At 33.6% G+C, this 55,665-nt stretch overlaps 2 protein-coding genes across 2 annotated transcripts; both read right to left on the bottom strand.

Annotated features, from left to right (window-relative positions):
* Nucleotides 1-21,169: 21,169 nt before the first annotated feature.
* LOC115952597 lies at nt 21,170-32,769 on the bottom strand. The gene is made up of 11 exons (XM_031069771.1): nt 32,583-32,769; nt 31,308-31,940; nt 30,193-30,370; nt 29,857-30,085; nt 29,181-29,320; nt 27,916-28,205; nt 27,487-27,699; nt 26,893-27,384; nt 25,146-25,820; nt 21,906-22,433; nt 21,170-21,538 (listed from the first exon to the last, which is right to left on the bottom strand). Exons 2-11 carry the CDS (start codon nt 31,581-31,583, stop codon nt 21,314-21,316), a joined length of 3,246 nt encoding a protein of 1,081 aa, XP_030925631.1. The 5' UTR covers nt 31,584-31,940; nt 32,583-32,769; the 3' UTR covers nt 21,170-21,313.
* Nucleotides 32,770-47,660: 14,891 nt separating this feature from the next.
* On the bottom strand, nt 47,661-55,443 carry LOC115953499 (probable glycosyltransferase At5g03795). The gene is made up of 3 exons (XM_031071185.1): nt 54,927-55,443; nt 52,769-53,336; nt 47,661-48,233 (listed from the first exon to the last, which is right to left on the bottom strand). Exons 1-3 carry the CDS (start codon nt 55,282-55,284, stop codon nt 47,729-47,731), a joined length of 1,431 nt encoding a protein of 476 aa, XP_030927045.1. The 5' UTR covers nt 55,285-55,443; the 3' UTR covers nt 47,661-47,728.
* Nucleotides 55,444-55,665: the final 222 nt, after the last annotated feature.

The following is a 55,665-nucleotide window of genomic DNA, read 5'->3' as shown; positions in this document are numbered from 1 at the left end:
CGAAAGCTTTTAGATGAACTCGCGACTTGCGTTGCGTGACTGGCGAGTCACAAAATGAGTTGCAAAAATTTTCGTGAGTCGCGAAAAACTCTGACACCTGTTTTTCAACACAAAACATGTTTGTTGAAAAATGAAGTAAGCACTGAACATGAACACAAAGAGTGATAAAAATCACTTCCAAAAGCATATAAAATTATCAAAAATATTTTTAGATTGATCCGTATATAGTTGAGCACACACACATCACATTTAAACAAGTATAATCAAACAAATGAATAAGACATTTATTGAACATTAGGCATGTATGTTTTGTTTGTGTATCACATGTGGAATAGTTCTTAGTCTACAGTGAAACTTCAATAATCAATTCAATCAAGTCATACACAACTAGTACTAAGTCAAGTGGTCTATCTCAATTATAGAAATGAACATATATGACCTCCCACAAGAAAATGATTACATATCTTTGAAGCTTTTCATTTAGCTTCTTTACAATCCATAACATTTGATCATTTTGAATCAATACATCTCATTTTGAGATCGATGCCTGAAATTTTTTATATTTCAATTTGATGAACAAGCCTTTGGCTTTTGGGCATCATACATTTTCAATACAAGTTGCTTTCCCTTTTTCATAGTCAAATACTAATATGTGCAACGGCTTTTACAGCTCATTATCTCTTTTCATTTTAAGATTTACATTTGTTGAGCTTTATAAGCAAAAACAATAAAAAGTGTGGGAAGATATATAGGCATAAGTTTATGCAAGTATCAAAACCATCAAGACTATTGACCAATCATTTGTGACAAGCTTGAAGATTGATTTACAACAATCACACATAAATTTCAAGATTTTTCTCACAAAGATAGATGTGCATACATAACAAGTTAAGCTCGTAAATGCACTACACCATAAGTACGAAAGTACTAGGCCAAACTCACATGTGAAATGTGCTGAAACATATACTATCAAACTTTTTGAATTTTTCACTTTTTATGTGTTTTTAGATTTTTACACACACAAAAACAAAAGCATAAAAGTAAGATCAAATGCAAAAACAATCAAAACAATGCATATAAAGAGATGCATGATGCACAAATGCATTATAATGAAGCATTTAATGCATGAAGGGTCCTATAAAGATCGAAAGAATTAGATCAAGGACCAAAAAAAGGCAAAAGCTTAACCATAGAAACCCTTCCTCATCCAAACGGAACGATTCTTTGGAATGAGTGTCTTATGAGAAGTGAGATGAGGGTTGGAAGAATGAGAACCGGAGATGCACATAGTCAAAGAGTTAAGAGCATTAAACACTTTCTTTAACAACATGCTATCTTCACTCAAAACCGGTTTACCCTTTTTAGCATACCTTCCAAGAAGTTCAAGTTTCTCTTTTCTTTTGATTCTTTTAAGAGCATAAAACTTAGAGCAATGAAATCTTAGATGACCAAAAGCACCACAATGGTGACAAATAATGTGTTTAGGTCCACTAGGCTTTTTGGGAAGGGATCTAGACATATGATTTTGTTCTCTCTTCAACTTACGACATTGAGATCTTATATGACCAATCACACCACAATGGTGGCAAGTTGAAACAAATTTAGATCCATCCAAAACCTTAGTTTGAGACCTAAATAGAGGCTTTGACTTAATAGTCTTTCTCTCCACCTTTTGATTTCTTTTATGTGGAGGAATGTACACTGATTTGTCCTTTGAGGTAGAACACACAATAGGCACAAAATCGGGTACCATAACATGATTGCAACATATATTTTCATCCTTTTTAGCAATAGATTCAGCAATCAAACACTTGGCATGCATTTTCAGAGATTCATTCTCACATTTTAGCTCATCAACAAGTTTATTAGACAAAACAAGTTTAGCATCCAAGTCCATATTCAAACATTCAAACTTTTTCAGCTTTTCAAGAGAATTTTCAGCAAGTTTCTCATATCTTTCAACCAATTTGTTGGATTCATTGAGCTTAGCAATCAAATCATTATTTTCACAAAATAACTTGCTCAAATCCTTATGAAACTTCTTAGCCTTTTTCTTAAAGAGTTTGATGTTAAGAATATCAACAACACCCAAAGATTCCTGTAACATAGCATCACAATCATGAGGATCATCACTCATAGAGACATTATCACAAACACATGGCATGTTACAAGCATCAACATCCAAAACATGCATAGAGGCATATAAAGCACTATCCATGGCAAATAACACAAGGAGTCAAGGATCATACTTAGGTATTTAAACCACAACAAGTGTACCCGCTCTAATACCAATTGAAAGTTCAAATAGTGTATAAAACACCTTGAATGTTTAGACCCCCAATTTACAAATGACTAATTCAAGCTTAATATCATACAATATATGTAAGGAAAATGAACATAAGCTTATAAAAGAATTGATAAACAATCTAAACCAAATAAAATCACATCCACAACAGAAATTAAATGGCAAAGATTAAGGGAACAGAGATGCAAACACAAGGACAACACAACGATGTGTTATCGAAGAGGAAACCGAAACCCTCGATGTAAAACCTCTCCGCTGCCCTCCAAGCGATAAATAATCCATTAAAGAATAAAGTTAGGATACATGAACAATAGAAGACCCTCCAAGCCTATTCTACCCAGTGTACCTAAGCCCTCCAAGCTTCTTGCTCCAACGAGGTTACGCTGAACCTTTGTCTTTTTTAGCTTACCGGATTCTGCTATAACCCATAGTATCAACCAATATCAATTGGTCCCTTCCTAACTACTTCCCAAGCACCAAATAGCCTTCTCACAGATATGGATATGGTGAGAAAAGGTTTTGGCTAATGTACCTCTTAAGGATGTAACAATGGAGAGGGTAAGAGTTGAGGAATTTGAAGAGTCACTATGTAAAGATTGTGGATGAGTCAATCTTGTTTTTCTCTAGGGTTTCTCTCTCAAAATTCTCTTTGGAAGCTCTCAATATTTCGTGGGTATAAAGGGTATTTATACTGCAGTGAGAAAGGAATGCGAATAGTCAGTTTTTCCATAATAGAGTGGACTGGCGACTGGGCCTCGCAACTTGACTGAGTCACAAGTCCAAGCCGCGAGCTAACTGAATGGCCAGTCTGGACTTTTTGTCCTGTAGTGCTATAGCTGGCATGATGGTTTAGCTTTTCTGCATGCTTCACTCGTGTACATCTTTTGGCGGCTTGCAAGCCGCGAGCCACCCGCAAGATCCAGCCACGAGTCCCTGTCTTACTACACAGTCTTGAGTATTTCTTCACACTCTCTCACACTCTACCCTTACATGATTCCCACCTAAACACAAGGTATCTAAGTGCTGAAATTCAAGCAAATTGGCATGGAATAAAGCCAACAAAATGGTTGATTAAATTCAACCTTACAAATTGGTTAGTCACGTACTGGAAGCCGTGCATTGAAAGGAGAGATTGTCATTACATCACAAGTCCAATTGGGTATTGGGGTAAGGGTTCAACTGTAGGTTGGTATTGGGTACTGTGATTTCTTTTACTTGTAACCGCTTGTTTTGATAATAGTGGATTCTCAAGAGTGGTGACCTTCAATTCACTCGATGGGGTTTTGGCTCTGTAGTTTTCCCCATTCGTAAACAAATCACCTAAGTCAAATTTATTTTCCGACTTAACTTAGTTGGTGATTTGTTTGTGCTACCATGTTTATTGTATGTAATTGAATCTAATTGATTTCACTTGGCTAAATTAATTGATTAAATTACCAAAGGGGTCAATACATTCTTGGCCTATCAGTGAGGGATATGGCAGATGGGTGAGGGAGATGAGAGGGGTAGAGGGCTGTGCGATAGTGCGAGATCGATGACGACGAGGACGAAATAGAGTTGAAAGAGTAGAGAGTTGTGCCTATGCTAGACTGCTTGTGGGCTTGTGGCCGTGTGAGTGAGAGAGTTGAGAGATGAAGAATGAGTTTAGATTATATATATACTTAGGATTAGGGTTTTTGTAATTTTTTTTAATATTATATATGTAACCGGGTTGGGTTCGGCCAGGTTTGCATAATACCCGAACTTTACCAGAACCTGTTTTGGGTTTTTTATTAAAACCCATACTCACCCCATTTGCTTCATTGGTTGGGTAAAACCTGAGTCGGACCAGGTACCCGTGGGTCGAGCATATTTTGCCATCCCTAACAAGGGCTGATCAGGAGAAGGAGACAAAATCGAAGTTAAATGCCAATGAAGCTTTGGGTGAGCAGGTTCTTCAAAAGAAAACTAAGGAGAGTTATAGTGATGAACAAACTGAGAAGGTCGTCCAAATCACTCTTAATTTAAAGTAGCTTAGTTGACAATGATGCACCTTTTGAGGAATTTGATTCGTCTACTGCCTCCCTATAGTAGCAAGGTGATGGAGTATGTGCAGAAGAAGGTTGCTGCCTTAAGAGGCAACAAGTGGAATAATGGCAAGAAGACACCCCAAAGAGAAGGAGGAAATTTGGACTTTGTTTAGTAGGTGAGTTGATATCGTCCAATTTTGAGAAGGAAATTATAATGTAGTTAAGGTTGTTAATCCACTGAGAAAAGGAAATCAAGAACACATCAAAAGCACCGATAATATATAGAAAAATTTGATTGAAACTAGCACAAAGAAAATTTAATAAATCTCAATAACTAAAATTGTTAGGGTGTTGGGGTTTGTCCACCAATATCGTTAGACATACACTACTAATCCAATTTTTATACACAATCAGGTAAATAAACACAAATTATCCAATTAGAAGATTTAGAAATAAGATTGATTAGTAAAAATCTCTTTTGGTTTATTTTCTTCATAAAATATTCCAATGATTTAGCCTAGAAAAGAATAACTTTGTTAAGAAAACCCAAGAACATTGTATACTCCAGAGGCAATGATATGACAAAACTAATATCTAACAAAATTATTGCATTCTGCTAGAGAAACTATAAATCTCTATTCTAACAATAATAAGATGTAAGAATATAGACTTATGAAAGAATTAGGAACTAAAAATCAATCTAACAAAACAATTATGAAAAGAGAACGATTGATTTCAATAATCAAAGCATTAAAAACATGTATAGATTGATAAGTGGATTGCTTGCAATATTGAGGATTCACCCATAACCATAGTCTAGGTTCTTAAATTTCCATAGAAAGTAAAAACTCTAAAAAAATAATGTTTTCTAGCCCCCAAAAATGCTGCTGCCCTACTCTCCCCCAAAACCCCAAAACATATGCTCCCAAAAAGGGAAAATAAATCTTTTAAATCCCCTTTTCATCACTGGGTCAACTTCCAAGTCAGTTTTGTCCTTCAAAATGGTCAATTATGAATTTTTGGTAAACTAAAAAGTTGTAGAGATTCAAGTTTTCCTTTTGAGGTCACAAGAATCTGGTCAATCTAATATCTGAGTATAAATATATGACCAAAATACCAAGATTGCACAAAATATTTCCATATCATATTTTTTTCTCAACTTTGCCTTAAACGAAATTCTCTCTTGCCCTTTATATTTCCACACACATTTGACTTGTTAAATGCTTCAAAAACCACTTCTCTATTAATCTTGACTCTTGGATTCTCATAGCTATTTAATGTTTGCATGATTAGCTAATTCATTTTAATCTCCTACAAAAGAAAAATACAGTTAATGAGTATATTTTGGAAAAAACCTCGCAAACTCTCATATTTATGTGTAAGTGTAGGAATAAACACAAAATAGATGTGATAATACCTACCAAAACTAAGATAATATTGTAATTTTAAGCAATTATCATGAATCTACCTTTTGTGTTTTATTATTATTATTATTATTATTATTATTTTGGTGTATAGAATGCTTGGGGTCTTAGGCCAAAATGGCCTTCTACCACTGTTTATGGAAATATATACGAATATACCACTGTTTCGGAAATATATAAGGATCTACCATTTTTTTGGTACTCGAGTTTGGGGAAATTGAGTTCTAAATGGTATTCGAGTTCCATGAACTTGAGTTCTTTGAAAAAATAACCTTCAAAATAGCTAAAAAAATTTTTATGGAACTCGAGTTCCATGAACTTGAGTATCAAGAAAATGGTAGATTGCTACTTATTTTTGAAACAGTAGTAGATTTCCATATATTTCACCTAAAGGTGCTACAGTGCCATTTTCAGAATTTTATTTCCAAATAATATTAAATATTAAAAAATTTAGTTAGTTGACTTGTTTTAAAACAATGTTGAAAACTAGCATCTCGAGCGTTTAAAACTCGAGTTCCAATATAAAAATCGAGTTTAGAAGTCTCGATTCGTGGAAATCGAGTTTTTAACACTCGAGTTTCACTTCTTCTTCCTCAGTGATCGTTCTTCTTTCTTCGTTCTTCTTCTTCGTTCTTCGTTCTTCGACGGCAAATCTTCGTTCTTCCTCTTCAGATTAGATAGCCTCTTCAAATCGCCTCTTCAGATTAGATCGTTCTTCCTTCGACGGCAGATCTTCATTCTTCCTAGCGCCTCTTCAAATCTTCTCTTCGTTCTTCAGATCAAATCGTGTTTCCTCTTCAGATCGTGCCGCTTCAAATTGTTCTTCGTTCTTCAGATCAGATCATTCGTTCTTCGTTCTTCAGATCTTCGTTCTTCCTTTCGCCTCTTCAAATATTCTCTTCGTTCTTCAAATCAGATTGTGTTTCCTCTTCAGATCAGATCGTGTTTCCTCTTCAGATCGTGCCGCTTCAAATCGTTCTTTGTTCTTCAGATCAGATCATTCGTTCTTCATTCTTCAGATCAGATCGTGCTTCCTCTTTAGATCGTTCGTCCTCTGATTTGGTTCAGAACTCCAAGTATTTGAAACTCGAGTCTCTAAGACTCGAGATCTATAGATTGATATCAAGTCTATAAAACTCGAAATGCTAGTTTCCAACTTACTTTCCGAAACATCTTAACTTACGATATACTCCCTCTTCACTGTGCTATTCTGCACATTCCCTCGCCATTTTCGCTTGGGGTCTTAAAGACCTTTTAAAACAAAATGAAGTGAGGAAGGTTATTCGAGAGCACCACCTTTCTCTTCTTGGGTTGGCAGAGACAAAAGTGAAAAACATAAAATAAGGATTTTCTTCTGAAATTCATTGGTAGTAATGGGTGGCCCTTCTATAATGCCTCCGAATAGCAGGCAGATTGTGGGTTTGTTGGAACCCAACTGATTTAAATGTTACACTGATTAGTCAAAACGATCAAGTTATACGTTACGGAGTTAGCAGAATAGACAATATATTGAAAATGGTAATTTCCATTGTGTATGGTGATAATTTCCCTACTAAAAGAGAAGCTTTGTGGACTGATATTGTCTACCATGTCTCTGTGTTCAATGGTAGGCCATTGGTGCTTGCTGGAGACTTTAATGACACAAGGAACCAAAGTGAAAGAGCGGGGTGTCAAATGATTGGGTAGGGTGGATGAATTTTTATTGTTGAGAAAGGGTTTGGCAAACTGAAGTCTTAGGTAATCCTATGTTCATATTATGTTCCAAGGTTAAATTGCTTAAGAAGGATCATATTATGGAGTTATCAAGTTGGGTTCTTCAGGTAGAGGATCATCTAGAAACTCTTCAAAGGAGAATTCAGGGAAATCCACTTGATAAAGAATTGCATTAAGATTTATTTCGAGTTTAAGTAAAGCTAAGGAAAATTTCTTTAAACATAAGTCTCGGGTTCAATGGTTGAGCTTGGGTGACCTTAATACTAGCTTTTTCTTCAAGAGCATGAAATCTCATCACAGTAGGAGCAATATTGTTTCAGTTTGCAAGGAAGATGGAACTTAGATTAAAGATCCAACAGAGTCAAAAGGGAAATTGTCAATTATGTTCAGAAGTTACTCGGTAAGTCTCCCAATAGTGTAGATATTAATGTTGATGATCTTTCCAAAGCTCTTCCTCGGAGATTATTTATGATTGAAAGCAATGATTTATCTCGGGAAGAAGTGAGTGCGAAGGAGATTAAGTAAGCCCTTTTTTCTTTGAAAGACCACAAAGCCCTTAGCCCTGATGGTTATAACACTTTATTCTTCAAGAAATCTTGGAGTGTGGTGGGAACAAATGTTCTAAGTGCTATCAAGTCTTTCTTTGACTCTGTATGCCTTTTGTACTGTCATTTCATTGATACCTAAGGTGCCTAAATCCTTCAATGATGAAGGATTGTTGTCCTATTTCCTGTTGTACTACCATCTACAAGTGTATCTCTAAGATCATTGCCCCACCTTGTTGGGAAAAAACAAAACAGCATTTGTAGAAGGGAGAAGGATTCGACACAATATCATTCTTTCGTAAAATCAAAATTATCACAAAAATAAGGGAGTTCCACGTTGTGCTCTCCAAGTTGATTTGATGAAAGCTTATGATACGGTAAGGTGGGACTTATTACTTGCTGTCATTCGGGTCATTGGCTTTCCTGAGCAAGATGTTCAGTGGATTAGTGAGTGCATTTCTTCCACTAGATTCTCTATCAGCATCAATGGCGAGCTTAATGCTTTCCAAGTGGCAGAGGTTTCAGACAATGTGATCCATTTGGCCCCATATCTTTTTGTCCTTATAATGGAGATTTTCTCAGGCTTGATGAATAATATGGTGGCTGAGGTGAAATTCAAATTCCATTGAAAATGCTAAAAGGAGAGAATCTCTCACCTTTGTTTTACAGATGACCTGATCATTTCCTCTAAAGATGTTGTTGTTTTCATGGAGCAAGTCGTTTAATGTTTTAGAAAATTCAAGGATATGTCAGGTTTAAGCCCAAATCTAGACAAGAGTAACCTATTCACTTGTGGTGTTTAGGCAACTATTAAAGAGCATTTGATCCTAGACCTAGGGTACAACAAGGGTTCTATCCCTGGGAGATATTTGGGTATGCCTTTAGCCTCTTCTGAACTTTAAAGAGTTCAAATTGCAAATCACTCGTGGATAGAATTGTGTCCAAAGGAAGAAGTTGGTCATACAGATCTTTCTCATATGCTGGTTGGTTGCAGTTCACGAAAACCATCCTATTTTCTATTCAAGTATACAAATCCTTTCTTTTTATCTTACCCAAAGTTGTGACTTGTGATCAAGCTTGTGGAGCAAACCCTTAGAGCTTCCTTTGGAAAGGTAGTAAGTTAAGCTCTACAAGGGCAAAAGTTGCATGGGAGCATGTTTGTTGCCAAAAAATGAAGGGGGCCTAAGTATAAGTAGAGTGGAGGAATGGAACAAAGGAGCTATGTTGAAGCAACTTACAGATTCTATTCAATCCATTTGGTCTAAATGGGTTTGTACAAATTTGATCAGAAATAGAAATTTTTGGACACTTGAGACCCTGGGTGATTATTGTTGGACTTTGAGAAAAAATCTAAAACTTAGAGCAGTAGCTCGTGATAAAATGTGTTTTTTGGTGGGTGATGATTCATCTATTTCTCTTTGGCATGACAATGGGCATCCTATAGATCCCCTTGTAGATAAATTTGGAGACCGGATCATCTACAACTCAGTTTTGGGTAGGAATGCATTAGTGAAGGATATCGATCATTGAGGGAATAAAGTGGAAATGGCCCATTGCTCAATCAATAGAGTGGCTAGAACTTAAAGAAGCTACTCCTCATGATTTCAAACCTATTACCGTACAGGAAGATCGACTCCAATGGACAGAAAGCTCTAATGGCCAGTTTTCTTTTAAGAATTAATGCTTGGGAAAGCTTGAGATCTCTTGGTCAAAGAGTTGATTGGTTTAGAGTTTTTTGGCATGGCAAGGCTATCCCTCGCCATGCCATGATCGTTTGGCTGGCCATCCAAGGTAGATTGAACACTCAAGACAAGCTTTTATTTAAATCAAGATTTGCCACATGTATACTGTATTTAATTCATATCTAATTTTAAGCATTTTTTACTTCAACAGCCTAAAATAAATAAAACTTCCAATAACTCAAACCATCCCACCGATCTTCCACCACATCCCACCAGCCACACCACCACCATCAACTTTCGCCGGCGCCACCAAGAGTAGATCACTGATATCATCAACGACTAACAGCCACCATCGGCTAGCCATCCACCACTGCTGGTCAGTTACCAAAAAAAAAAACCTCCACTAGCCACCCCCACCAACCTTTGCCAGTGCCACAAGGAAGAGATTGTCGACGTCATCAACGGCCGCCTTCTTGTCTTTAAATCCATGATTGGAATTGGTTTTATGACATCTTGTTAGTGGGTACCCATGAATGCCCTTTCTTCTTCAAATCCATGGATGGCTGGGACCCAATCATGGTGGCAGTGCGGTGTTGATGTTGTTGCTGGCGGCACTGGGGAAGGGTGGGAGATGTGTTAGGCTTGTTTTAAAAAAATTAAATTATTTTTGGTAGGGGATGGTGGCTGTTGGCCATTGATGACGTCGGTGATCTACTCCTGGTGTCACCAGCGAAAGCTAATGGTGGTGGTGGTGTGGCTAGTGGGATGGTTTGGGTTATTAGAAGTTTTATTTATTTTAGGAAGTTGAAGTAAAAAATTCTTAAAATTATATATATGAATTAAATACAGTATATGCGTAGCAAATTTTGATTGGTGGAGCATAAAGAATGAGATAGAAGATTTGGACTCTCGTTAATGATATTTACTTTTTATGTTAGTGCGAGCCTCCCAATAAAATATATGACTTCAGAGATCCTAGGACATATATGTCATAGGATATTTGTTAATCTGGTGTAGATTTTTCATCCTTTATTGTTCCTCAAATTGTTGTAGTCTTTCCTATATAGAACTTGAGTGATTTTGAAGGTGGCCTTCGTTCTCTGGTGTATGCCCCTTTGAATTTATATAGTAATATATACTTATTTATCAGGAGGAAAAAAATCAACAATTCAAATATTAACAAGCATACCCATATTAAAATAAACTAACCAAAGCATGTTTTGTATGTTATTAGAAAAAAATAATCACAAACAAGCATAAATAAACGAGGTAATCAATGAGCAGATAAGTGAATTATACCCCTAGCTAGAAGCTTGATTTTGATGGAGTAAATGAAGGAGACTGGTGTTCTAGACTATTTGATGGAACTCGAAACTTGTAGAATAGAAAAAGCTTGTAACTACACCATGCTCAGCAGCTTTAAACTTTCAGGTGTTCCAGTATTGACGTACTAACTTTGCAGACTTCTCTTCCCGTGCTCCAATTTTTATCTTTGTGCTCATGCTGCCGCCTCTTGCAACATACAGTTTTAGCTTTTTGCAGTTTGGTGCAGCGTGCAGAAAATTACAAGTCACTGAAGTGGTCCAAATGTGTACAACTTGATTTTTCTCGTTTTCTCACACTCAATCCGGACGTCCTTTTGAGAAGTTGTTTTTTCCATGATATAAATAATTAACTATAGTTTGAGAAAGTACCGACTTTTCGAATCCAATTTTCATAAGAAAAAAAATCAAATTGTGTGCAATGCAAATACCAAAACTGATTTAGTCATATTTTTGTGAATGTATATTTTTGCCTTTTTTAACCTCCGCTGGAAAGCTTATGATGATATGTTCGCTTTATAACTCCAATTTTCATGTAAGGTAAACTAGAAGCCTTGAAAGGTAGTGTCAAACTCAACTTTAGCACAAAAATCTCACTTGGGTATTTCATTAAATTCTTTTATTTCCAAGGGAAATTTTGGTGATCAAGCATACCAAATTGAAATTTATCACAAGACCTTTCCAATGACTCCTCATTTGAATCAAAACATGGTCATTTGATTACAATTCGATCAAGATTAAATCATAATCAAATTTTATTGGTCTTATAAAGACTAAATATTGACACTTTTTCATTGTTTTTACAATTCTTGTTCATTTCACATCCGGTTGGACACGTGAGCTGTCATTTTAAACATAATTCAATTTTCAACTAAATAGAGGATCAAATTTATCTCGATCAAATGATTAAATCAAGATCAAACTTGAGCTTACCTCAGTCAAACTTGGTCAAACATAAGAAAAGTATTTGAAAATATTGACTTTTTTTTTTAACTGAAATTTTGAAAATATTGACTTTGATGTAAAATGATAGATTTTGTTAATGTGGATTTTTTACTTTATTTGACCACTAGTTAACTCGACCAAAATTTGATTAACAAATGGCATTTTGTTCATTTTAACTCTTGACACGTAAAATTGTTAAATCTGACATCTAATTGGGACAAACCATGTTATTTTAAATTCAACATTCTATTGATCCTTACGTCAAAAATATAAATTTTGGGCTTAAGTTGAGATTTTTGCACCCAAACCGAGGGTGGAGAAAATAATATAATATCATGTCTGATGATGAAGATGTCAACTTACTGTCACATTTTGATTCTTTGAAATACTCTTAATAAGGTCCCTAGTTGTAGCATGTGCAAAATGGATGGGCGACAGGTCAAGGTCAGGTTCAAGTCAAGGTATCGGTTGAGCTGCAAGCTCAACTTCTCAATTTTCACACATACATTTTATTAGGATTTTTTTTAAAAAAAAAAAATTATTATTATCAAAACGACATAACTAGTCTATAATATAAAATTAAACACAGACCTACATGATGCATGGAATATAAATATATATAGATGAGGTATAATATATAAAAAATAAATTTTACTTTAAGTATTGTCTTCTTTTAAAAAAGAATTCTACAAATATTTTTTTTATTTTTTATCTCTACAAATATATATTTTATTTTTCTAACTTCTGTTGTAGTGAATTATATTTGCTAATATATAACTAAACTTTATAAATTTCAAATTTATTATTCAAAATTTTCATCTCTTAAAAAATAAGGAAATTATCATAATAATAAAAAACTATCACAAAATTACAATATTATCTTAGTCAAAATTTAAATGAAATTAAAGGAATAAAAATTAGACTTTATAATAATTTATTACTCAAACAATTAGTAGGCATATTCAAATTCCTTTAAAAAAAATAAATAAATAAAATTAATATTAACCCAAACCAAAATTTAACCAAAGCTATAAAAGGAAAAGAGAAGACTTTTGATGGAAATTTAAAAATTAAAAAAAAATACCAAAACACATATTAAAAAAAGTAAAGAAAAAAAATATCATTAACCTTAATTAGAGTCATAAGAAATAACAAAAATCCACCAAAAGAAAGTAGAGAGATAGAGAGAGGGTACTCACAGTTTTGCATGGGAAAAATATGGATTAAATTGAGAAAATCAAATCAAATTTATAAAAAATAAAATGGAAAAAATAAGAGTCAAAACATAAGAAAGAGGAAGGAAGCGTAACGGTAAAGTAGAGAGTAGTGAGAAGATAGAAAAACAAAAAGGAAGAGGAAAAGTTTGAAGAAGTGTAATTGTAGGTGTGAACTAATCAGGAGAAGAAGAATTTTTTTTTTTTTTTAAATTCTACGAGTATTTTTTATCATTTTATCTCTACAAATATATCATTTTATTATTCTAACTTTTGTTGTAATGTATTACATTTGCCTAATATACAACTAAACTTTATAAGTTTCAAATTTATTATTCAAATTTCTCATCTCTTAAGGAATAAGGAAATTGACATAATAATAAAAAAATCGTCACAAAATTACAATGTTATCTTAGCCAAAATTGAAACTAAAGGAATAAAAAATAAACTTTATAATAATTTATTACTCAAACAATCAAACAATTAGTAGGCATATTCAAATTCCTATTTCCAAAAAAATCTAAGTATTAACCCAAACTAAAATTCAACCAAAGCTATAAAAAAGAAAGAAAAGACTTTCTAATAGGAAATTAAAAAAAAAAAAAAAAACCATCAACCTTAATTAGAATTATAAAAAATAACAAAAATCCACCAAAAGAAATGAGAGAGAGAGAGAGTACTCATAGTTTTTTGTAGGAAAAATATGGATTGAATTGGGAAAATGATATCAAATTTATAGAAAATAAAATGGAGAAAAGAAGAGTCAAAACAAAAGAAAGAAAAAGAAAGTGTAATGGTAAAATAGAGAGTTGTATGGAGATAAAGAGACAAAAATGAAGGGAAAATGTTGGAAGAAGTGTAACCGTAGGTGTGAACTAATAGTGAAAAGAAGAGTTTTTTTTTTTTTTAAAATAGAATAGGGGGAAGAAAAGTTTAAATAGATTAGAGAAAATATATAAAATAAGTGGATGATGTAGCTCCTAAAAGCATCCACAGTAGTGGAGCTAAAAATTTAGCTATTTAGCTCCACCAAAAATTACTTTATCTATTTTACTTATACACATGCTGCAGCAGTGGATCTATTTTAGCTTTCACAATAAAATAATATATCTACTACAATAAAATAATCCATCTTACTACAATAAAAACACCACAAACCGATCCACCACCACGGCCAACCAAGAACAACCACCCACAACCACCATGAAATCCAGCCAAACCACCACCACGAAATCCGCGACGCTCTTGAGTTCGATGAAGGCAGTGCCGGTGGAGCTTGGATCGACGATGAAGCTTAGGTCGGCAATGGAGCTTGGATTGGCGATGAGATGGAGGACTGGTTGAGATAGGTCGGTAGCGTGGGACGACGATGAAGATGAAGATCGACGATGAAGGATTGGGCGAGATGGGTCGGTGGTGTGGGACGGCGATGAAGATGAAGATCGGCGATGAAGATGAACCCATAACAAATTGGCGAAGCAGAGCGTAGATGAGGTAGAGAGAAAAAAATTTGAGAAGGAAAAAGGAAGAAAGAAGAGAAGCCAGAGAGAGAAAAAGAAAGAAAGAGAAAATATTTTTTAAATGAAAGAGGAGAGAGAAATTTAATAAAATATTATTTTTACTCTCAGCTATAGTGCACATCTATTTATAGATGTGCACTGTAGCAATGAAGCTAAAAAAATAGCTATAGCTCCACTGTTGGATGGTGGTTTTTTGTGTTTTGATGGAGTTAATATGACTTAACAAGAGTGTAGTAACTATAAATGCTACCATTCAGATTTTAGATATATATATATATATATATATAGAATATAGATAAGTAGACAGCTCAATCCACCCTCTAGTCTCTCCCCCCTCCATTCAATCAATCAGTCCATAGCCTCTCGTAAGGCAGATGCCCACACCACAACCAGTGCCGGCTCAATGGGTGAGCTAAATAGGCAACCGCCTAAGGCCCCCAATGACAAAAGGCCCCAAAATTTTTACCAATAGAGATATTCCTATACCAATAGAAGTATTAATTAAGCCCTAAATATTCACCAAAAAATAAAAAAAAGTAGTTGTTTTTTATCAAAGAAAAACTATTTAAAGAAAATATTTTCATTGAATGGGTCAATCATTTAATCTCTCACACATAAATGTTAAAAGAACTCATTAATCTTACACTAGTAAATAAATTTATACTCAAATTCTATTTAGAAATATCAAATATATAACTTTATTAAAATTTTCAATCATAATTTTTTAGTATTTGGTTACTTCATTCAATAAATAATGTTTATTTTAGTTGTATAGTCATTGAATAATGAGATGAGTTCGTTTTAATTTGTAATTTTTTTTCTAAAAAAATAGATTTTAAATGAAAAAAAAAAGTTAAATAAATATTCTATTAATATTCAAAGTATAAGAATAGACCTCACTTGAAGTTGTCGCCTTAGGCCCTACAATACCTTGAGCCGGTCCTGACCACAACACAGTTGTTTGTAGTTGTCCACAGCGTCATTCCCCCTCACCTATCAAACTTCCTGATTCTCCTCTATTTAAGCATAGATTCTCCATATCCTTCGTTGTTCTTCATCTCCAGGTCTAAATTTTTTTCAAATCATGTAAAATTTCTCTAGATGTTGATTCTGCTATTGTTGAATTTGAGTTGTAGCAACTAGCAATTGTTCGGCACCAAATTTATTTATTTATAACATTCCATTGTGATGAATGCAAAAATATGATGTGGTTGTTAGAAGTAAATTAGTCTTGTTTGTGGAGATTTTGCTTTATTATTATTACTAGTCGCTAACCCGTGCGATGCACGGGGTAAGTAAATGAAAATTAAAAATAGTTATTATTTTTTTGGAGCAAAAATTAAAAATATTTATTTTGCTTAAAGGTTTATGTCTTGGCTTAAAAGAGGTATGACTTGAAAACGATTGAAATTGAATGAAAATAAGTAATTTTATTCAAAATAAAGGTTTAGAAAATTCTTTTTCTTTCATATTATTGGTTCCACATAAATCTAATACAATCACTTTTCTATTTTTTTATTTTTTTTCTAGATTGTGAGTTCTTTAATTCTGTTAACATTAAACCTGATAAAAAACTTACATACCTTTTTGACAAAATAAATCCAAAACCCAAGTTTTGAAGGAACTCCAAGAACCAAATCAATGCAATACCTTACCAATGTGAGCAAAGAGGAAGAGGACATGCAGCATATGAAGAGACTAAGAAAAGAAGTAGTGGACGGTGGGAGTGTGTTATTGTATTTGGCTAGAAGTCAAACATACAACCATGTTGATTACCACATAACAATACATTGCAGAACAATACGAATTGCAAAACACAAACATAGAAAATTCATCAAATATTAAAATGTGAAAACATACTAAATAAAGAATAAATGCATCGACAATATAAAAGACAATAAATAAATTTATTGAGTTTATCTAAAAAGCCAAACAATCATCATTAGAACAACCAAGCATCCTTAAAAAAACAACAATTCCATTCAAACTATGAAAAGAAACTACCTTTAGAAATTACAGTAGATGAAGAAGAAGTAACAGCGAGAGCCATTTGGTTTTTGAGAAATTTTCTCTAACAAACTTTGTTTAAGGATTTGGGTTTGTGGGTTTTAGATTTTTCTGTTTCGATTTAAGTTCTAAAAATTTCTGCGTGTGGTGGTAAATAAGAAATTCGGATTAAATTTCAGCGTGTTTCAATTTGTTTATGTGATCTAAATTACTCTTTGCAGAAGCCGTGTAATTATGGGTGTGAAAAATTGTAAACGTGAGTCCTTATAGAATTTTTGTTATAGAATTTTGGTTGAAGTAGAATTCAAGCTCTTAAAACATATATTTAATAGATTTTTACTTAAACTAAACTATTGTAACACTTGATAGGATAATTACACATTGAAGAAAAATAATAAATATATAATATATAAAACCTAAAATAAAAAGAAAAAGAAAATAATGATGACGTGAAAAATTATGGGAGTTTCAAAGGTTTTGGTTATATATATATACTAGTATTATGCCCGTGCGATGCACGGCTTAATAAAAAAAAGTATATATAAATTAAAAAATATATATATTTTTTGATAATATAATCAAATCTAATAACAAATAAAATAGTAAAAAAATTTAAAAAAAAATTAAGTTACATGGAAAATGTATATTTTGTTTGTTTGTTTGTTTTTTTTTTTTTTTTTTTTTTTTTTTTTTTTTTTTTGCAAAAGAAGATATTATAATATAATTTGAAAAATTATGGCAAGTTTTAAATTTCTAAAAGCTCTTAGTAGTAAAATTGTAATTTAATTATATATATATATATATATATATATTTATATAAGTATCTAAACCTTCTAGGGTAACACAATCAAAATAATTTCAAAAATAGATAAATAAAAGTACATAAAGAGAAAACAAAAATTGTATTGCAATTTAAATGTAAAAGTTTACATATAAATTACCTGTGTCTAGCCATTTTTATATTGGCATTCGTGTCTAGCCATTTTAATATTGCCATAATTGAGGAAATAATCTGCACAATCAATTAAGAATATCAAATCAAAAAATACATCAATAATTAAAATGAATTTTATTATGTAAAATATTTAAAAAAAAATCATAGAATTTAAGTAATTATTGAACTACGTTAATAGAAGAATAGAAATGCAAAAAATAAAAAAATAAAAAGAAGATAGCTATTCTCACTTAATTTTGGTTTTTTATTGAGTGATTGATTTTAGCATTCTTAAATAGTAGAGTAGAGTAGACTCAGTAGAGTTTTAGTTCAACTCAATTTCTCTTAGATTCAAACTTAATTTGTGGAGGTGTGAAACGTTAACTCAATCATATATTGAGTTGCTTTTTTTTTATTTATTTTTATGTGCAGTAATTTTTTTTTATTGATTGATTTTAGCATTCTTAAATAGTTTTAGTTCAACTTAATTTTTGTTGGATTCAAACTTAATTTGTGGAAGTGTTAAAAATAATCATGTTTCTTCAATCCAAAAAATTTGTAGCTAATAGGTGTAGTAATATAATTTCAATGAAAAAAAAAAGATTAGATGAAGATGAAGATTTTGTATTGTAATCAAATTAAGAAGAAATAGATGTAGAATATAATTTGGATTGTAATTAAATTAAGATTTTTAAAAACTTATAAGAGATAAAGATTAGACCACTTTTAAGATTTAAAAAATCTATAAATATTGCTACAATTTAAGATTAGACCACTTTTTTTTTTTTTTTGGTAGTATACGGTTGCTACAATTTAAGATGCATTAGACCTTTTGATTTAGTGTAGTATACGTTGTTGCAATTTAAAATGTATTAGACCTCTTTTTTTTTTCTTAGTGTAGGAAACCGGCGGTAATTTAAGATGCATTAGACATTTTTTTTAATGGAGTAATTAAAAAATAAGAAGAATTTGATTACACTACGTTGCTGCAATTAAAAAAAAATTACAAAGTTCTACATATAGATTACAAACCTTTCTTAAGATGCTCGAAATCTTTCTTGACAAACCTTAAAAAAAAAAAAAACCATATAATTGCAAAATTGTATGTAAACTTAATAGTCTATGATTGGAATTTACTATGACAACTTACATATGAGTCTATGACCACTTATTATCAGGCTTTAAAATAAATAAATAAATCTATAATTTCAACTTTGATTTTACTAATTTAGTCAAATAAGTTTCATAAGTGTAAGGAAAAAAAAAAAAAAAACCTATTTAATAGTGACGGCTCAAGAGTAAAAATTATCAATACATTAAAAAAAAAAAAAAATTGATATTGGAAGAATGATGACATTGTAAAGATTCAAAAAATTTGGGAATTAAATTTCCAAAATTTGGCAATTAAAAAAAAAAGATTTATGAAATCACCAACCTTATTGACCTTCAAAACTTGCCAGTGCCATAAATCATCTTTTATTTTTTGCAACATTTCTGTCACTTCCCTGCTTAACGCAACTTGGAGAAATTTTGTTTTTTTTTTGTTAACCATCTCTATTTGAATTAATGAGAGTGTATAAAACATGTTATAAGAATTAAACAAAAAATTGTAAATAAAAACTTTATAAGAAGAATTCAATAAAGAAATTGATTAGAATAAATGATTTCATGGGCAAGTAAAAGTAAAACATGTTAATAAGAACAATTCAATAAAAACTTTTGATGTGAAACTCTTACCATTATGCACCAAATTTGATTCGATGAAGATTGAACAAATTTAGGATATAATTAAATATTGGACAACAAAATAATTAAATTGGATCAAAACATTAACATATAAATTAGATCAAACATAAGGAAATTAGCTTAAACAAAAGGTAACAAATACATAAAACGTATTCAATTTGATTAGTAAACAAATATATACCTACATGATTGTAGGTAGGAAAATGGAAGCCTAAACCAAAAAACTGTATAATAAGTTAGAGATTGAAAAAAAAATACACCAACCGTGTATATATACATACTCCACCTAAAAAAGGAGTCCAAATAAAAATCAAACACCCTAAACTCCTTGAAGTCTATGTTAATATAGATCTCTGAAGAAGTTGATACGGAATATAATTCTTTTTATTTAAAAATTCCCTGATTATGCGTTAATTTAGTTTTTGATATATATATATCACCATATACATCTATCAAACCTTTTCTCTTCCGGTCAACCTTTTCATCCTCACCAACAATGCCTTTTTCTTTGGGGGATATATATGGATTTTTGGATAGATTTACATTATATATGGTTTGTTAGGATTATTCATCAAAGCCTAGATCTAAATGCTGATATATATCACCATATGATATTTATTGAAGTTTTCCTCGACCAGTCAACTTTTTATCTTCAGCATCAACGTTTTTTTTTTTTTTTTTAAGAGGGTGATATATACAGTTTTTTTTGGATAGATTTACAATGCCATGATACTACTAATTTAAGATGCATTAGACCTTTATTTTTAAAAGGAGTAATTAAAAAATAAGAAAAATTAGATTACACTATATCTATGTTGCTGCAATTTAAGATGCATTAGACTTTTTTAATGTAAATTTTTTCTTTTTAAAATCTAAAAATCTAAAAAAATTTCTGCAATTTGGTGAAGCCACTTGGCATAACCACGGCTTCTAAACCCAACTTTTATTATATAGTATATGATATGATATATATATATATATAGATTATTATTATTATTATTATTATTATTTTTTGGGTATTCTGGGTCTAATTCTTATCAACTAAAACTTACAAAAATGATGAAATTTCACTGATATATATAAATCATGCCCAAACCAAACTGACAACCACAAACCAAACCGGTCACCCCAACTTCCCTTTGCTCAGTTTCAACGGGTTACAAATTTGGTTAGCGTTCGATGCAGCTGTGCACAAAACCGAGGGCCTCGGTTCAGTGAGAAATTCTCCACCGTTCATCAAAAATTCTCCACAAAACGAAGGTTGCAAAATGGGTTGTCTAAACCATTAGACGATTCACTATTATTGCTTCAGTGAGAAATTCTCCACCGTTCATAAAAAATTCTCCACAAAACGAAGGTTGTAAAATGGGTTGCCTAAACCACTAGATGATTCACTACTGCTTCCCACCCTCAATTCAATATGGTTCGAACACCATACTGTTAGAAAGCTTGTAACACTAATTTTCTCCTAACAAGCTTGCTACTTGGTACTATTTTAGAAACTAAAAGATGGCAACTCAGACAAGAAAGTAACAACTATAAACAATTTTTTACATATTCCTCATTTTTCTATACTCATGAGTTGGGATTGATCCCTCAAATCAAAACTTGTGCTATATGCTTTCCAATCATACCTCGTATGTTCTAATTTGACATTCTTTTAATCCCGATTTCACCATCGTCAATGTCTAATGAGAAACAGATATGTTCCAAAAGAATTATCAAGTTTGCATTAGCAAACCTACAAACTAGCACATCTAAAATCTAAGATTTACCACTTTGAGATACGAAAGGAGAGCAACAAAATGGAAAGAAGATTGAGTCTACTCTATGAATCAGAAGAGTCAAATGTACAAATCTGCTGTACAGTCAAATTTACAGTGTGAGCATTGAATAAAATAGAAACCTCAACTGCTAATGGCTAAAGCAAAATATCACCTAGCACTCTTACGACTGGTTTTTGACAATCTTAACACTGCTGTAGAAACGCTTGAGGTCTTTCATAGCCTTTTCCTCTATCTGAATTGATCGAATAGATGAGGGTGTGTCAACCTCTGGTTTGAACCAGCGGTTCAATCCAGCAGAATCTGATGGCGAGCCCTGACCCGTAGCAACTGAAAACCCAGTTGTTTTTGTCTTTGGGCTGTGGGAGAGGCTCTGCTGTTGCTTTCCCTGCTTGGAGACAAAGCAGAACAAAATCGAATAGGGTATCAGTTTTCCACAAGGAGAAAATAAAAAATAACAGCAATTTCGGGACAATACATGGGCAGCCCATAGTAGAAGCTGGACAAACAGTAAATAGAAAGGAATGGTTACAACAAGGCCACACACATGGGTTTAGCAATGCTTATTTTACTTCTAGTTTATTTGCTAAAAAAGTGGCTTTAAGAAAATAATAATCAAGTCCAGATAACCTCTCTATTAAACTTCTTCCAATATGTACAAAAATGGAATCATGTGTGAGTGGGTGGGGTTTTTTATTTTTATTTTTATTTTTTCCTATTTAGGTGGGAGGGGGGGTACAGTTGAAGTCTCAAACCTTCTGCTGCTTCTGAATATCCCTGAGAGATGGCCGGGAAACTTGGGGAGGCGTTCCAGAAGCAGCCCAAGGAGGCGTGCTTGTTTCTCCATCAGATGGCTGTGAGGTGTGCACAGAGAGAACAGGTATTGGGGTAGAAGGCAAAAATGAACTCAACAGGATTTTCCCATCACTTTTACCATCGGAAAAATGTTCCACCTGGTCTTTGCTTCTGGCTGGTTGGTTCACCTTGATTTTGCTCTGTTCATCCTGTATGTCACGAAGAGAAGTGCGCTCCTTTGAAATTTTAGCCCCACCCCATGCAGGGCCCTCGCTTTTGGGTGTAGGAGGAGTAGGAGCAACATCTTTGGCAGTGTCATCAAGAGCACCACTCAAGAACATAGAAAGCCCTCCCTTTTTGTTCTTCTTCTTGGATGATGTTGGTAATAAATTCCTACTTTTCGGCATGACTGAACTGTCATGAACACAAAAGGGGGACTCTTTGGTGGCTTGGTTAGCCACAATTCCTTTGCACTTCACATCTTCCTCCTATCAAAAGTTATAGTTCAAAAAGATCAACAATTGTGCATAATATTCAAGTCATATTTATTTTATCTTTCTAACTTTTCAATGATTTGTATAAATATAACCCAAAAAAATTCCCTCCAGCATTTGAGGACATAAATAATAATCATGGCTATAAACCAGTACAATTACTACTTTGACACAAATGGCAGACTGCCTCCAAGGGTTGATTTCAAATGTTCGATAAAATCAGATTTAGAGTGAAGTTAACAGAACTATTTCATAATTCATAACAAGAACATGACTAAATTATATGGTAACCATCAATCTACTGCAACCTTTCTTTTTTCGAGCTTGGGACCAGTTGTGAACAAAATATACAGCACAAACTATTTCCAACAAAGAAATTGACTTAACAAAAACCCCATAGAATATAATATAAGCTACCATAACAATGTACAAAATAATACTCACTATAGCAATACTAATCAATAAATATTGGGTTGGGTTTAAGTAATGTTACACCACTAAATATTTCTTTTTGGATGCACATTTTGAAAAATTCACAATTGGATTATATTTTCTTTTTATACCCTCTAGGCTTGCAAACTTTCAAGATTATTAGATAATGGGGGACATAAGTAGCAGCCCACTTTAAATACTTGTAAGAGAAGAGGGAAAGTTGGTTCTAGTTTGGGATGTTTCAGATGATGGAGGGCTCTCTTAGGACCTTGCTTAGTCATTCTAAATTTTGAATCAATTTTTATTTTATTGTTTGTTTTTTGTTTATTTTCTGCTGGATAAGTTTTAATTAAATTGTACTAGAATAAATTCAAATTAGTAATTTCCAGAAATCTGGAACTGGCTTTCTATGGCTGTACCAAAGTCCCATGAGTCTTATTTAATGTTGAGTCATTTTCCTATTTTATTTTATGTTTTGATTCCTTTTCCTATTTGGTTTAGAAGTCCGCCATGTCTTTTTTGGTTTCTTATTAGTAATCCTAGTGATTCTAGGAATAGGTTTTTTAGAGTCCTAGTCCTTCTAGGAAGAGGATTTAACAATCACCTAAAAGAAGGCTTTACTGTGGTCAATTACACTCATAGTGAGATTGATTCTAAATAAATTCCAGCAGCCTTTTCTAAGCTTTGAGAGTGTGATTGCTTTCTCCTATTAGGTGTGATAGCTTAGGAAAACCTAGTGTAATTACCTGGTGTTTTATCCATCTTATTTCATGTACAAGATGAGCATCAGTAGGGGATGCCATAAACTAACACACTTGATGAACAGCAAAGTTGAGATCAGGCCTAGTGAAGGTGAGATAATGCAAGGAGCCAACTAAGCTTCGATAGACATGGGGATTTCACTGTTTTAACCAACAAGCCATCAACTTATTCAAGATTCAATCTTTTCTTTACCCAAACCCTTAAACATCAATATTTATTCAAGAACTCTTCAAGTTTTGGTGCTGAATTCTTAAAGATCCTACATCAAATTTGTATCAAGGTCCATTCAAGCTTCCATTCTGTATCATCATATATAAATAGCTATCTCATCTATAAAAGTTTAAATTTTAAGTTTTTTGTATTTTAACATCAAATTGACATGATATTTGGCACACTTGTTAAAAACACAAAAAACATGTAATCCTAACAGTAGGTTTTTCATAATATTAATTTAATAAAAAATTATTTCGTTGTTTAATATTAATGAAAAGTTAAACCAAGTGCAACTTGATCCTGTATATATATATATATATTTATATGGTTCAGGATTGAATCTATGGGGTCCACTTCATGATAATTGCTCTTTTAATATCAGGCGAAAACACTGATTGGCTTTTGGTATAGGCAGGATTCAAATGTCCCATATTCAATGACAAGAGACTATACCGGTTGAGCTACCTGGAGACCATTACACACACACTACTGCAACCTTGTACATAGGATACCCTTGCACAAGCATGGGCAAGACAATTCTGTGCAGTGTCAAAAGTTGTCGGCCAGTTACTTGGGTCACACAGGTCAAGTATGCATATAAAAAAGACTAGGTAAAATTCCATTTTAAACCATTAGGGGCATAATAAATTAAACCTGTAGTTTAAAATTACAAATTAAACCCTATAGTTTCAAAAGTTAAATTAAACCCTACGGTTTCAAAAAATTAAAAATTAAACTCTCAGCCTATATTAAATCCAATACAATTATTTAAATGTGTTAAGGTTATTTGTTTTTGAAAACCTCAAGGTTTAATTTGCTACTTTTGAAACTATAAGGTTTTAATTTGTTACTTAATAAAACCTAAGGCTAAGGATATGCTTTATTACTTTTGAACATACACTATCTAATTTGTTACACCCCCTAAACTATAGGGTTTAAAATTAAATTTACACAAACAAGTATTTTCTAGAACTATGTTTTGACTTGATTCAGCTTTCTTTGATGTGCATGCACATAAATTACCACAATGAATTTTAATATTTGGCTAGAAACTTGAATTCCTCCCAAATACTCATCAGAAAATTTTTGCGGATCCATAAGCAACCAACCAGTTAAAGACCACATACATACACACACAAATCATTAACATTCACCTGGGCCTAAATTCCTCCCAAGTAATCCTGATTAGAACTTTTGTGTACCTATAATCAACCTAAGTCCCATTTAGTAAAAAATCATATTATTGCATCCAATTACTGTTTAAAACCCAGGGAGTATTATGATGGTCATAAAGCTAACCTTATTCTTGGAAATATGAGAAAGTCCAACATCCAAGAAATCCTTTGTAGGGTTTGAAACGACTTCAGTCCCACAAAAACTAGATGCTGTCTCAACTTGAGACATGCTCTGTTTGCTCTTTCTTCTCTGCTTTCTTGATACCTCAGCCTTTTTGTTGCCTTTTCCATCTGGTGAAACCGAAGATGAAGATTTTTCCTGTGGTGTGTCAACTGGAACACCAAGTGCAGCAAGCAAGCTCTCCAGAGAAGATTTTGTTTCAAGCTTTGCAATTTGTTGGTCATCGAGATGATGCCCATCAGACTGCTTTGCTTGAAGCATCTCAATCTGCTGCAACTTTTTCCTCAAAGCTCGAACTTTTTTACAGAGTCCTTCAAGGGGACTATCTTTAGGTTGTAAAAAGGAGTCTACTCTTTGGTCCTTATCACTTTTCGAGGCAGTTTTCTTCTTTGTGTGGTTGTCGCGGGTCCTTATAATCTCGCACTCACTATCATCCTCTTCACTATTAATAATTGCAGGAAAAGTAGCTGTTGGAGTTGGGAGCCGGCGGTGACTCCACGGTTCAGATGATCTCAGGTCCAAAAGCTTTTCAAGGTTAGCTAAAATATCTAGCGAGGCACTTGCAATAGCATGGGTTGAGACCGTAAATATATAGTCAAGGTTCCGAATAGCAATATCCTGCGCAGGCAAAACATCTTCAATAAATACGTTACCACCAATAATTTGGTGTAAGTTATATCTTCAAAATAAAGTCTATAGAAATGCTTGATGGGAACACCATATAAAAAGCAGCAAGTGGCAATTATCACACGATATTTAAGGTAACAGCAACATTGATCCAAAACACAATAATTTAGGCCCCGTTTGGTACACCCACTCAAACACATATTTTTAGTTTTTAAACAACATTACACGTATTTCCACACACTTTTTCACCCACACGAATTTTCACATATGTTTTCAAACACATTTTTTTAGTTTTTAAGTGCATGTACCAAACACCCTCTTATTTGCAATGTATTAAATTATCTTTTGAGAATGAAGTACAAGAGGCGAAGCCCCAAAAATAATTAAATAAGAACTCCAGTGGTCCTAGCAATCTGGTTAGCAGTTTCCTACAATGAGTTTAGCAAACAGAATCGTAGAATAGGCTGTCCTCCAAAAAAAAAAACTTTCCCAGGCCTACCCCATAATGAACATTACATCTAAAGCGGGTGTATCCAGGTGACCAATTGATTTTATTTTTAATTTGGGTAAGTCCGATGACCAACTTGATACCAACAATTCCTTGTTTGTCCCAAAAAAAGAAAAATGACATGAAATACGGGAAATAATGAACCAAAAAAGATTGATTTATTACAATATTTAGAACAAGAAACAGACTTCCCAAAAATAGTTTGGCCATGAGGTCTAAAGTAGCATATGGAAATGGAATTGAAAAACCTACAAAGCAATGCTTGAGATATGAGAGGAGGGATTATTGATTGTTTATGGTCACTGTAAGAAAAAACCAACAAATTGTGGGCTTCAGAGCGACAAAGACAGAAATAAAACAAGTACATTTGAAGCTTATTATAACACCAATGAGCTATATCTCAACTGGCACTTCTCCCACAATAATGGGATGGAGAGTGAGGTTGTTGGTTCAAGAGCCACTGAGCATGTGTTTACCAATAAATAATAATAAAAAAAATCTAATTATAACATTTATAAAATTCTACCAAATTAGGCAGCACATAAGTGAGTATACCTCACAGTGCTTCCTCAGATCATTTGCTTCCAGTGAATCTGCAATCTCAAGCAGTTGTATAGCATTCCGTGGCTCCACTAGACACTCCGCTGCCACTTTTTCACAAAGGCTTTTTAAGCTTGGTATGGGCCTATGCCCACAGTCATCCTTTTGTACGGTGGATAACAGATTAATGGACTCCAGATCATTAAACATAAAATCTTCATCAAACTCCTCTGGCTCGTCCCTGACATTCAGCTTGAGCTTCTGAGGATTTTCAGCCACATTGGGAGGATAGACAGGATGATACAAAGAACCAACAATCAATAAATGTGTTTCACCTACTGAAACTGAAGTAGCCCTCTTTACACCATGCAACCGAGATGCAACGGGCAGCTTATCCTTACCTTTCTTCCCATCCCACATGTAAACATCACCTGTTGCTGTAACTGCAGCAATCCAGTACTTTCCTGCAGATATACTCACCAAATTTCTTCCACAGAGCGAATATAACTACAAAAAATGGAAAAAAAAACATAGATTACAAGTAAATAACATGTTTCACTTGGGAAGATAGGACAAAGTCATCAGAGGCACTGAGCTATCAAATAAAACCTGCTGACATCTTAGATCAGGATCCGAGGAGACCCAATAAAATATAGCACCATCATCAGTAAGAGCCACACTGTGCACCATCCCTGCAGCAACAGCTACCACATGAAGCCGTTCCATACGATGAAACTTCAAAATGGTAGTTCCACCTTTCTTCAAGTTTCTAGCGATAACTACACGTCTAGGAGTAACAAGTCGATGACCCCAAGTGTATACCTGCCCCAGATATGTAAGGTTTGGAAAAAGTAAGAGCAGAACAGCAGAAAGGTATTTGCATAACCAACCCAAATAAATAAAAAATTACAACAAGAAGGACCTGACACTAGTTAAAGCTGAATAGAAAAAGAAAACTGAACTCAAGCTAAAGTAGCTGGGATTAAGAGTTTTTTGAGTTAAGAAGTCTTATAACAATATAAATCTGCTAAAAGTTACCTCACCATCAGCTCCTAAAACAACCGTGTGGTATTTTGCAGCTGCAACCCCAGAAAAAACCTTGCCTTTCAAGTATTCAACCACTCTTGGTGTGTAATTTGATGCTGAGTTAGATGTGCCATAACCAAGCTGACCCTCCCTGTTGCATCCCCATGTGAAAACTTCACCAGTCTCAGAAACTACAGCAGTATGTTTGTTTGCTGCAGCTACAGAAAAAATTTTTGACCTCAAGGAACTCACTCTGCGAGGTGTGGGTTGCGTATCCACTGAAGGGTAGCCAAGCTGACCCTCTGCACAACAATAGATGAAACAAGTCAATACTTCATCAATCAATAATAATAGGAAACACATAAACAGCTAGAAGTAACATCTTTATCATTCTACTGTATCATTACTTTATTTTTAAAGCATGGACTGTAACAGGACACGATGCAACAATTCTTGAAAAACCAGGACACAACACAACAGGTGAAAAGAAACTAATTAAATGAATATATATTTTTAGGTCTATTTTATATATTTTTAAGCATATTTAGCTTTTAGTAATAAGTAACTACCATTGAAATGTTAAGAAAATTTATCTAAAATCAATTTAAAAGCTACCAACAACAGCAACTAAGTGCACTATCAATAATAGAGAAAAAATAAATAAACAGATATATGTTTGGCTGAGAGACTTTTTAAGCAAACAAAAGTAAAAAATAAATAAACAAAAAAGAGAAAACAAAAGAGAGAACAGATTGAGAATGAGAATGAGAATGAGAGAGGGTTTGAGAGTCTAAGATTGAAGCTGCCGTAACAGGATGAAAGCAGAGAGAGAGAGAGAGAGAGAGAGAGAGAGGAACTAGAGCCTATAGAATCATCATGTTTTCCAGAGAGAGACATTGTTGAGACCCCTAAACGCTCTATCGACAACTCTGATTATCAGGTTGTCAAAAAGCCAAATGTTTTCTCTCATTTTTTCAGTTTTTTTTTTTTTCTTTTATTTCACCGTGTTAAGACTATGTCTTGACTGTGTCTTAGTCATGAATACAGTATCCAAAATAATAATAATAATAATAATAAATATTTTTCCTGCCAGACATTCCACTAACATGCATGTAGCCATATCTCAAGCATGTCCATGTACAACACTAACAGGCAGGCCTCTTTCACATTAGCTAACCAATAAGTGAGTAGATATAGATAAGTCTTTGACAATGGCACAAAATATTATCTGGTTGACAATTCTATGAAATATACAACTAAATTCCCTTATCATTTACCTCTGTTGGATCCCCAGGTGAATACTTCCCCACCCTCTGTAGCGACAACAGTGTGATGTTTAGCTGCTGCAATTGCCTTCACCCGACGGGACCCTAAACCAGAAGTCACCTGACGGGGCGTGATAACTGCAGCTTGACCACTGCAAAGAATATATTAATATCATAAGTTGCATCTGATTGACAATTCACAAAAAGCATATTAGCTGAAAGAAGGAATTTTGCAAGTGAGATCATCCATTTTCACAAATAAAAAAATACAGGAATTCAACTTGTACTTTATCCAAAAGCACTAAAATCTGAGCATAAAGGTAAGAATGGGCTTTCACTCTGTTTGTGCCTCAGTAGCTTGTGAGTGAAAACTAAAGTTAATGGATGCAAGCACACAAATTACACCCATGATCATATTCTTTTGCTATTCCTACACAAACATGCATATGAGAATCAGAGATTATATAAATATATACCATTCTGTGCAAGGCTCAGAATTCAGTTTGACAATATGTTGAAAAAAATTAAAATTGAAAACTATGTTAATCTAGAATAACATCCAAAACTTAAACTCTCTGTTGCATGCAAAATATTTTTTGATATATAAAATACCGCGTTAATGACAAAATTTGGTTGCATAAAAAAATTTCAAATTGAAATCATCAAAGAAAAAAATATAATAGCATACCTGTGTATATCAAAGTCAGGGTGCCCAAGGCGGCCCCCCCTTCCAAATCCCCAAGTATAGACCTCTCCTCGGGCACTGACTGCTACACTATGGAACTTTGCAGAAGAAACCAACTTGATATAAGAACCATGAAGTGAATCAACTTTACATGGTAATTTTTGTATGTGTTCATTGCCAGTTCCAAGTTGATAGTTTGCACCACTTCCCCAACTATACACCTCTGTAGCAACTAAAGACATGCATAAAATTTCAGGTTATTCCCAGTTACATCTACATTTATTTTTAAAAATAACAACATGATCCTCAGTAAGGATGTCATAATAAAGCAGGGGATACCTGAATTCAGTCCATTGCCAACCACCTGCAAGACTGGCCCAGATAGGAGATCTACAGGGGTTCGACTTTTAGAGTCCTCCAATGTAATAGAGGCACCAAATTGAAGAAGGATACTAGCCACTGCAAGATGTCCAAAATGTAGAGCCCTGTGAAGGCTACTCCATCCTGATTCTCCATCCTGATATGGTAATGTGAGGGTCATGCAAAGCGGGAGTTCAGAATTATAAAAATGAAATACTCTTTTGAGTGCAACTTGGAATCTAAAATCTAGGAGGATCTCAAAATGATTGCGATTCCAGTAACAAGTGATTGCCTTTCCAACTTCCATGAGTCACAGAAAGATATTCTGATAAATTCCCTTAGGGTTCCTCATTTATGATTAAATTGCAAATAAAGATGGTAGATAAACTAACAATACCACATATTCTCTCATTAAGCCAGCCTCCAAGATCCTGACCTTTATGCTTTCTAATTCCACGAGAAACAGATGTAAAGGACATCATCACATCAATAACTTATAAGAATGTCTCCATCCAGACAGAATAATAATGAGCAGAATTAGCAGATTGTCTCCATGAAGATATAATTAGGGAAAACATCCCTCTAATGTATCAGATTTTCAATAAAATCAACTCATCAGAAATACGAGCCAGCAATCCAATCGCATAGTGAAAACAAATACCAACATTCTCTACATAATAACTTGACAGGGTATTTATTTAGGGTTAAATTGCATTAACCTCCCCTGAGATTTGGGGAAATGTAAAAAATATCATCAATATTTTTCATAAGCAATATTCTACCCCTTGAGATTTTGTTATATATAACAGAGACTCTACAACCATTCATGTACTCTTACAACTTGAGTCAAAATACACATTTTTTCAAATTAATATCTCATCGAAAATAGCCACAGATAGTGTTTACAAACCAAACTGTTTACATGATAAGGAGAATCAAGAAAAACAAAATAAAAGTAATAATCTCAAGGGGCTAAGTAACATTTCTGAAAACAGGAGGTTTCTGAAATTTCCTCATACTTCACGGGAGGTTATTGTAATTTACCCTATCATAAAACATTCAAATCAGTTAAAGGAACAGAAGAGTCAACACACCCTTGCATCTGGGTCTGCACCAGCTGCAAGAAGCCTCCTAATGATGGGAACGTGGTTTCTCCAAGTTGCAATATGAAGAGGCGTAAGACCAAATATGTTTCTTGAATTAATATTACCCCCATTCTTCTTAAGTATTGCCAATGCTGAATCTACATCGGTCAATGACCCTTCTCGCACAATGAGCCACAAATCTTTATGGGAGCCACTAGACAAAAACTTGCGACCAGGAGTCTGAAAATTCTGCTTTTGTCCATGAGGCAAGACTAGCGACTCCATAAATTTAATTCTGAGGGCTAAATGCTCTATCAAGCAACAAATATGTAGTCAACAGATAATCTCATGAGCCAGAGCCTACAAAGTCCTTGTGCGATTTTAGTTCAGGCCAAATTACCAATACGGCCTTTGAATGAAGTCAATTCTGTTTAGTCCATGACACAATTGATTTTCTAATCCAAAAATCAAGAAAATATAGAAGATAAATCCATTTAGCTGAAGAATTGAATTAACAGTTTTCTAAGTCACAATTCACCATCCTTATTATAAACACAAACCAATTGGCAACAGCAATTTACAAACTCCCATCACATTTCATGGACTGCAGAGAAGTCCCCGATAAGCAGGTAAAGCAACAAACTGCATTTTAAAAACCTTCATCAGCATAATATACCTTTTGCACATATTCAAACATTAAAACTAAAACGAACTTTGATAACAAGAGATAAGCATTATAGTCCATAATACTCAAGCTGACATTGCTTTCTTTTACTTATACTGGAAAATAGAAGACCCAAGGAACATTTGTATCTGGATTGAAATGAAACTGTGAATAATATCAATGCAAATTGTGCAAAGAATTTAAATGTGTAATGACAGCAAACAATAAGAACACTAATAAAATCAAAATGCCAGCTTGAAGCTTGAACACACATAACTGGTAGCAATTACCACCTAAAACCACCGATCAAGCAATAATAATTATGAAAACCCAGATCGAATATCACATGAATCTGATGAATAACCATCAAAATGAATCACACCCACCATTCAAAATTACAAATTTCGACTAAACTAATTAATTGGCTAAAGCAAACGATGGCAGGTAGCACCTAAAAACGCTAGCTTCAAACCAAAGCAACAAATTTTAGAAACAAAACACATTGATAAATAGAAAGAATGACAATTAGCCTAAGAAAACATCAAAGACACAGAAGTTGAATTGTTTTGTTAGTACATCAACATTTTGACTATCTCCATTTAAAAATAGAAATACATCACCTGGGCTGAGATTAATAGCTTGAATAAGAAAAAATTCAAAAGTGGTGCAAGTGTTTGTGAGTAATCTGGAAAGATATAAGATGCTGATTTTTTTTCTTTCTGTAACGGAGAGTATCGAAGCAGAGAATATACCCCAAACCAAATGGCATAATACTAATAAAACTCGTAAAACAGAGTGAAACGACTTTCTTTGCTCTTGCAACAACAAGGGCATTTTCGGGATTTAATCTTTTTTTTCTTTTTTTACATTTATTTGTACATCTCAAATCGGTGTGCCTCCAAACTCTGAGTTGTCCTTCCGCCACGTACCAGAGTGTCTCTGATACTGACACGTGGCGAAAACACTTGTCGCCTCATTATATTTTACTTCTGTTGGCACTTGCGAACTCTCCTAAAACTCCCAACCTTGAAAGTGTCGGACCTCAATCACCAATTTACCCATATACTTTTTCTTTTTCTTTTTCTTTTTTTAAATTACACTAGCACGTCACCAATAAAATTGCATGTAAATTAGTTGCGCGGAGCTGGTGGTACACACGCATATGTAGAAATTATAGAGTCCTCTAATAGACTATGTTATTTATTTATCATTCTACTAAAAAACTTCCACTTGTTTAAAATTACTAAATCAGTAATTAATTTCTATTTAAAAAAAATTTCAAACTAACAATTTTAAACAAATATAAGTATTTTAGTGAAATGGTAGACAACATCACTTGTCCACCATGTAGATCTTATAATTTCTCACTCATCTACCCAAAAAATTATACAATCTTCTGGTGGACCACGTCACTTGTCTACTATTCCACTAAAAGACTCTCACATGTTTAAAATTGTTGAGTCGGTAAGTTTAAAAAAAAAAATTAACTCAGCAATTTTAAACAAGTGAGAATCTTTTAGTAGAATGGCGGACCACGTCACTTGTCCACTACGAGGACATTGTAATTTCCCCATATGCCCAATGTAAGACAAAGTCCATTTATTTGTTTTTTTTTTTTAATTACACTGTATACTTTATCACTAATGACATTTAGGGATTTTTTTTTTTTTTCATGTTACATTTCATTTTATTCATACTCGCTACTCATACTTATATTATAGGAACAAAATTTGTAAAATAATAGTATCTTTTAACATAATTATATAATTTTTTTATTTAATATAATTATTAAATTAACATTTTCAAAAATTTATTTGAGGATTTAGTTTTTTTTAAGTGTTTTAAAACACAACTTCATCACTTATTTATAATTTTTAAGATTAATATTGTTTTGAAGATATTTGGGAATTTTTAGTTAAATCTTGTTTTAAAATCATGAATTTAATTAACTTGGTTGAATTTGTAACATGTAAAATAATGTTTCCAAAACATTTTTTTTAATGATAAATTATGTATTTGGTCCCTATATTAATTTAGTCTTTTAACTTTTTAGTATTGTATTAAAAAAGTCTTTGGCATTAAGTGATAAATGAGAAATGCTGATGACATGAGTCTATTGATAATGATAAAAAATTATTTTTATCGTCAATTAAACTTCAATTTGGACACCCACATGTCAAAATAAAAATAAATAAGACTTTGAAAAAATTATTTATTTTATATATTATATATCAATCCAAGAGTTGAGATGTACATTCTACACTAAAAGCAGAACCCACCCACAGTATTACACCACCACCCTCCCCAGTTCACAATCACTTTGGAACGCATCATCGCCTTTGCAGCTTGGAAAGTTGGTATCTATATTGGAAATTAGAAGGTTTTGTTAAACACCAATAGGTCATGTTAACGAATGTCCTTAAAGCAATTATTAATAAATCATAATAAATAAATTTTGACGTCACTTTTATAAGAAATATAAAAAGTTGTCAACAACATTTATTGTTTTATCATTTTTCCAATAAAAATTTTCTAAAAATAGTTCATAAACTAATTGTATTGGTTAACATTTCTCATTGCAAAAAAAAAAAAAAATTTACTCAAAAACGCCACCATCTCAAGTCATGCATATTATCTTATATTTGTTGTCACTTGTCACTATCACAAATGCAGGTGAGAATCAAGAAAAATGGAAGAAATTGTGTACCTTTGGGTGATGGCGGAACCGAAAATGATGGTGATTTGAAATTCCAATCGGTGCATAACGTGATCTTGCCGTGAATCCAAAACTGTGATCTCACAGTATTTAGTGTACATATATGGAGATCTCCTTTTGGGTTTTCGGAAATGGGTCTGATTTTAGTTTTGTTAGATTTTCATTTTATGTGCAATTGTAGTTTGAAGTTTTCACGGTGATGGATGCTACACACGCATATGACTTTCTTTGTATTTTGCAAGCCTGAATTAACAACCACAATAATCTTGAAGTTGTCGACTGTTTTTTGTAAAACGTTATAAAATATCTTGTAGAAGGCCTGGTCAGTCTTATCAACTTACTTTCAGATGATTGCTTTTTCTTTGTTTAAGAGTGAACATCTTATTCTAATGGTTTCTTGTCAAGGTCTTCAAATCCGGACCGTTCATTGAACCGTAAAAGAGAGAGCTTCAAGGTTTTTGAGATCGAACCAAGGTCAAACCGGAGTCGAACCGTGATGACGTCATAATTAATTTAATAATTATTTTAAATATATATAAAAATATTAAATTAGTAAAAAAATAGAAAAATTAACTAAAATAGTCCAATTAAAACTATAAATCCATATTTTAACTATGTCTAATATATCCATCTATAACCCAAATATGAAATATCTATCCAATAATAATAACCATTTTTTTATAAAAAGAAAATTAAAAGCATCAATTGTCTTTCCGAGTTCCACTTTCCAATGCTCACGTGACTAGCTCACGTTCACAAACCTAAAAAAGCACTAGAAACAAAAGTGAATGAAATTAAAGGAAGAGATAAAAAAGCAATACAAACAAAAGTAGATGAAGAAAAAATTGTGATGTTATATCCACAATATTTTTCGCAATATTTTTACAAGAATCACATCAAAATCTTATGTGGAAAGTTATTACTAGTTTTAATTTGAACCCATCACTAAAATTATTTTTTTACTCACCAATATTAGCTAATAACAATCTATTACTTAAAATTTATTGTGAAAATATTGTGTTAGTATTTCTTAATATTAAATACCACACGTTTGAATAAAAATTAAAAAAATTAAAAAAAAAAAAAACCAAACCCACACGATTACATAAAATAAAAAAAAATAAAACTTAGGGATAAAGACCACCACACATTTTCATACGGACCCAATTTATTACTCAACTCTCAACCTCACATATACTTCACAGTTATCACTTATCACATTCACATATTCAATTCACATTAGAGAAAAGAGAAGTGAGAGAGAGGAGAATCTGAAGCGCCGGTGGAGATCGTGGCGCACAGATCGAAGGCCAGCGGAGATCGAGGTTGCCGAAAGGACAAAGTCGGTGGAGATCGGCATTCACCAACACTACCTCATCCACTGCCCCACTGTCGTTCGTCCTCCTCCCCACCACCAGACTGGGTCAAATCGACTTGTTCTTCTTCTTTTTTTTTTTCTTTTTTTTTTTCATATTTGTTTGTTCTAATTCAACTTTATTGTAAGAATTGGAGAAGCGGTCTGATCACGGTTCTTAGAACCATGCGGTTAAACCACGGTTCGAATGGTTCCCTACTTTTTTGGCATAGACCAATTCTTAAGCTTAAAGAACCGTGATTGTGAGAGGTTCACGGTTTTCCCAATCGGACCGTACGATCCGATCCGGGTTTCAAAACCTTGCTTCTTGATGGAGAAGTTGAGCCGTTGAATTTGTCACTAGTTGCCTTTTAGATCATTTCCACAGATCATTTCCACATTTATGCTGCAATATACATTTGGGGGCCTTTGATTATTGCCACGTGCTTATGTATCATATGATTTTACGATATGATTTTATTCATATGATAAACATTATTGTTTAACTCTCTAATAAAAGGATTAATTGCATCAGGGCATTCAATACTCGTTACGTGCCTAGTTTAATTGTTATGAACTCAATTAGTTTATTGGTTGCTTTGAGAGAACCAAGACCTCTTAATTGATAAATGGACTATTTCAAGGGAGTCCAAACTGCCAAAATGAATACTCGCTCAATAATAATATTTTTCAACTTTCTTTATTAATCAACATTAAGCAACATAAATAAATGGTTTTACAAGATAAAGCTAACATTTAAATTCAAAAAAAAAAAAAAAAAAAAAAAAAAAAAAAAAAAAAACCTAATCTTTATCTATTACAAGTAGAATAGATTTATTCAAACAATAAGCTAACAATCTATCCTATCATTATCTAATTACCCAACTCCTAATAACAAAAATAAAAACTTAAATAATAAATTAAATAAAAACTAGACACTGATCAAAACTATTTGACAAAGAAGCGAAATTGAAAATTGTAAGAGTATTACCATTAGGTAATGCCAAATGCATTTGACATTTGGCACACCAAACACCAAAAAACCCTTCTCATGAGGTGTTCTAAACCTTATAAATTTTGATGCAGGTGAACAGCAACATTTCATCTTTGAAATAGTACGGACAGATGTGCTAAAAAAAAAAATAATATTTTTTTATTCATTTCCTCTCTATTCTTTTATTACTTTTCTTTCATCTCTCTCTTACTTTTTTCTTCTTTCTTCCTCCGCCTGTTCCTTATCTCCTATCACTCCCTCTTTCCTTTTTCTTCTTCTTTTCTAGCATCTTCACCACATGGCTTCAGGTTCCTTTTTTTTCTTTTTCTTTTTTCCATTTTTTTTCCGTTCACTTTCTCTACGCCTCTTTCTCCCTCTTTTATTTTTTTTTTTCCTGTCACTATCTCTCTCTCTCTCTCTCTCTCTCTCTCTCTTTCTTGTCCACAGTCTTCGCTGCCAACCTCCACAGCCCTCATCTGATCCCATTTATGACGACTCACTTGGTAATGACTGAGTCTTCGTCCGCATCGACAATAACCCTGTCTCCGTCTTTGCCAACTCTAGCGAGTACGAAGAAGAAGGTGATTCCGATTCAATATTCGCGGATGCGCTTGAGGGACTCTGGTGGCGGGGTTGTCGAGGAAACCATTGTCGGAGAGCGTGAGGAAGGAGATTTTGGAGCTAGGTTGTGGGTTTGTTTGATTTGGGATGGGTTTTGAGGTTTGTGAATGTGGTGGATTGTTATGGATTTTTTTTTTTTTAAGCAGCACTGGTGGATGTGGGTTTGTGCTGGTGGTGGTTGTCGGTGTTATTGCGGCAGTGGTTGTTGGTGGTCATTGTTGCGACAGTGGTGGTTGTGTCGTTGTTGTTGTTGTTGTTGTTGTTGTTGTTGTTGATGATGATGATGATGATGATGGGAGGAGTTGATATATTATTTTAATATGTTGTAAATATTATTTTAAAGTATAGAATTGAAGGATAAAACATGTGATGAATGAGATATTATAAAATGATGTGGTAAGATAATAAAGTAGGTTTTTGATGTGTCAAAATGACATTTTTAATAAGAGAGCCGATAGGAATGCTCTAATATGGTAGCACAAGAAAACATCTTCAAAGTTCCAACCAAAGTCCCATATAAAATCCTCTGTCGCCTAACATTTTTATCTTCATATCCCTTTTATTACGTTGTAGAGTAATATTCGGATGCTAGATATTTATTGAATACTCATGTACTAGGTATGTATATTATTTAATGTAACATAGTTTTTCACATGATACTTATAAATATTTTCACATGTTTGTTTGTACATACTCTTTGCAAATAATATCACATGCTATTTAGTATTTATATGTATATACTTCATTTACTATTATGCATTGGCGGCTCCATGTTAAAGCCAGGATGGCCAAAAGACCACCCTGACTTAGAAAAAAATCATTATTATACATAAAATTAAAAAATTTATGATTTTTTTACCCTTAAAAAAATGTGTGATCACCCTAAATTTTTTTAAGCTTAATATAATTAAACTTTGAACAAAGTTTAGCAACAAATTAACTTAATTGTAGACTAAGACTACAACTCCACTCGATATTTTTTTTAATGGATCGAATTTTGACAAATCCACAATTAGATTACTTTTTTTTTTTTCTTATATCCTTCATGTTTGCAAAATTTCAAGAAGATCAAAGATCAATAGCTTATGTCATCAATCAAATGTTTAAATTTCAAGTTTTTGTAATCTAAAATTATATGTAAAAAATAAGTTTAGTGATCAAAATCAAATAGTAAATAACATCCGAGTCGCATGAAATTTATTTATGTGTTTTAAGAACATACAATTCAATGGTTAGATTTTCAAAATATATAGTCATGTTAATTTGTTTATTGAAAGTTGTAGTCAAATTTTGTCCTCAAACTTTGTTCCTCTTAACAATATATTGAGCCCTTACAAATAAAAAGAAAAATCTAAGAAAAATTTTATTTAACTAAAATTTTGAAAAAGATATAGCTTGCAGCATTAATAATAAGATTATCATGCTTTGATTTTTGGTTGTTGTCAATATATGAATTTATCTTTTTATTAGATTTTGTTTAATTTAAGTTTCTTCATGAGCACCCTAAAAAAAATTCTTGGAGCCGCCACTACTATTATGTACATTTATTGTCTATAAAAAAAGCCTCTTTCAAAACCAAATGGCAAGTATGTAAGCTATATTTCAAAATGTGATTATTGTGATTAAATTAAAATAATGCACCATCCTTTGGATACGTAGTGTTGGATGTCTAACACATTTTTCACACGTAACCAAACTTCCAAGTCCATGAATCTTTGGTTCGAGACCTTTGATTGCCTTAATTAGCTTAGGAACCCATCGTATTGTTTTTTAGTTAATTAGGTAATTAAAATGAATTAGACAATAGATGACCAGTCATATCTAGAATGAACTAATGGTTGGCGGTGACTCCATAAAAGAAAATAAGAAATAGAGATTCACTCACACACACATCACCCTGGTAATACAAATACACACATGGCCAATAAAAAAAAAAAGTAGTGTCTTTGTTTTTGAATAAAAATAGCAACACCTCCTTCCAATGTGGGGGAGAGTCAATGGGGCGGGTGGGTTCCCCCCTCGTGGCAAATAGCGCACGCCCACAACTATCATTATTTAATTTTTCTTGAAATTTTCTTGACAGGTAGGAAATGGCATTCAGATTGATTCCATCAACTCTTGAAAAGTAATAAGAGTTAAGCCTTATGGAGGCCTTGAATTATCATGATTCAAGTTTTCTAGCCCCTCTAAAGCTTTACCCATATCAACTGCTTCTATGGCACCATCCATGCTTTTACTCTCAGTCCTTTGACCACTAGCAATAAGTGGCTACTTAATACCAGGATTCAAAGGAACATAAGCTTTTAGGTGATGATTACATGGAGAAGTCTGGCCCTTTGTGGTACCGAGATCTTTTTGCATCTGTGCCCAACTTTTCGTTTCTAAACTGATGATGTCGAAAAATCAACAGAAAGCTACACAGTCCTCATGTGCTCGAAACAACACCTACACAACACAAAAAGAGAAGATCTCACAGAGAGCACCGGTGTGGTGCCAGCCAAGTACCCTCCGAAGGTCAAGTTAGAATTTCTCACAACTCTAGAGCTCCAGAGCGGGTAAATTATGCGTATCTTGGTTAGTGAGGGTTTGGGGCTTTTATAGTAGTAGAGAGTTGACATCTCTGCCTTAGTTTAGAAGTCTTTTCCTTATAGGAGTCCTCATAAGCGTATTTTGTGGAATCCTTTCCTTGTAGGAGACTAACACTTGCCGTGGGGCACAAGATGTTTTCTTATACGTGCACACGTGGAGGCCAAACCAAGATTATACCAGAGCCGTCAATCTTATGTATCCCTTTCAGCTTAGTGTCGTCGGCTTTTCGTCTTAAATAGTTAGCCTTGTCAACTTAAAGCTGTAGACTCCCTACTGTTATTTGTCAGTGAGCACAAAACAAGCTGTCGGGTTTGATTAGGACGTCGCCCTGCATCCATCCCATAAATGAGTATATTTACAATTTTATCCTTATCACTAAACATTCCTACTATGGCATGATCTAGTATGGTGCCCAAATTTTTTACATTTGAAGCATCAGCTTCAAAAGCAATTTAAAGCTAATTTATTCTCAAAGTATCATTCCCATGGAAAAATCACAATAAACCAAAATGGTTAGTGTAACAATTCAAGAAAAAGCACTAGCTACACCTGTGTTATACCTCAAAAGGATTAGTCAAAATTAAGACTCTTTGTAGTTGTTAATAAAGCCCAGTTCAACCTAGTATATGTCTGATGTGGGACTCATCACTAGGGTTGTCTAGCAACTTGCAAAACCTAACCCACCCAACTTTCCTGAAGCCCCACGGGTAGATCCAATACCCCTTCGGCTTGAGTGACAAGTCTACTACTTTGAAAAAATCAAGTATTCGGTTTGAGTTCAGGCCCCAAAACTCCTAACTCGAAGGACCTGACCTAAACAAAATATCTATCAAATTAGAATAAAATCCATTTAGCTTCAACCCTTCAAATCAAATCTATATGATTCAACCGTCTCAGATTCTTATTTATCAGGTTTTAACGTTCTTCTTCTTTAGCTCTTAGGCCTGATCCATCAACACTACAGTTGTTGCGTCACAAAATCACCTCCAATGCTGACTTGCCTTCGTTGCTACTCACTATGGCCTGTAGTTTGTCATATGGGTCTTTGGATTGTGGATGTCGGCTACTATATTTCTCTTACTCATCATACATCTACACAATCAATCAAATTGGAGCATCACAATCCCCCCCACTTAAATCCCTAACATCCCCATTAGGGCCCACTTTGTGGGTTAGTATCTCTGATCTTACATGAGATTACCAGGCTGGCTCTAATACCATATGTAACAACCCAAGAAACAGCGCTAGCCACATCTACGCTATACCTCAAAAGGACTAATTGAAATTGATGTTCCATATAGTTGTTAATAAAACCTAATTCAACCTAGTATATGCCCGATGTGGGACTTATCACACACCCACACAATACACACAATCAATCAAATTAGGGAATCATAGTGTAGGGGAGGAAAATGTTAGCTTGATTGGATGTTATTAGTTCAATTAAAATAAACCATGAACAAATCACACCCTCTTTGAAATTACGTCTTTTAAAAAGAATTTTTGAAAATATTTTATTTGTGTAAAAATAACCTTTGTGAGGGTAAAGTTCATCAGTCAACAGTGGGCCTTGGCACCCATGCGGGGCCCAACCATAACAAGAAGTGAGGACATGGCCAGAGGACTTCCAGCCCAACCCTGTTGGGCCGGGCGGGGCCTGTTTAAGAGGCGTCCGAGGAGGAATGTCTCCTCGGACGCATCAAATGGGAATCCAACGCACACCCTTCACATAGTGGGAAATCATCCCAAATCGAAGGAAAATGCTGGACGCACAGGGGGGCAACCACAACGGCCGCATTAAATGCAAGGAAGCTACTTTTCCAGCCGCATTAATGTGGAGAGGACAGGAAAACAGTATTATCTTGGCCAGTGCAACTCACAGAAAAGGAGGATGATGTCTTATGGGACAGGCACTCAAGTAGAGGCCCAGATGATCAACAAGTGTAGGGCCATTATCATTCGAAGGATGCTATATAAGAGAAGAAAACCCCCATGATCAAGGGATTGGAGGCCAGAGAGCAAAAAGTAAGGAAAAGAGAGAGAAAAAGAGAGAAGTTCTGTAAGAAAAGTCTAAGTTGTTGTTCCATGAACTGTTATCCCAGGAGGCTTAATAAAACGTTCCCACGTTTAAATGGTTGCATGGCTTACTGACAATTACGTGCACTCTGTCTTGACCTAGTTCTTCGACCCACTCTCTACAAATTCATTGTTGAGGGTCTTTTGGGCCAGAATCGCCCGCTCACTGGGCCTGGGCCCCAAAATCCGCCCTTACAACCTTCATTTGGTATATATATATGTGTGTATGTATGTATGTGAACGTTACTTGTATCCCTTAGAAATTGATACACCTTTATGAGTATTTTCTCTTTGAAAATCTCATTACTTTTTGGAAATGGTTATTTTGAAAAGGGCTATCTCATGAGTTTTTAAGGAAACGGTTTTTGAAAAAGGTGGTCTCATGACTTCTTATAGAAAGCGATTGATTGGGAAATCCTTAAAGAAAGAACAATTTCTTTTAGGAAAAAGGGATTTATCATGTACTTTGGAAAATTGTTTCCAAGACTAAATTCCAATCCTTTTTAAAAGGGAGTTTATTTAAAGGAAAGGTTTCCATGGTTTTCTATGAAAAAGATTGTTTTAGGGATAAAACTCCATGCCTTTTTGTAAGGCTTTTAGAAGAATATTCAAATTTTAAGCCTTTTAAAACTTAATCTAGAAAGTGATTTTAAAAAGTGCATCTATCAAAGTTTTTTTTTTTTTTAATTTATTTATTTATTAAATGTCCCCTTTGAGAGTTTTTATTTAGGATAAACTTGAAAAGTTCACTTTTTTAGCCATTTGAAATATCCATTCTAAAAAATGATAGCTTTGGAAGCCATTTTGAAAAACCATTTATTAAATCCTTTTAAACTCTCTTTTTTTAGAGGGTTTGTTTGAATAAACTTTACACTCAAGAATAATCAAAGGATGGTTGTGTATATCAAGGTGTATAAAAATAGGGTCATGCTAACAAGTGCCTTTAGGGTACTCGTTAACAATCCATTTTAGGAAAGTTCTGACATCACTTTTATGGGAAATGAAAAATGCTGTCAAAATATTAATTGTTTTCTTTTCTTTTCCCATAAAAATTTTCTTTAACTCGATTCTTAACCACTATCCTAAGGGCACTCGTTAGCATTTCCCATAAAAATATACCTTCACAAAGCCATAATGATTAGGGATGTAAAGAATTAACTAGAAAGACCCATCTCGAATAAACCCTACACCCATGGAGCATCAAAGAATGGTTGTGTATTGAGGGTATAAGAATACACCTCCACTAAACCATATTGATTAGGCTGTAGAGAATAAACAAGATTCAAGGATGGTCGTTTCTTAAATCTATGAAATTTAGTATATAAGGTATACTCCTTCACACATTGTATATGCCTATAAATATGAGAAAAGCCAAGTCTTTATTACATAAAAGTAAAGAGCAAGGAAATATAAAGAGTAAAAATATAAAAGAAGAATAACTTCATAAATCCATAGACTATGTATAAAGAAAAAAAAAATTTGGTTGCTAGGATAGTAACCTAGATGATGTAAGCTTTAGTGAAGGGGTAAGGGGCTTACATAAGGCTTTTTGGGAGGCTAGTGGAAGCAAAAAAGGTTGCTCGGATTTTTTCTAACAGACGGTTTTGGAGCCTAGACTAAGGTGGAATAAAGATGAAGAGAGGTGCAGAGAATTTTTGGTAGAGGTTGTATACATAAAAGGATGGTGAACTTGGAAATTGTTGATAGTTGTTGATGGTGAAAAATGATGGAAGGGGAGGGGATGATATTTAAAGGAAAAGGGGATAGCATGTAGGCTCAACCTCACTGTGCCCCAACAGTGCTAGGCGCATAGGGGGTTTAGGCATAGTGTTACCTCACTTTTTCTTAGTCTTGTAGAAGCTTTCTGATTCCGTTTTCACCCTTTTTCAGGCCTTTCTTCGTGTAGCTTCTTAGAGGTCTTTTGAAACTCAGATTTCTCCGTTCTTTATATCTTTGGAAAGGTATAGATGTCTAATTTTCAGAGGTTATAGCCTTGTTTGATTTGGTAAAGCAATTGAAGATATATTCCACTCGGAAGGGAAGTGATACAGTACAAGAAATTGTTTTAGCCTTGTTTGATTTGGTAAAGCAATTGAAGATATATTCCACCCGGAAGGGAAGTGATGCAGTACAAGAAATTGTGAAGCAATTATCTTGGGAGTGCAATATTTCCCAATTCGAAGGTGATATCATTGAGCCGTATTTTCTAGCTAACTCATTATTCTTCAAGAAATTTTTGGTCTTTAGAATAAGAGAGTCAATATCATATTGAAGACCGTTTTGATTTAGCAATGCGAACGATATATTTCGGTACTAGTTAATAGTAGTATATCGTTTCGGGATTACCGCTAATATAAATGTAATATAATAATTAAAATGATTTTTATTGACATTTAAAACAAATAAATTTAATAATCTTTGTAATGTAGGTCAATACCATAAACATCTTCATTAACTCACTCCCAATCCCTTTTTTATAAAATAAATAAAAGCCCAATCCCCTTGTGTTCAAAAAATAAAAGCCCAATCCCTTCTTTCAATTCTTTTTCTCTATATTTTTTCCCTCCACCGAGAGTCATAGATTAGCGAGAACAATCTTGGAGTTCATAAAAGAACTGTGAATGTGTCATCCAAATACGAATATTAGGATCCATTTGATAGAGGAGTTTGAGTAATATTGTTTGTATTTTTTTGAAATACGTGTGGGTGAAAAAGTATATAAAAATGCAGCAATATTGTTTAAAAACTAAAAATAAATTGTTTAACAATTCTACCAAACGAGGCCTAAATTAGTAAAAGTTGGAGTTTCTAAAGCTAAAAAGACCCAAGTCATTTTGTGGAACGTGTGAGGAGCTGTTGCGAAGTTTATTTGTTATCTACATAACTTGTGGATCCTTTCCTTTTGTTTTAATTAAACATCTTAGTTAGATGACCAAATTTTGTCTGAACAGAAACTGAAAAATCACTTTTGAGTTATCATTTGATTTTTTTTTTTTTTTTTTTTGGTTTCTAGAACACGACAATGACATCATATTATTAAAAAAATTAATGATTTTGTAAATGTTCATAGATTAGTGAATTATTCTGATTAAAAAAAAAAGTTGTTGGTATTGGGTCTTTTTCCGTTAATTAGGTTGCGTTTGAGAGAATTTATATCGGGCAGCTTCTTTTATTATTTAGCTTATTTCTGTTACTATTTATGAGTCTCATTACATTTTTTGATACTATTCATATGTCTCACTGTACTATTTCAGTTAATTATTAGTTTTATCTACAATATTTTCATTAAAAAGTTTTCAATTTCAGTTAAATAAGTTGCTCTCAAATAGACCTTAGTATTAAGTGGATCCATTAAATTGTTAATATACATTCAACACTCTTCTTAATGGAATCAAGAAACTTGATGATGTTGTCCTCGGATGAGATAATGCTGCCACATGCAAACTTATTTTTTTTTGATAAGTACTTACTGTAGATGGCAACGAGTTGTGATGTTCAGCGGATCACTGGTTGGGAAATGGGAAGTCAGCTCAGCTCTAATTGTTTTCTTTTTTTTTTTCTTTTTTTTTTTGAGAATGAATTGTTTTCAATCCATCGTCTTTCTTTCCTGGTGCAATTTCATTATCTTGAATTGAACTGTGAAAGGTAGTTAAATTAATTAGTTATATATATATATATATATATATATTTTTTTTTTTTGGGTCATGATTGAAGCCTATTGAATTGTAACACCAACCATTGCCTGCAGGTGTTGCGCCAAGATATTGTTGAAGGTCAAGTCACAAGTGATTTATTATTTATTAAACCTGCATGGTGCACTTTTTGACTATGTATATGTACCTAAATTGTCACTGGATTTTCTTCTACAAGTAAAGCAAACCTGACATTCTAAATTCACGTGCCTTTTTTTGTACTTGTAGCATAGAAATAGAATAAATTTCGAATTGAGATTGAACCCCCCAATATTAATTAATTGGATATTGACATGCAGGAAGATGTTGAAGGTTTGGTGGTATATTGTTATTGTTTGATTGACCATTACTTAACATTTATTAGTTCATTTTCTTGATTTTTTTTGTATCCAGACTTTCCTTAATAGTAATTTAAGGAAGTTATTTCTTACTTCTATCAAAAGTTATTTCTGATTTTTAGTTTTTTATTGTTTAATTTTTATTATTATTTAAATTGTAGAAACTGCCATACTGGTAAATGGTAATGCCCCTTTCATTAAAAAGACAATGAAATAAGATACATACATACCAAACAGGGCAAGGGCCAAATGAAAGCCAGTATCTTATACTTAACAACTTTATATATAATTGACTTCATAATTTTTTCCAACACTCCCAAAATGCTTTCTAATGTATTTGTCATCTCATTTGATGGCCATAAACTAATATAAAATATGTCATAGTTATAAAGCTCCTTTTGTTTTTGCCTTTAATCTCTTAAACATGTGATATTTCATGTACTGTTTCAAGGATTGTTTCATTATTCTTGGCCCCTAAAGAAAGGAAACAAAAACTTGGAGAAAAGCAATGAGTTGATGAGAAAATAACAAGAAAATGAAATGCTTTGGTTATCTACAAATTATTAGTAATTTCCTTGAAGTCATATATGATACAAATCATGTCTTGAAGATACTGATTGTAGATTTTATTCCTTCCAATAAGCTATTTTAGAGATTCTTTTTGCAGTTAAAATGGGAACTTCGAAGATTATCACGATAATTATGATGTATTGATGTTGAGAAGAGCAATGATAATGATAATAAACGTTTATAAATGCATGCCCCCTTAATCTTTAAAAATCTAATCCAGGAGGATTAATATGGACAATTATGATGTTGAGAACAGCAATGATAAAGATGTTAAACTTTCGTGACAACCCTTTAAATCTTTAAATTTTAATTCAGGAGGATTCAAAGTGTCAAACCTCAATATGTGTTTAATTATGGTATTTCACCTATAGGGTTCAGAACTTAAAAGTTTCCAATCTCTGATATAAATCTGTTCTCAATAATTTACTCCTGCAATTACAGTTTATCTTTGAACGGTAGGACAGTTTCACAAACCTAGCAAAAGAAGTAGAATGCTGTGTGCAGAAAACACGCAAGAACATGCTGCAATATGCCATGCCTAAGAGACTAATAGTTCTTCTTTTGTTTTGTTTTGATTCCAGCTGGGAATAGCTTGCAATCTTAAAATTGAAGATCTTGTCAGGCGTGTAGCCAACTGCACCCCTTATTTCCCTTTCACAATCTCCATATAACAAATTAACAATTTATAAATTTTCCGGAGTTACTGATATGACATGCTGAACTGCTTTATAGAGAAAATTAATCAGTATTAACAAGTAATTCAAAAGGCAAATGCTATTGTGAAACAAAAAATCACTTGAGAATAATTTACGGTCATCAATTGGGATGGACAAAAGCATTCAAGGGAAGCCTTACAGAACTCCGTCGAAGCCACAATTCATACATAACCATGTAAAATGCGTCATAATCAACAGGCGAAAGGTGCCACTGGAAATGTTTTCGCACCTTCAACACATTCCTTTGTAACATTAGATATTCTTCAAAGCTAAACCTCTTAAGGATTTTTCTAAGCAATGGGATATCTAAAGTGGCAACATTGATTGAGAAACTTTTCCAGTTTAATATGTCTGCAAATGGGAGATCATAGTAGTTGGCAATGATCACAGGAACACAACCATAATATAGTGAATCTGCAATACGAGCTGTGTTTACTTCAAAGCCTTTAACATGGAGGCAGAATTTGCTCCCAAGCAGCTCATCAGCATAAGGAGTTGTGAGCCGGCCAAAGTGGGCAAATATCTCGGTGTCATTTCTCCATACTTGAAGAAGTTTTTCTCGAACTGGGGAGTTAATTTTTCCAGCAAAGAATGCAAGCTTCTTCCTGTAATTTCATTTGTGATGGAAGCAAGATGAGTCCCAGTTGATTCAGAAATCACAGCAACAATAAAACTATGACAACATAATTTTTATTAACATTAATATATTTCAATGCATGCTAAATTGATATATCATGAATGCAAGCTTCTTCCTGTAATTTCATTTGTGATGGAAGCAAGATGAGTCCCAGTTGATTCAGAAATCACAGCAACAATAAAACTATGACAACATAATTTTTATTAACATTAATATATTTCAATGCATGCTAAATTGATATATCATGGATACAGCTCCCCCTCCTCCCCCAATAGCGAAATAAGAAAAACAAAAATGAGTAGACAGAAACTAGCCAGAATAGTTTATAGCATAATAATTAACCTACTTTGGTTGTTAGGGTTATCGACTGAAACCTGGTTCAGAAATTAATCAGAGAACAAATAGATGACTATTCTTTCCATTCTGTAATTTGATGGTGTTGGGTCCCACTTATGACATTGACAAGTAAGGAGGTGGAATAGCTCCTATATAAGAGTAGTAATCCCATATCAGTAAAAAAAAAAAAAAAAAAAAAAGTTAAATGGTTTATAGATATGAGTGGATGAGTGGTCGTATAACTTTGTGTAGTGTGGGAATTGGAAGACAATTTTTCTAGCGTGATAGTGTAGGAGCATCATTAGTTGTGTAACTTGGGGTCCTAGATTTGAGAGTGCTAAGTGTGTGACTTTTAGAGTTGATAGTTTGTGATCCATATTGTTGATGGTTGATTTACCTGTGACATAGATAATTAATCATGTCATACTTTGTGTCTTGTAGAGCTTGCTATTTTATACTTGTGTACTTTTTGCACAAACTGATATTAAACCTATTAGTTAAGGATCTTATAGATGGCCAGCACAAAGTTCAATGTAAAATCCTTTGATAGGAAAATAATGTCTTTGGATAAGCATTGTCAAAGATGGTGCAACAAGGATTGATTAGGGCACTACATAGACTTTTCACTATGTCTGATTATGAATGTGTGTGTGAAAATCACTTACAAATTTGTATTTGAACTTTGATAAAAGTGTTGTATTAGCTACATCTGAAGGAAGGTGATGATATTAGGATCATTGAAATGCTTTTAATAGAGTTGATTACTTAATTATCAAATGTGAATAGTAAAATTGAGGAGGAGAATCAAGTCGTACTGCTTTTAACTTCACTTCATCCTTCATGTGACACCTAGGTGACTGTACTATTGGTTGGAAAGGAAATGCTTAAATAGAAGGGGTAAATAATTGCTTGGAGGCAATGAAGTTTAAAAGTCAACAAAATTCTAAAAGATGACTTTTTAATGAAGTTTGAATCAAATCAAGTAGGAATATGCTGCATCAAAAGAATTTTGACAAGGTGAAGTTAAGATCAGTCTTGACCTAGGACAGATATGACAATTTGGAGTGCTACTCTTCATGGAAGGATGCAATAACGTAGGAAGTTGGAAGCTGATTTAAACGAGTTCAAGAAACATGTGATATTTAGCAGTCCATGAACGAAATGATTATTACAACAGATAGTGAGAATGGAAATGATGGTGGTAGTTCTTCTTTTTTTTCTTTTTCACTAGTTTAAGACTCAAACACCTTAGGGGTTTTGAATCTCAAAACTCGCCCCTGGCCACCACCCCATACTTATACGGCAAGGAAGTCCCATTCAGCCCAGTATTCTTATAGTTAGTAAAGATTCATGTATTAAAAAAATTCATTTATTTTTACTCTGCCAGGTCCTTTCATATGGTTAGCATGGAAAGTCGTTTGAGAAATACAAGATTTGTGATTGAAGTTTTGTTATGTTAACTAATAATTTGGAATGTAAAGTTTTAGAGATAAGTACAGTAAAAATTATGATATTTAATGGGTTTGTGAAGACTTATGATAATATAAGATGTGCCAGAACTTGGAAGGAATATGATTTCTTTGGGCCAGCTAGAGTTTTTGGATTATGAATATAAGATTAGGATTATGAAAGCGTTAGCAAAGGCTCTTTGCTAGTAATAAAGAGAGAAAGCATTCAAGAACTTATACAAGTTGATAGTTGATATAGTTAAAAAGTAAATTGCATGGTGGAGCAAAAGGTAGAAAAGAGCGTTTGATTAAATCATCACAAAGGGAAGATAGATATGGATGGTGCATGGTGAGATTTGCGAAGAATCTAATTGATGATTGCGAAGGAAATTTTGACTAAAATTTTCAAATATCATTTTAACTCAAGTAATCACATCATTTGTTAAGGACAAAGGACATTTTATTTTTATTTTTATAAACAATGATGTTTCACAAAGAGAATACTATTTAAAACAACTCTTCATGAGCTAGAGGTGAAGATTTGTTGAGTATTAGCCATGATATTGATATTTTATTATTTTGCATCTTTTTAGGGGAATAAAGGTGGGGGGGGGGGGGTAGTGAAGCACTTTCCCCCCTTTATGTTTGGGCCATTTGGGGTAGTTCACAATTTCCCCCCTTAAATTTGAAACCAACCAATTTCCCCTTCTATGTTGGGAAATTAGCAAATACCCCAAATCCGTTACTTTCCTAGTTAAATCCAATGAAATTTTTTGAAGAAATTATTAGTAGTATACCACAAGGAAGAGAAAAAGTTGAGGATTGCATTGTTGGTTTTTTGGATAGCATTTGTAATCATTGTGATTCCATTGGATTTAACTGATAAAGTAACATATTGGAGGCATTAGCTCATTTTCCAAACATAAAAGGCAAAATTATTTGGTTTCAAAGATAAGGGACGGACTTGTGAACTACCCCAAACATAGAAGGGTAAAAATACTTTTTCCCCTAAAAGGTGCGGAATTATCAATATAAATGATTAACAATCGACCCAATCAACAATTTCACAGGTCTTATACTAAAAATGCTAGCTTATGCAGCATGTGCAAATGCTATGCTTATTTGCCTAGCAAAGGAATTAACACTCTGTTCACAGTGTTCAGTTGCCTGGAACAACGAAAGAACATAAAATTGGATTATTAGATCTACTCCAACTCAAATGGACTTTTTAATAATAATTTCCTTTCGTTAAACTCCACAACAAACTACATCAAACAATAAAGGATGATCTCCTTCTGTCCTTCAGTGGATGCAGAAAGGAAATTCCAAGACAGAAACGAGAGAAAAGGAAGCCAGATATTATTTTTGACCTTTTCCAATGGTAAAGGAAAAGAGAAAAAACTGAGAATGAAAAACATCTTCTGATGAAGAAATGTTGATCCTAGTCAGCATGTGCCGAAAGAAAATTCCAACACAAGTAAAAGAAAAGAAACTCAAATATCGTCTTTTGAACCTTATCAATGGTGAATGAAAAAAGAAAGCAGAGAATGGAAAGACATCCCGATGATCTGATACTTACAAAACCTGACCATCTTGACAATTGACATCAATGGATTAAAAAGATAAGATAAACAATTGGGAGATTAGAGATAAAGGTTGTACCCAATGCACAAGGCTCTAGCTTTTGCATAGTCTAGGAGAATTAGTTTGTAGGTAGCCTTACTTCCCCCCCATTGAAAGAGACTAAATCCTAGACTGTATTTGTGCACACCAATTTGCATGGGGAAAAAACCTTTCTTTTTAATAAGTAAGTTTTGCCTCCAAGAGGGGGAAGAGGAGATTTGATCTAATGATCTCTGCTTAATGAGGCATAATATCTAGTCAAATTTGCTACCTCATGGGGTTAATTGTTTAAATTTCAAAGTAGGTGGGCTTCTAAATGTGGTGTTTCGTTGGTGATTTTTCAAGGCCATAGCTTTATTTTCTTGGGGGGTAAATCTGAGAAAGTCAATCCAACTTTAAGATGCTTACTTGATAATGGTGGGGAAAGTAACTTGAATTGCACAATCAGACCTTCAATGAAGTACATATGATTCAAATAATTTGTTTAAAAATAAATTACTCTAGAGATACACCACTGTAGATACTTTCAACCTACTAACCTAGGAGATTTCTCAAGTGGTTCTACATCCTATACTTAAGTAGAGGATTGCCTATAGCTAAGCATAAAGAATAGACCAAAAGGAAAAGTAGAGACAGACTTTTCCTACTGATTAGAGTGGTCATGTTTACATGGGCATGTCACTTGAGAATAAAAATAATAATTAATTTAACTACACATGACAGATACAACCAAATGCATCTGGTTTTTTGGGTCTAAGAGATGTGCAGTCAGTTAAGATATAACTCCTTTTTCTATTTTCTTTTATCTTTCCCCCTCTTTTTGAGGGGAGATGGGGAGGGAAAATGTTAAATAACTATAAGTTGAATAACATATAATGCCTTAAAAGCTGTCATCTACCCAAATGCCCTTCTTAAAAAACAAATAAATCAATAAATTATAAACCAAGATGACTTTTCATACTGGCTTTCTGAGATTGTAAAATATCCTCAACCTTTGTTAAACTTTGACAAAGAGGATTTATAAGTTTCTAATTTCATAAAATTTCCAGTATAAAATAAATGATAATCAGAAAATAAAAATAAAAACCATACTCACCTGTTTGATGAAGAAAGATTAGGGAGGACTCCTTGTCTTGGCCAAATTTGAGGCAGGCATGCATCCTTATGAGCAATGTACCCAGGTTGGAAATAGGTAGAAGAACACACAACTTGAATTGCATTGAATTTCACTTCATTTGCTTTATCCATTGCTGACCGTCCAATGGAATGACAGGCAACATAGAAATGATCAGCCCCACCTGTCCGATTCCAATATGGGTACTTCTGACTAATATTGAGGATGTAATCTTTAATAAAATCTTGGATACCTCCTACACCAATTCTGGGGTCATGCCGCAACCTTGCAATTGAGAAAGGCAGAAAGAAAAGATCTGCCTTGGTTGGATCTTTTGTGATGAAATGGCTACTCATAAGGACCTTCTTAAAGTAACTTTCACTAGCATAATTACCCCCAGGTTCGGAACCCACTGGCAACAGCACGTTTGCAAAAGGATCATTTCGCCTGTGAGGATAAACATATATCTTAAAGCTCCTATTCATTTCCTTATAGTCTTCAACAAAGATATCTCTATCATGGTACACCTCGTTGTAATTCACATAGTTTCCTGAACCATAAAAAACAGTTTCCAAACTTTTGGATTAAGAAATAAAAGATCATGATCATTAATTGAAGTTCTTCAACCTCCTCACTCACCCAACTCATGCCAAAAATTGTTTACAGTGCAAATGGTCAGGTGAACTCATCTGAATGTGACGGATCCCTCTACTGTAAAACAAGGGCAAATATCCATCAAGTTGGATACTATTATACACTCTCCCAGTTTGACTCACTAATATATTTCACACCTCTGATTTAATCAGCATATTTAATAACCTTGTATTATGAGGATATTACCCACTGTATTGCATGACTGACTCCATTGAAGCTGGACATGTTCCGGAAATTTGTTCATATGACACAATACACTAACCAATACAAGATGAGAGTGCAGAATCAGCTAACCTTGCTTTCATAAAAGTGTCCTAGTCCTCAAACAAAATATCCACCATAAGACAACATAAGCAAGTAGCAAAAGAGCCATAGCATCATAAACATATCTTAAAAATGGGACTTTTTTTTTCTATCATCTTGTTCTTAGTAAAGCTATTGCTTATAAAGAATGTATTTGGTGGGGGGAAAAAACACTGAGAGAGCCACAATCAAATTGAAATTTTTAGAACCTGAAGCAGCCAAAAAAATCTGTTCCAAGTATAGACAAGTTATCTATTAAGCACTCGTCGATTTTAGAGAAGGTCACTTTTATCCATTCAAAGCAAAGATGGATGAATAAGGGTCCTTCTAAGCATACATGATACAAGGTCATTCAGTTGCAAGATATTTATATTCTATATATTAGACCGAACTCTGATCTCATCATGCAGATGGATCAAATTGACCTTCAACTATCAATGCAATAAATAAAGCAAAAAAGGAATTTGCCAATTTCAAGGGTAGTCATACAAATTTTTCTTAAATGTGACCAAAAGACAATTTTAAGTTTTATTAAAATGGAAGTTGCAGTTGGACTTTGACTTACAAAACACAACTTTCATCTTTTTATAAGACAAAAGTTGTATTCCTTGCCAAGAAATCTATTAGTAATTTTCTCAGAAGTTGTATTAGTAAATATATTAGTAATTTTCTCAGAACCGTAGGGAAAAAAGGAGAACAAAAACCTTTTATTTTTTATGTTGTTTTGGTTTGAAAAAAAGATTGAAGAACTAAGCTCAACAATGCCAGAAGTTGTATTAGGCAAAGTTGATGGAGGTTCTAATTTCCCATTTCAAGACAATGAAAATCCTTGCCAAGAAAATCAAATAGTAATTTTTTTCCATCACCCATTAGCAGAGGTTTATAAACAATAATCCCACCCCAAAGTCCATAGGAAATACCAAATAAATACCAGAAGAACAAGCTCATCAGCACAAATATTAGAATTTACATGCCAGTGAACCCAGCTACAAGCTTTCTATTTTTTGCCTTGGTTTACAAGTACAACAAAGATTCCAACTTTCCAAAAATAGTAAACAATACACACAAAGAATGAAAATTCACGCAAAACCCATTAAAAAAAACACACACACACGCACACAATAGAAATACTTTCAGACAAGTAAGACCGACCCAGAAGCAGAAAAAGCCAGAATTGACATACCATGACCATCTGGGGGGAATCGAGGTTCTAGAGGGCGTTGACTTCCAAATCCTCCTTCTCCCAAATGAACAATTTGGGGCACTTGAAATTGAAAGGGTGTTTTGGAATGATTGTGAAATGAAATAGAGACGGTTTGGCGAGTACGGGGAGAGAAAGTTGAAGACCCAAATGGAGAATTGAGGCCTAAAAAGGATGGGTCAGGTGGATGATAATGGGTGAAGAGGTTAGAGGTGGTGGATATGTAGAAGAGAATGAAGAGAGAGGTTGTGAGAGCTAAGGTTGTGGGGATGAAGAAGAAGAAGCTTCTGAATGAGCCTGAGCCTGAGAAGTAGTATAACAGCAAGGAGGAGCGAGCCATTGCGTCTTTGTTTTTTTTACATGGAAATGGCGTCAAAATAGGCAGTTTTGAAGCATAGAGTGTTGTGATGCTGAAAACTACCAACCTCCTACGCACTTGGAGTGCCTTGAAAGAACTGAGTACTTGGTTTTCTTTCCCTTAAAAATGTCCTCTCTCTTCAACAACAACCAAAAACAAAAAAATTTAAGATGTACCATATTTTTTTTTTATATGGGTCAGATAATGCATGCCCTAAGCGCATATGTATATATATATATATATATATATATATATATTAATCTTTCATTTTAGGAAAATTTTAATGAAAAATTGAAAAAATTGTCAAAGAATTATTCACTCTTCCATAAAAAATTTTCTAAAATAGTTTACTAATATATGCCC

Source organism: Quercus lobata, chromosome 7 (genome assembly GCF_001633185.2).
Source record: "Quercus lobata isolate SW786 chromosome 7, ValleyOak3.0 Primary Assembly, whole genome shotgun sequence".
Classification (NCBI taxonomy): domain Eukaryota; kingdom Viridiplantae; phylum Streptophyta; class Magnoliopsida; order Fagales; family Fagaceae; genus Quercus; species Quercus lobata.
The sequence above is the reverse complement of the archived record's forward strand: the minus strand, read 5'-3'. Positions and strand labels throughout refer to the sequence as shown.

Bases quoted from the DNA above. Each gene is read 5' to 3' on its own strand.
- LOC115952597 (XM_031069771.1), bottom strand. From the start codon at position 31,583: ATGGAGTCGCTAGTCTTGCCTCATGGACAAAAGCAGAATTTTCAGACT. The intron at 30,086-30,192 runs GTATCCCCTGCT...GCATGTCTTTAG, and splicing joins TGGCAATGGACTGAATTCAG to TTGCTACAGAGGTGTATAGT. The intron at 27,700-27,915 runs GTAACTTTTAGC...TATCTGGGGCAG, and splicing joins TTTTAGGAGCTGATGGTGAG to GTATACACTTGGGGTCATCG.
- LOC115953499 (XM_031071185.1), bottom strand. From the start codon at position 55,284: ATGGCTCGCTCCTCCTTGCTGTTATACTACTTCTCAGGCTCAGGCTCA. The intron at 53,337-54,926 runs GTATGTCAATTC...TTTATGGTTCAG, and splicing joins ATTCCCCCCAGATGGTCATG to GAAACTATGTGAATTACAAC. The intron at 48,234-52,768 runs GTGAGTATGGTT...ATGAAATTACAG, and splicing joins AATCTTTCTTCATCAAACAG to GAAGAAGCTTGCATTCTTTG.